The sequence below is a fragment of the Oryza glaberrima genome, chromosome 3 (assembly GCF_000147395.1).
Source record: "Oryza glaberrima chromosome 3, OglaRS2, whole genome shotgun sequence".
NCBI classification, from domain to species: Eukaryota; Viridiplantae; Streptophyta; class Magnoliopsida; order Poales; family Poaceae; genus Oryza; species Oryza glaberrima.
The window spans coordinates 31210253-31279232 of NC_068328.1; the positions used below are offsets into that span (position 1 = coordinate 31210253).

A 68980-nucleotide genomic window follows, 5' to 3' on the forward strand; every position below is an offset into this window, starting at 1 on the left:
TGAATCATGATCACCCATGACACTAGTTGACGGCAAAAGAAATACTAATACTAATAAAAAGCAAGGCGTCAAAAGTCAAAGCTGAGGAATTGAACTGCTTTTGGTGCAATTTGTACTACTACTACTGCTGTACTCCAAGTGTATGAATTAGGCTGTGTTTAGTTCAGCGCAAAGTTTGGATTTTAGTTGAAATTGGAGATGATATGACTGAAAAGTTGTGTGTATGACAGATTGATATGATGGAAAAGGAACTTTGGATCTAAACACAGCCTTAGTAGTATGAAGTATTAATTAGTAGTATGAAGTATCACTATCACGTTCCCAAATGTGGCAATAGGAAGCGTCAAATCATTTGCAAATGTGCCTCCTCGGAAGGGAGGACGGAACACCGAACACGATCTCTCAACTGTAGCTCATCAAAACGTCCACTGTTACGTCTGCTCCACCGAGTACAGTAACAAGAACAGGACATTGTCTCAATCAGAAGAACGTCATGGTCCTGCAGAAGTTTATCGCCATGGTCCAGCAGAAGTTTTTGCCTGGAAGCGTTTGGCAAAGCGAGCAGACGCTCTCTGGCTCCCTGCACGCCCATTCCATAGACGGGCACACACTACACACAGAACACAGAGGCATTCACTTCGCCTACCAACCTTCTTCAGTTCAGAGACACACGGGTAAATGAAGATGATAAATGCGTCCTGGCACGCAGTGACGGTGTACCCCTCCCTCATGTCAGCCTCTCACTTTTGCATATACACCACCATGTTGGGCAGAGAGACGCTTGATGAGTATAGGTAGGTACATGCAGTAGTAGTACAGTACTCCACTATCCCGAAAGGTATGTGTAAAGTTCAGGGTATTTATTGAACCCTGTCTCGGCGAACACATTTGGACAAAATCGACCGGAAATCCTCCAACGGCTGTATCTGCATAAACAACAGAGCTACTACAGTCGACGTTTGCAAGTGCCAAACAATGAACAGTATCGTATTGCAACTTGCAAGAAACGAATTCTTCTATCGGAACATTTCTACGACTATGGTTACAACCATTTCTCTTACTTATAAACACTAGCAGCAGATACGCACCTCGAATGAGTGCGTGCTCCTTTGTCTACGTTAGCATCATCTACTCATCTACACAAGAGTTCATGAATGGGATAACAACTGCAGACTAAGCTGGTTAATCTGATCGATGCTTTGCATTACCAGAATTGCAGTGTAGAGTAAGTTTCAGAAGCTCATCTTCGCTCCCTGGCAAGAGGCTTCGCCTTGCGCCTATGCCCGAAGCTGTTAACAAGGTCTTTGCGGGCGCACACCGGGAACAGGTGGACACCAGGCATCCTTAGACGCCTCAGCACATAAGGGAAGCTCAGCTGATCCCGGGACGTGAACCTAACCACTTCGTTGAACCAAAGGCACATGAAGAGGTTGGTCAAAGGGGCATGATCCCTCACAATAACTGAAGCTTCTGCGAGAGCTGTAAAAAAGGGCAGAAAATTCATTAACTAACTTATCAGTTCAGAGGACCACTTGCAATTGCAAGGACATATCTGTTCATTTCGGACAAGTATGATTTGAGGCGAAACATTATGTTACTTTGGGCGGTGGTTCTGGTTCTACTTAGCCCACCTGTGGGGTAACTGGGCTTTAGACATGCCGTGTCCTGTATCACTGCCTCACTGGACTGGACACTGGTTCAAGTGCAGAAAGGAGCTCGCTTTTATGCTAAACGCATGCAGCCTGGCCAACTTTATAGCTTATGCTTTTTGCACAACTACAGCTGTGCAGTAACACCAACCAAAGCTATCTACAACACCGGCTGTTATTTTACTTATTTAAGTGAGCCCCAGCATTTTAATTTCCTGGCCCACACTGTAAATGCTATAGAAATGACTTCTCACATAAAGGGCCTGTTTGGCACAGCTCCAGCTCCACCCCTCCTGGAGCTGGAGTTCAGCCAAACAGTTTCAGCTCCACCAAAACTGGGAGTGAAGCTGGGTGGAGCTCTTTCACAAAATGAACTAAAGTATATGAATGGCAAACCATCTTATGTTACACGATAGAAAGATCACTAACTGGGACATGAGGAAGAACATAACCTAAGAATCTGAATTCTGAAGGTGATTAGTATTGAATTAAGACTTAGTTGAGTGTGAGTAGTGTTTAAAGATGGTGATCCAATGAAAAAAAAATAGCTACATAGCCATGTAGAAGTTGCTGTATATCGATATGTGAACTAAGTAAACCAAATTGGAAAAAAAAACATTAGATCAGTGCCAATCAAAATTGGAATATTATACAAATGCAAGACATGGTACAACGGTAAGAAGGAAATAAAAATAGGCACACCAAAAGAAGACTAGAAGCGAACCTTTCTTTCCATTGAATCGTTTTTCATCTGGAATGCCATCTTGTCGGTACTGATCCAATTGTATTTTAACTTCTTCCGGAGTTGCCTTGTGCTTCTTAACAATTGCTTTACCTTCATCATACAAACTACTCCTAGCTCCATGTTCAGATAATGCTAAAGAAGAGTTTGAACGCCACAGAAGGGCTTCAAGGACTCCAAGTGGATCTCTCCGAAACTGAGATTTTGAATCCACCCAAATTGAGTATCTTGCCATAGGGAAAAGGCGATGACTTATCAGCTGAAGAGAAAAAAAAATCACCAAAACGGAAATCAGCTTTGCAAAATGAATATCCTACATTGACATCATCAAAACTAAGATATTCCTACGATAAGCTCCCTCAGAATCTTTCTTTTCACGGACTACCAGAATATGAAAAAAAAAAAACTGAATATGAAGAGTTGAGCCAATATTATCCTGCAGCTAAGAAGATAATTTACACATAGTTTTCAAATGATACCTTGGGAATTTTCCCATTCAATCGTTGATCTGAGAAAGGAAGATCTCTCACAAGAATAATCCGCCAAAGGCCAATCATGAGGTTTTCACCAATCTTGTTCCCTTCCTCCTCTTGAGCTGCACGAGTGACTTCGTCCCAGAATGCAACATAGCAAACCTAGAAAAACACTAAGTGCCTATGAAGTATGAACAAACCTGAAAGGACCAGAATAAACTAACATCAAACAAAAGACAATAGCAAACCTTCTTTATAGATACTTCTGTCATTCCTATTGGCTGGTGAAGGTCATCCCCTCCACCAAATGCACAAGTGGCCACAACGACACTACAAGATCTCATATAATCTTTATCAACATCAGAAACTTTGAACCCTCCATTTTCGTTATAGAAGCCACAATGCAAAGTTGTGAGTTCCTTCATCTGTAGAAGTCAGTGTAAAGCATAACATGAGAGTGGTAGGTAATAAACAATATTGCCGTAATTCTATTGCACGTCATGTAGCACCAATTCTGATGAAGTTTCAGAGCAACTAAAACACAGTTTGCATAATTTTCAAGAACAAAATAAGGCCAAAACAAAACCTTGAAACTTTCTTCTCTTTCATTTAGAGTCTGGTATCCTGTGAATGAGTTAAAACGTGATATCTCTGTTCGAGATGAATCATCATCACCAAGATGCAGCAGACTGGACTTGTACACCACTTTCTGGACTGACAGATTTTGTTCAGGAACTTCAGGAAGTTCCAGATTCTGCAACTTCTCAGGACCAAGAATCTTCAAGCATGCTGTCAATGCAACATCACTGATTCGTTAGCAAATCATGTGTTTTTAACAACCACATTTTATCGAAGTGTAAATGAACAAAAGCAGCCAAAGGAAATGGAAATTAAATTTACAATGATCAGAAGAATACATGGGGTAGAAATGCTAATCAGATAAGAGATTGCAGGTGCTGTTTATCCTCTTTTATGGAATTCCCTCCTCCCTAAATTAGTAAATCAGGGTATCAGCAGCATCAGCTAGACACTAGGTTATAGTCAAGCTGAAATTTATCTCAAGCCTTGGAAACCCAGATACTTAAAACAAGTATTGGTCAAAATCTTGATCTAGGAAAGCTATAAATACTAGTAGTAGAAATTTACCAGTACTACTGTGCAGTAGTACCATGAAGAACCCATCTAGTTGATTGATGTTGTTTCAGTGAAACCCTCCATCAACTCCTCATCTCTAAAACTGAACAATGCACACTCAAGTCGACTCAAGAGAATGAGCTTGACATTCCTCCAGTCACAACCTACCGCATTTCATGCTTAAGTCGGGACTCCATACTTCACATTGATGAGCTTAGTCATTCTGTTAGATACTTATTGACCAACTTGCAATTATTTACCACGTTAGAGCCGCTAGGCAATACATTGCAAATAGACACCATTGACAACACATAATGCAAAGCAGAAATAAACATAATCTCTTTAACTATTCGAGTATTTTATAAAAGTACAGTCAGACTAAGCAGGTCAACATTATACTCTGCTGCTACGACCATTGCCTAATTAAAAACTATTTTCACTACAATACAAACTGAGATGTCAATATAATACAGTATATATCCACAGTTCACATCCAAACATCGTTGAATCCGAGTATCAAACGAACAGCCAAACTAAGACGAAGTTTTATCCACGCCAATTTAGGGTTTAAGGATCGGGCATAAACTCACGCTTCCGGGCGCCATCGGCGGCGCGGGCGGCGCCGGTGTGGTCGACGCGGGTAAGGTTGGCCGCCGGAGGCGGCGTGGGGGAGGACGGGGAGAGGCGGTAGGACTCGTAGAGGAGGAGGGAGACGGCGAGGGTGGCGAGGAGGAGCGGGGCGCACAGCCGCGCGGCGCGGCGGAGGAGGCGGCGCCGCGCGGCGGAGGCCGGGTGGCGGTGGCGCTTGCGGCGGACGCGGACCCGCACCCTCCCCGAGGCCTCCTCGTCGTCGGAGACGGAGATGGAGATGCCGTGGATCAGCGACGACGACGACGACGGCGACATGGACGGAGCGGAGCTCGGGGCTCCGGGGAGGACGAGACGGGCCGCCTCCGGTGGTGGGCTCGAGCGGCTGGGGCTAACCGGTTTCGCCCAGCGCGAGTCGGAATGGCTCGGTCGGGCTTTGTACGGATCGGTCGTTTTGAGTAGGGGTGAAAAAAGCAACGGATTTTTTTTTTGAATATCTAAAGTGGCTCAGTTTATACGTTTTAATATGTTCATATTAGTTGTTCAATTTATCATTTTAGTTTAAACTTATTCTTAGACCCCACTTTAAAGCCACATGGCTAAACATAATCAACAACTCTCTTGATAAATACTCCATTCGTTTCAGGTTATAAGATGTTTTGACTTTGGTTAAAGTCAAACTGCTCTAAGTTTGATAAAGTTTATAGACAAATATAATAATATTTACATTACCAAATTAATTTTATTAAATTAATAATTAATTATAGTTTTATAATAAATTTATCTTGGATCGAAAATATTACTAGTTTTTCTATAAACTTGGTCAATTTGAAGGAATTCATCTTATAACCTAAAACGGAGGGAGTAACACTTATACACCTCTCATTCACGCATATAAGATTTTCTTTTAGAAAGTTTTACCATTCACGTTGAAGTTAACACTAAATAGTTAATTTTATAAGTATGAATTTTTTTAATACGTTTACCCCCTTTTTATGAAAACAAAAGGAAAACGTTTCTGATTATTTCCGATCGCTTTTATAGCTTCGGCGACACGGATGCAGTTACCATTTACGACTTACGACTTGAGAGGAGGAAGCAAAATTTATGTTTCTTTTTGGATTTGAAACAATTCGAGACAACTTCACAGATGGACAAGATAGAGCATGCTTGACAGAATTGTGCATATTTGCATTTGATCTTTATGGTAGAGCCGCCATTTTCTATCTAGTTTCCCTACAAAAAGGCATTTCCAACATGGTAATTGGCTAAAAAGATGTATAAAAAATACTCCTACTCTGCATTCAGAATTCAAGACCTTTATAATTGTCTTATGTGACTATATGAGGATGTAAAGTTGAGCAGCTGTTCTCATCAGATATCAGGAATGATTTCAAGATAATTGCCTTTTGTGACCTCAATAAAATTGCTTACAGAGAACGAAGATTACAAGTCTGTGGTGAGGAGCACATAATTTGCACAGAAAATGACAGAGAAGGGCCAATACAAACTGTGGAATGTAAAACTTTTAAATGAGTCTAACAACAAGGTTGTGCATACTCTAACGCTTTGAGAACTGCGGGCGCTTGCGTGCCTTCTTAAGACCAGCCTTCTTCCTTTCAACTATACGGGTGTCTCTTGTCAGCAAACCTTCTCCCCTCAGAGTAACTTTGTTTGCGGTGCTGATCTTCACCAGTGCACGGGCGACGCCGAGGCAAATGGCCTGGGCTTGGCCCGAGAGACCACCCCCGTGAACTTTGACGAAGACGTCGTAGCTGTTCTCGAACCCTAGGGTCACCAGGGGTACCTTGCAGTACTCCATCCACATTGGATTTCCTTGCAAATACTCCTGCGGATTTTTAATGTTTGAGCAGAGAGATTCACAAAAGATATTGTATGCTTGTGCACACCATTACACCAATTCCAGGCCATTAGTGTAAACTTGAAAGCTAGTGTTTTGGTCTATGTGACCACAATTTATAGATAGTTCACAATAATTTAAAACTTATGCCCAAAACCGTAATTTGATCAATATCAATGTTAGGTGTAGTTTAGGAGACTAATTATTTTAATAGAATATTCAATTTTGACTGTAGTTAATATATCTGCATCATCGAATAGTTTAATCCTCGATAAAATGATCAAAGACACTATATGCATTATCATCGTTAAAACCTCTATGTGGAGTGGACAACCAGTATTCGTTATTTTCGACAATGTGAAGCACTGAAGCAAATGGTGCCAATCAAGGCATACCCTGAGAGCATCCTAAGCATGCAAGAGTGCAAGACTAGATTAATCATCTGAGTAACAGAACAAGAAGTTTGCACAACCTCCATCAAGTACGCAAAACTAAACTTTATGTTCACTGTTATATTGAAGTTTCCTGATACATCATCTGTGTGACAAAACAAGCAGTTTCCACAATCTCCCTCAAGCATGTGTAAAGCTAAACATCAATGTCTACTTTTGTTAGTTGAAGTCTCCATTTTACTCTATGGTGAAGTTTTACTCCTTTTGGTGCATTGCATCCAATACCCGATTTCTGAAGCATAAATTGTGCATTCAACCAAACGCAGGATGAAATTAGAGCCTACAGGCTACATCCCCGAGCCCAAGATAATGCCGCTGCGATGGTTTTACGAGATTAGCAAGCGCACATTTCTCGAGTCGAATCGGAAAGTAAGCGCGCAGGGCACGGGCACACACCTTGGCATCGCGGAAGTTGATGAACACCCTTCCGGTGCCCTCCTGGAGCACGACGCGGGCGATGGCCGTCTTGCGGCGGCCCGTGGCGGTGATCCGCTGCGCCGCGAAGCCCCCGGGAAGCCGCTGCTTCACGTACTTTCGCAGCGCCGGTCCGGACAGCTCGTCCTCCACGGCCACCACCTCATCCGCCCCGTCCTCGGCGGGCGCCTCCTCCACCTCGACAGGCTCGGCGGCCTCGGCGGCGGAGGCGGCGAGCGCGAGGCGCGCGGCGCGGCGGGAGGAGGAGGAGGAGGGGAAGCGGAGGTGGAGGAGGGGGAGCGGGTGGGACTTGGAGGTGGAGGGGAGGGAGAGGTGGGAGAAGGCGGTGGTGAGGGAGAGCGCCATGGGAGGGAGAGCGTGTGCGGGGGAGAGAGATGGATAGGCCGCCGCGGCGATGGGAGAGGGATAAGCTTTTCCGCTTCTCGCCTGAATTTCTCGGCGTGCAGTGGTGGCGTCACCACCGGTAGATTGGGAATCAACGACCGAGATTGTCTGGGATTAGGGAACAGAGGCTACAGGCCTACAGCCTACAGAGTGTGGTACAATGGCCCCGTTCTTCCTAATCGGCTGGATTATTTCCATTCGATTGCTTATTTATGTTATTCTACCGAAAATGTGATTTCCAAAAATATCTTTTTAGAAATGTCCACTGGCATTACATCAAACTAAACAATCTTACACCGGACATGCTTTGACTATGCAAGCATACAAGTATTAGAGAATAATAAAGTGAAAAAAATACTAGGGAATTACATTGACCAACAGAAACAATAACCAAACAAACAAGAGAAAGGGAAAGAAGAGGTGCTTGACATTTTTCACCTGTAAGATCTGATCACCGAACCAAATAGATTATAACTTAAGCTAGCCTTACAACTGAACTGCATCCACTTCACATGCAACCGTGAAGTAGCAGGGTCTTCCCCACACACAAGCCGTCTTGGTTTTCTTAACGATCGAAGGTTATGGTTGCCTATGGCCACGACATGAGATTGGGTGAGTATTGAATCTCCATAAGGTCACACCTGCATCGGAAAAAAAAATGTTATCTAATATTGAGCTATGTACTCAGTATGTTCGGTTGTTTTTGCTGCGGATGTGCGGGAATGTGGGATGTAGAAGAATGCTAAGAGTAAGGATAATAATAGAGCTCACTTTCTACTATTAGTCAATCTTAAAGCCAACACATATAATAGATTAGCTATAAGGTTGACTACAATTTTCTTCTCCTCTCTCTATCTCTCACTTATATATTAATTGTATTTGTCTTGGAGTTTGTGTTAAGCTAGCTCTTACATGAGAGCCAACACTCTTAACTTTTTGTTACATCTCTCCTCCATATAAGCTTATAGTAGGCTTATAGCTCACTATTATACTTGCTCTAAGGAGAGTGCCCATTCCTTATAGTAGTTGTAGCATAACCATATAAATAACAACCAAACATGCCTTCTCGAAGATTGGACGGTTTGTAGCCCCCATAGAGTGTCTTTGAAGTGGCACGTTGTAAGAGAATGACATATTGATCACCATAGATAAATAGTATGACATCGGTATTCCTATTGTTAGTCTTTTGCTTTCATCGGTAACTGTTGCAGTAATTGAATGCCGTTGCAAGTTACATCCATTTTGAAAATTTTACAGCCACTACGACAACAATCATATCCGAACACGTCTACTTATAGTTTAACCAATAAAAGTATCTCTTACTATAAGTTATTTTCGAAATACGTTTAAAAGGAAACCAATAAGGAATAGCATTGCCATGAAATCATACAGAGGTCGGCAAAGTAGCTAAGTTTTCACCAACATTATTTTATATGAATGAATTAGCATGATAAAACATTTAAATTATTAGTAGCAAAGTATTGGAAAAAGCAAAGCCATGCTCCATATTATCCATGATGGTCGGAAATGGTTAGAATCGGTAGCATCTCTTCGGAAACGATGCTCGATCGACCGGTAATTGACCATATTTATCATTTAAACTACTCAATATCGACATTAATACGATGTAGAAAGAAATTATAAAAAACAAATTTTAAAAATAGCCAAAAACGGTACCCCTTAAAAAAAGGCGCCCGATCGATCGGGAATTTCCGTGACCGTTTTTATTGAGAAAATGGACATTTAGCCACTTTCAAAAAGCGGTTTCGCTAGAATGCCATCCCGAAAACGCGTTTCGCTAAAATGCCAATATGAAGCATGCACTCACCGCCACTTTGCCATTTTGGCCATTTTGTGCATTTTCAATTGCATTTTCGCTGGAATGTAGCTTGATGGGACCAAATTGCCCTTGCTCGCCGGCTAAAAGAGGATCGATCCAGTTCATGGGAGGAAGACGACGAGCACGGCGAGGTGGTCTGCGTGGCTGAAATGGAGGAGGCGGCGAGCAAACACATGGCGGCGGCGGCGGCAACGATGGCGACGCGGGTATGGCAACGCCGCAGCGAAGGGAGATACACGACCTCCACACCGCCGACGACGACGCCCTGTCCGCCGACGAAGAAGCTGACGATGGTGACGGCCATGACGACGGCCGGGATGCCGAACCCCCACCCCCACCAGCATGCCAATGTCGATGGCCGGGATGCTCGACGAGGCGGAGGCGAGGTCGTCGAGGTGGAGGACTCGGCGGCGGCGGCATCCTCGAGGTCGGGCGGGTGGAGGCTGCCCCTGCCCGCCGCCGCCAGATGGCACCACAGAGGCGGAGGCGAGGTCGCCGAGGTGGCCTCGTGGCGGCGGAGGCTTGCGCTCCAGCTCGCTAGCAGCTGCTGCTGCCTCTCCACCGTGTCCCTCTCCGCCTCCTTCGCCGGCGAGGCTCACCAGCAGCTGCTGTTGCCTCTCCATCGCATCCCTCTTCGCCTCCGTCACTGGCGAGGCCATGGGGCTGCCCCTTCGCTTCCGTCGCCGGCGAGGCCATTGGGCCGCTTCGAAATCCTAGCCGCCATCGTCGACCGCGGCGAAGCGACTTCAGAGATGTCGTCGTTGACCGCGGCGAGGTAGTCGGCGGAGGTGGCGAGGTCGAGAGAGGGGAAGATGTCGGAGGACTCGCCGGCCACCTCACCGTCTAGGCTATCCCATATAGCGCTGCTCCAGACGCCATCCATGGAGGAGGACGAGGAGGAAGACGGTGAGCTGCTCGTGGTAGACATGGAGATGACCGGCGAGGACGAGCTCCTCTCCCTCAACGGCGGCGGCGGAGGACATGAAGGGCAATTTTATCTTATCACCCGGTGGAGGAGCGAAAATGATTTCGAAAATGCACAAAAGGGCCAAAATGGCAAAGTGGCGATGAGCACACGCTTCATATTGGCATTTTAGCGAAACGTGTTTTCGTGATGGCATTATAGCGAAACCGTGTTTTGAACGTGGCTAAATGTCCATTTTCTCGTTTTCATCCCACCACTGCCATACGGCAGACCAAACGCAACCGAATAGAACGGCATGAAAAGGGTGAATATGGGCCCTCTGAGGAAGCCCACTGCATCCCGAAGTGGGCCTTTGTACAGCGTCAGACTGAAGCCCGTGAGTGTGAAACCAAAAAAAAAACAAAAAAAATTGTTCCATTGCCGGGATTTGAACCCGGGTCGTCTGGGTGAAAGCCAGATATCCTAACCGGACTAGACGACAATGGATCTGTGTTGGGTTTCTGTTACGTTTCTTGTTATCAGAGTATCACCATGGACCAAAGGCGTGCGTGCCTACTTGCAACGACTCGATGGGATTAGCTGTTGCCACGAGCTAACAGTCCAACGGGTAGCGTCTACACGATACTATTGGATGGAAAACAAACCACGACAATGTGGCACGCCACTTGACAGAGACCTTCACGCCAAGCACACGAACCCAACAAACCACGAGCGAGCGACAACGCAGCCGGCCGGGAAGCACGCGCGCGTGCGTCAAAACCCCCGTACGTCAGTACGTGTGTTTTTTCGCGACCACGAGAACGAGGAAAGTCGATCGAGCACAGCCCACAGCGCCAGCGCCCGCGTCACGCGCGCGTACCCCGAGTCGCCTTGCGGCCTCGCCTCGCCGGCCGCGCGGCGCGGCGCGGCACACGCGGACGCGGGACGGGTAGTAGACGAGAGGGGGAGCAAAGCGCCAACGCGGGCGCACCGCGAAAATCATGCATTCGTGCGCCCGTGCCGTGCGCGCGGGCGCGGCCCGGCTGCTGCTTTCCATCGCCCGCGCCGCGCGCGCCCCACATCACATGTGGGCGCTCCCCCTCCTCTCCAACGCGCGGCAAACGCCACTCCACGCCACGCCGCTACGCCAGCCCCGCTGCGCCCATGCACAAACGTGATGAGACCCCACGAGCTAAGTAACATGTCGTGCGCAAACACGATCACAATATTGAATATCACAGAACGGTAAGATGATACCCAAATATCAGATCTGATATCTACCAGATATCATGTACCATGCTAACTTTATCATAATCTCTAAATACGAGACCTAGTATATACAAGATATCATGTTTGTTATCGAAAGTACAATGCTGATGTCAGCATGATACATAGATACCGGATCTAATATCTACGGTGTATCATATCTGGTACCCTCGATATTATATTCGATACCTATTATGTTGATGTCAATTATTCCATTACCATGATACACCGTTACATAGTCTCTCATAACACAATCTGCTAGTACCAAGCACTGAAGCAGCACGGAACGTGTCAATGGCACTGGACTACTGGAGCTCTGGGAGGATAAGGAAAATAAATCAATGGTTGGTTCAACGTTGAGCAGATACAGTTCAGACCAACAACCAAGGTAATACTCCAGCTAGTACTCCGTAGTGCTTTTCCTGAACCTAGGTCGATCAAATCGGTCCCGTTCCACCCCAACTAACTGGACTCTAATATCTGCACTTACCAGAGGAAAGCTAGTTTTCCACTTTGATTAGCTGATCTGATCACCGACTTTTCTCTAAAGCAAAAGGGCATGGCAATTTGTAGCTGCAACGAACCGTGTTCACACACAAAGTCGATCGAAAACCAGGGCAGAAATTATTACGATCACTGAACATGACCGGCCATAGTAGCTGATCTGAGAGGTCAAAAGCATCGAGTCAAGGCGCTACCTTCTGCTGTTCAATTTGAACAACGGAAAGGAAAAGAAAAAGGAAAGAAAAGTTAAAAAAAAAAAAGAGAGGGAAAGAGCGGTACAGATTTGAACCACATTTTTTTTCTCGAACGCATTTGAACCACATATCTTTAACTGAACAGAAGCATCGACGCTGACACTCGTAACAAGCCAATGCCAATTTCGATCTGCAAACCGCGAAACAAACTCGCACGAACAATTGCTAATTCTATCTGATTTTGAGTACACACCGGGTTGTAGAACCGTGCAAAATTACGGTCAAAACTAACATTTCCTAGCTACTAGTAGATTCTAATTCCAAAGACATGCAACCCGTGCATTGCATTCTACTCCACTCTGCACACCCCCAATTCCTCCTCAGTTTTAGCAAGTTTTTTGGACCTGTGTTCCGAAACCAGAGTATATACCTCGAATTCCATGCATTCACAGGAGTATGCTTGTGAATGTCACCAAAGCTCAAAAACTCCAAAAGCAAATGTTACTGGTGTCAGGTCAAGCAAACGGTACAAGCCAGCATAGTACATACACTGGCTGCTTGCCAACTCCGATGGCATCTTGGATTTCTTGGTCTCTTGCAGGTTTTTGCCTTGTCATTGTCCTGTCCTGCTGCTCCCTACTAGGATTATGTCCCACACAACTCAAGACAAAGTTCAAATCTTTCTCCCTAAGAGCAAGTTTAATAGAATAGCCAACCACTAGCTCCAATTCATCTATAGTCAATCTAATAACTCATTCATACAATAGTTACATACTACACTATCAATACCTGGTCTCACATGTCATACACATACTGCGTCTTGAAGTCCGTGCTACAGCTGGCTACAAATCTGTAGCCCGCTGCTCTTCTCTCTCATTATTTATCTCCTTAAAATATATTTGCAGCTGGCTTATAGCCTGCTATTGTACCTGCTCTAATGCTCACCCCCTAATGCTCACAATTAAGTTAAGTATCCTGTACTCAAAATGATCTTGACCTTACTTGGCAGATTGCTCCAGGGTGCTAGCACCTACTCCCTCCGTCCTAAAAAAAAAGGCAAACCCTGGGTTTCCGTGTCCAACTTTGACTGTCCGTCTTATATGAAATTTTTTTACAATTCGTATTTTCATTGTTGTTAGATAATAAAACATGATTAATATTTTATGCGTAACTTGTCTTTTTAATTTTTTACATAATTTTTTCAAATAAGACGAACGGTTAAACGTTGTACACGGAAATCAGGGTTTGTCTTTTTTTTTTTTTAAGGACGGAGGGATAGGGCATGCATAATAGTACTACACTAAGATTATGCAAGAAAGAACGTGTCTTGCTGATGATGAGTTCTTCTGAAGCAACATGCCGACATGCTTCGAGGTTAATTTGATTGCAAGATTCTTTTATTCAGATGCATCCATGTATACATGCTTAAAGTAACAGAAAAATAATAATCTTGATGTGCTACCAGTAGTATTACTTTCAGTAAAAACCAAGTGAATATATGTATAATCCATCATGGTAATGGTAAGATCGAAACGTGCATGTGATGATCAAAAAGCTTTTTGGGGCGAAACAAACTGCCAGATAAATTACCCTTCTTCCAGCTCGGATGATCCAAGCGCCGAGGGTGGTGGTAGAAACAAAACGATCGCAGCATCCAAGAGTGGAGTAGATCTCACACTGACTACGGGCCCCACCTGTCACACACACTGAGAGACAGAGAGAGGAGAGGAGGAGCTCCTCTTCACAAGAACCAATGGAGATATACTGGTAAAGATAAGTTTTTTTTTTTACTCCTGGTTAAGTTAGGGCTCTGTTAGAGTTAGCCAGTGAGGTGTCTGATACGAGCAGAGGAGGACGAAGAAGAGCCAAGTCGCCAGCCACTAGCGTCTGTGCTCTGTGCTGCTGCCTGTGAGCTGGTAGTACAAACAGGAACAGAGAGAGAGAGAGAGCACCCAGAGCCAAGAGGGATAAAGGGGGAGAAGAAGCAAAGCTAGAGGAGAGAGCTGGAGAAGAAGAAAGAAAAGCTAAGAGAAGAGAGATTTCAGAGAGGAGAAGCTCGCCATGATGGCCGGTGTGGTAGCTTGGATGGTTAAAGGGAGGACACCACTCGTCTGGTAAAGCTCAAAGGAAGCTGCTTTGTGCCCTTTTCCTTCCATTGCTTTCCCCTTGCTGCCTCTTTTCTTTGCCTTGCCTTCGTCTCTCTCTCTCTCTCTCTCTCTCTCTCTCTCTCTCTCTCTCTCTCTCTCTCTCTCTCTCTCTCTCTCTTCTTTTTCAACTTTGGGGGAGAAAGAAATGATGTGAGGTTCTTGTCATGCCTGGCTAGATGCTGCAGCTGGCTCATGATTAATACTGGCTGCTGCGGAGCTGTGGTGGGGAAGAGGTATTTTGTTCTCTTCTTGGCAATTTGTTCAGTCTGTGCCATTGTGTTACAGCTTGAACTTTTGAGGAGAATTCGTCCTGGTTTGCCCTATGGTAGGTGATTTTTTGGTGAACTGGTGATGTTGCAGTTCATGAATTTACTCAAGGATTGGGTCTTGGTGCGTGCCCGGAACTGAAGAGTGGAGGAGGATTGTGCTCAGTGCCTCTTCAGTCAGAGGTATGTTATTGTTAGCTCCTTTGGTCATTTTCCTTTTTGCACTTCAGTGTTCTTGCCTTTGTTAGGTTTATTAAGAAAAGTTAGGACTGTTTGCTTGTGAGTTGTGAATTATGTTGAATTTGGCCGCTCTATAAGGTGTGATTTTCATTGGTCGCCGTTCCAATTCGCTGAAGATAGAGCGTCCTGTTTTCAGGCTCTGCAAATTTTGGTATTTGTGGTCGTTCATGTTAGGTTCCAAGCTTATGAATTTCCTAATATTTGGATTTAACTTAGAAACTGCAGTATCTGAGATGCAGGTTAGGAAATGGTGGCTTAACTGAAAATTATGTATGTTCTATATGGTTTGCTTCCTGCTCATACAGTAGATACTCTAAATTGTCAGCTCTTCTTGTTTAATTACATACATTCACTATCATGACCATTTTAGCTAGTTGCTTAAAACTTGAGTTCACTAATTTTGCTCTTATGGATTGCTGCTCAGGTATATGAACAAGTGCTAGTTCTACAGTTAATATCAGATAAGTCATTGGCCGTAAGCTTCCTAAGGCAACATGACAGAGTTCAAGGTTGGGAGCCTTGATGCCCGAGCAACAAAGATCAGAAATGTCCCCATTGCTGTAACACCAGAAGGATTCTGGTGCTGCCCGTCGCAGGCCGTGCTCCAAAAGACAATGAAGAACCAAAATCAGCAGGCAAAGCCTAAAGGGGGTGCATCTCCTCTTGCATCAAAGGCCTCTTCGGTTCAGAGGGCGCCTACCATTTCATCAGAGAGAAGAGCGCATTCAACTCCGACAAGGTCTAGAATCAATTCGGATGAACAGAAGTGCGCGCCAGCGGAAAATTCAACACCCAATCCACTGAAGGTAGCGAATGATAGACCACAGAAGCAGCATAAGATATCTGTTGGATTTGGTCAACTTGAGATGAGTGATCTCAAGGTTGTGTTGTATGGCAAGGATGGTGTTGCTGTAAAGATGAGTGTTCACAGGAACATCCTTGCAGAAAATAGTACCTGGTTTGCTGATAAGCTCTCAAGACAATCCCCAATGTCAAGCATGGAGGTGCCTGATTGTGAGGATGTGGAGATCTATGTTGAGACAGTTGGATTGATGTACTGCAATGATGCCAAGCAGAGGCTTATCAAGCAAAGTGTTCCACGCGTTCTTCGGATCTTGAAGGTTTGCTGCAGTTAAATATTGGTTCTGTTTATTTTCTCAGTTTACTGAAAATCCATATAGTCATCAATTTTCCTTTTTCAACTCTCTAAGCTAATATGCAAAATGAAAAGGGGGTACGGTCCCAACTTTTACCATTCTGTCAGAATTTAATTTTACTTATCATCTAGCTTACTACAGTATTAGTCATATATCAAAATAGCCTTCCCTGTATTAAAACTTTTGAAATTTCTACAAGCTTTTTGATATACAATCTACTTAAGTTGTCGTTAATGTCAGTCTTTTATGTCTATCCAACAGAAATATTCCCTAGAAGCTATTGTTATTTACTACCACTTGTAATTAATAATCTTTAATGTAAAAAAGAAGCATTGCATGTATTATATGCATGTCTGTTTCATGTTGTTACATCAAAGGGATATGGTCTTTTATGTCTTCTATACCCATATACTTCAATATGTCACTTAATAACTACAAGTTGACAAACTCTGAATAGAGCCCACAACTGATAAATATATCTTGCCATACCAGTTGGTGGGGGGTTGGAACAAAATCAAGCCAGGCAGGCTGCCATGCATTATTGTGTCAGTGCTTTATGGAGCAATTGTAAGGAAAAATTTTCCACAGATCAGGCCCACAGCATCCATGGGCCTTGGTCATCCCTCACCAATAAGACATCTCAATTAGGAGTTAGGACCAACCAATGTCGAAACTTTAGAAGAAATGCGCCTTTTGTTCTATACATTAGTTTGGTTGTTCCCTGTATAATGTTGAATTTATGATGTACAGGTTGCAGAATTATTAGGTTTTCAAGCATGTGTTTTGTCTTGCTTAGAGTACTTGGAAGCCGTCCCTTGGGTCGGGGAAGAAGAGGAGAATGTGGTATCATCTGTTCAGCATCTGCAAAGTGGGAATTATGGTGTTAGCCCAATACTGAAGAGGGTATGCTCTGACCTAACAAGCCCACCAAATGACACATTTGTGCATATCATAGAATTAGTCTTGAAGAGCGGCGAGGATAGAGGGCGCCGCGAAATGAAATCCCTGGTGCTGAAGCTTCTGAAGGAGAATAGCAGCTGTACCAGTACATCTGTGGATATCTATGCTGAGACTCTCTACAGCTCTTGCCAGAATTGCCTGGAATCCTTGTTGACCTTGTTTCGACAAGCGACTGCCGACGATTTTGCTGAGCAATCCTTAGACCTTAAAGAGCCAGTTTTTCGACAAATTGCTCTAGAAGCAGATAATCTCCTTTGGTTAACTGAGATTTTGGCCGACAGGAATGCTGCTGGTGAGTTTGCAGTCATGTGGTCTAACCAGGGTGAGTTGGCTGAGCTTCACTCCAAGTTACCAACCAAGTCGCGCCATCTTGTCAGCTGCGTCACAGCAAGGCTCTTTGTGGCAATTGGGAAAGGAGAGATGCTCCCTTCAAAGGACACAAGGAAGCTTCTCTTGGATGTCTGGCTGCAGCCTCTCATGGATGACTACAACTGGTTACAGCATGGCTGCAGGTCATTTGACCGCAAAGTTGTCGAGGAAGGGATCGGGCGTACTATCTTGACACTCCCGCTCGAGGATCAGCAGACGATATTGCTTTCATGGCTCGGGAGCTTCTTGAAGGTTGGGGATAGCTGCCCCAATCTTCAGAAGGCCTTTGAGGTGTGGTGGAAGAGGACTTTTGTGCGGCCTTATGTTGAACAAGGGAATCAATCTCAGCCGGGTCGGAGTTGAGGTCTCAAGTGGTTATAGACTGCAAGAAAAAATTGTCATCTTTTTTCATGTAGAATATCACTGAGAAAGTAGTGGTAATGTCTTACTTTTTAGATAATGGGTAATGTCTTACTCGGTTTGCTGTTAGGGAGAACCCCAGGAAATGAAAACAAAATGGGGATGTAAATTAGTACTTATCTTGCAAGGCTTGAGAATATGTGCGCGTTGTGCTTCTGATGCTTCATTTTATCAAATATAAGTGAAGCTCTCTGAATTCTGGTTGCAGAATTTCTTATCTGCTTGTTACTATCATGACATCAGTTTGTTGCACTGCATTGAATATTGCAGCATTGTGCAATAGTAGCTTTTTTTTTACTGTAATATGGATTCATGTACAAACTCAATGTTTACAATGCAACTGTAAAGATTTCCCTGAGATGTGCCCTCTAAAATTTGAAAGAAAAACAACCTTCATATTTGAATTTTACTTAATTTACAGTTACCCAATCGAATTATACTGTGTGAAAATAAAGTTGGTACATTTCCTTGTTATGTCGGCATATTGTTATCTGTCATTTCCAGATGATGAAACCATGGTCTCATTGTATTTCAAATGGTATTGCATAACCAATCAAAACTCAAAAGGGTGAGCGGAGTGAGTGATTGAAAAAAAAAATTGTTATTTGTCTGTCCTATCTATTTGTTGTTTGTCTGTTCTTTTGTTTTCTTTTTAGCTCACTGGCTATCCTCTAGGAGTTAATACCGATATTTTTATAACAAATCTAATAAATTTAACTGTGGTGGTTGGCATATTGATTTTTTTTTGTGTTTTTTTTTTTGGGGGGGGGGGGGGAGTGTGTGCAAATTGTCTATTTTAAGAATATATTGGATCTATCCGGCTATATTTTAGAATATTCAGTGTTTTTGGATAATAAGAAAAGGGTGCACGATCTCGACGATTTATTCCTAAACAAATACAGGTGAAGCCAAGAAATCAACTGTAACTGTTTCTTTTTCTTTTGAAAGAAGGAAATCAACTGTAACTTTACTGATACACTGGATTAAGTGTGTGGCACACCAAACAACTCAAGATGACAACAACAAATTTGCTCCAGGCAAGCAAAAGAGCTCTGAAGAACTCTTCTGCCCTGTAAACAATCTGCAATGTGTCATCTGGATGCAGCAGACTTATCAACAACCTATAGTAGCAGTATAATTTTCTCAGGACTCTGAAACTGAAAAACACCTCGCTGAGTCACTCACTCGCTGTAGCAGCTTCAAGCTGAGGCATTCCATGGACTTAGCTCATCATCCTCTGGAACTCATGGAAGTCGAGGCCGCCGTCGCCGTCGACGTCGTAGGCCCTGATCATGGCCTCGCAGTCGGCGACCGACCGCTCGTCGCCGAGCTGCGCGAGCACCCTCTGCAGGCCCCTCGCCGTGATCCGGCCGGCGGACTCGACGGCGTTGAACACCTCGAAGGCGCTCCTCAGGTCCTCTTCTTGGCTGCCACCTCTCTCCATCAGGGCAACGAATCCGGCGAAGTCGAGCATGTAGCCGGCGGCGACGCCGCCGCCGCCGCCCGGCGACGGCGCCGGCATCTCGTCGCCCATGGACGCGAAGAACGCGCTCAGCTCGGCGCCGGAGATCTTGCCGTCGTTGTCCCTGTCGAAGTGCTGGAAGATCCTGTGCAGCTCGCCCTGCCTTCTCCCCGACGACGACGAACGGGCGGCGGCGCCGCCGCCGCCGCCGCCGCGTGGGCTCGCCACGTCGGACTGCCCGCAGAGCAGTGGCAGGCCGAGCCTGAAGCTCCTCTTGCGCGACAGGCGCTTCGCCGGCTTAGGAACACTCGCGTTCGCCATTCAAGAAACCCAAGAAAATGTAATAGAAAAGCTGTGTGGTCTTGTACACTTGTCAGCAAATGCCAAATTGCCAATGCAGCTATGGAAGAAGTGAAGAACAGGTGAGGTGTGCTCCTCCATTTATAGGTGTTGAGCAATCATCTTTGTGTGTGTGTTTTGACTTGACTGAATGCCATGATCACAAGGTAGTTAGGGCTGCATCTGCATGGCAACTAACCTTGCACAGTGCCTCAGATACTGTCAGCTTGGCATTATCTAACTCCCAACAGACAGTGCCATCACATGCTCATGATCCTCGCGCCGCCGCCCAACGAACAACGATATCTCGGAATCCGTGATTTAGTTATGAGTTCAAGATTCCGTTGGTTTGAATTAGTGCTAATTTGAGAGAGACCCTTGACCTGACGAGTGAGATTTCAGTCTTTCACTCAAAAAATTCAGTCTTTGCTGGCTTGCAGGTCTTCAGAAGTGACAGGGGAAGAGTAAACTGAATGCAGTGAAGCAGTGAGTGACTTGTGAAGAATTCAGATTCAGTAGACATTTCAGTTGGTCAGTGACTTCTCCTTGTATTTCAGAGAAGGGGGGAAGTATCTAAAAATAGGGAAGATCATTCAGTCCTAAATGATTTTCGGTGATCATGTTTTCATCAAATGCCCAGATTTGCATATTTCTTTTCAGTGGATATTGAGATCTGAAGAGAGATCATACCACGTTTCGGGGAGCAAGAAATCTGAAATCTTGGTACCACTCAATAATGAAGGAGAAAAAAACAATTGCAAAGCTTCCATGTGCCTCTCATGGAAGCTTACATTAGGAACTGAGAGTGGCACATGTCTGTGTAGCATCACCACATGGCAGTAGATGTGACCGGTTAATTAGTTATAGATAAATGACCTACCTGAAACTCATGATTGGGTTCAAGCATCGAAAATGACCGGTTAGAAGAATCTTTGCTTGTTAGTTTATGTTCATCCTTGATTTGACCGGTATGGAAAATGGTATGTACCAACGTGATCTAGATGGACCTAACAAAACAAGGTACTCCATTGATGCTCCAATGTCACCACACCGACCACAGCAATAATGATTCTCGTTGACAATACACCTTCCATTCCTATCTCAATGCAATACTGCCATGGAGGTATTTACACACATATCTCAACAACCAACCAACCAATCAAGCATCTATTGTAATATATAAGTTTGTATGATTTTCTACAAATAGGCTCCCAAAAACAGTTACAAAACCAGCTCAAGGAGGGTACATCTAGTAATTTGGCACATTGTTCTGTTGTAAATTTGTAATGTAGTTACATTGTCAGTTCAGTTTCTTCTCGGTATATTGTATCATGACCGTCTGATAAACAAAATATTGCTGTGTGCCGTTTTGGGTTGTATACAGAGTGGGATCAGTTGAATCATAGCCTATCTTCCACCGAAAAGACGGTATAATTTTATGTCCTCGAAGATGATTTGTGAAATCCAGCCTCAACCACAAGTGAACATTTGCAAATTTTTTCGAACAGCCCAATCTCAAAATAAAAATTCCTTAAGTAGCACTTTGTTTACTATCGATTTTTTTCTCATTGACGCTAATCAATTCTGGTACCTTATCAAGTAATCTGTTCATCTCTTCTGAAAATTCAAGCTTGGCTCGATTTGTCTTTCCTCCGATGACTACTGTACTTCCGTCTTGCAATGCCCATATCTAGACAGAAATCAAATCGTAAATCTGTAGCAGTTTTACAATACTTATATTTCAAAAATAATCATAGGAAGTGCCATATGCACACACCTGAGAATGTGAAAGATAACTAATGCAGGTCGTTAACATGAGTGCACCAAATCCAGCATAAACAATAGGAATTCCTGGATCAGTCTGATGGCAAGGGAAATAAATACAAGGCACGTTTAATGATATATCAAACATGTACAAAATTTCTGCAAATTCAAAACAATTTATCAGGAGCACTGACCTTAAGATCGAGACCGGTGCTACCGATGGCATCTTCAATAACTATTTCGTTACCATCTATTTCAATCGGTAGTTTTGAGCTTGGCCGACGAACCCCCACAAACTTACCCTCTTGATCATACAACACAATAGACTGCAGATCTCGAGCAAGCATCGATCTACAAGCCATCAAGAGAAGAAGTTAATAGCTTATAGGGAATGTGTCCAGTTTATCATTTAGCTCCGAACAGGGGAAGTGTTAAAACTTACATTCCTTTGACATTGGAAGAACCGGAGTTTTCAAGTGGCAACAATGTTCCAAATAACTTCTTATCACCATTCAATTTCAAGGGGGCCATGGCCAAATTGAAAGGACCTTCACCATTTTTCTTTACTTGCAATGCTGAAAATCCCCAATCGGTTTGGTAGATTGTGACCCCACCATACCTCAAGGGGTCGTTCACTTTGATAGTCTTCCTCATGACCTCTTTGCCATCAAGGTCGAAAAGTGAAAGATCGCTATAGAATTGTGAAACCTGGAAAGCCAAAAATATTTGCCACATGTAAATCTGACATCACACAAGCATATGAAATGCTGGGCAAAATTGACTACCTCTCCACTATCATAGTACTCCATGTAGAACCGATTGACATGGACTTCAGTATTAAAAACATCAGGCGCAAAAGAGAGAACTCCTTTAGGTTTCATCACATCTCCGATTACAAAGTTCAACCCTTGGGGTACATCCACCGATCCTTTAAAGCTCCCTGTTGCGCTAAGCGTGGCACCTGCCATGATGAAAATCATAGCTATGTGCACACCGATAGGCGCAAACCGACCAGCCAGTCCTTTGAAAGCATACAGAGATGGACCCTTAGTGAATACCTGAAACACACATCAAACACACATGATTTAAATGCATATCGGAGCAAATGAAATGCACAGAACGTGACTAAAATCACCTCATATCCATAACCCATCAATATAACTCCTAAATCCTGGATGGATGCGCGGGGAAGTGACTCCGCAAATTCTTGCTTCCGGATGCTTCCTGCTGAATGCATGAACGACCATCTGCAAGAAACAATTGATCAGCGCTTGCAATTATCTACAAGTATAACTCATGTTCTGAATTCTGATCAGACAAACTATCATTATCAAGAAGAGAAAACCTGCACATCAGAAAATGGCCATTTCTACCTTCTGGCAACCTTGACAATGGGGATTTGAGTGGTGTAAGTGCAGGCCATGAGCGACGCCGCGAGCAGCGCGAGGAGGCCGAGGAACACCGGCGAGGAGAACATGTGATCGAACCCGGGAGTGAGGATCCACCTCCACGTGATGAACCCGAACACCGGGTTGTCCTCGGGGAACTTCTCGAAGTAGTAGCTCGGCGCCTCCCCTTGATCAATCACCGTGCCTGCAATTGCAAATCGCAAATCGCAAATCGCAAATTGCAATCACAATCATGAATAAAAAAAACAGCAATCACATACTGGCAAATGGGCAATCCATTCCGGAGAAGCTAAGCTAGCGAATTCGAAGTAGTATCAAATAAGCAGCGAATCACCTAAGGCCATGAGCGCGGCAATGGCGAACATCTCGGAGATGGCGAGCGGGAGGTTGGAGAGCAGCGACAGCGTCCTCTTCGTCAACCTCCTAACCAACCCCAACGCGGCGTTCTCCTTCTTCCTCCTCGCCACCTTCCCCTCCCCCTCCCCCTCCCCCTCCCCGCCGCCGCCGCCGCCCCGCTGCGAGACCGGTGGCGCGGCGTCGAAGAACACGACCTGCTTCTTGGCCTTGCCGGTTCCAGCAGGTATGGCCTCGCGCTTCACCCCACCGCCACCGCCACCGCCGCCCGTCCTCCGCGCGTCGCAGGAGACATGGACCCGCCTGCGCGGCGGCGCGGCGGCGGGGAGGGGGAGGCGGGGACGGTGGTGGGACCTGGAGGCGGCGGGGTTGAGGAGCAAGTAGCAGGTCGGGGAAGGCATGGCGGGGTGGAGGAGGGAGTGACGACGACGACGAGGAGGCGCATCCGCATCGCGTCCGTTGGCTCCCCCGCGCCCGCGCGAAAAATAGGGCGGTTGATGTGGATAAGGCGCGTGTCGGGTCGTACGTGGAGCGGCGAAGACGAAGGCGTATGGGAGGAAATTATCTTGCAACTGGGCCGGATATTTCGAGGGATTAACTAAGGGCCCATGATGTGAACAACGACGGCCCTGGATAGATGGGCCGATTGCAAGGGTCCAGTCTTCATTTCATGGTCTGACTAGTATTTCTTGCCAGTGGCAGAGCACGGAAAAAATAGTAGGTGTGGCCCATGGACTAGCGCGAGAATTCGAACAGAACAAGAAGTAAGAAGGGGAAAAAAACAATCTCAATGCCCGATATTATATGACGCAACATTATCCCATCATGACACAATCTCAAGCATGGCAACAAGCACCAGTCCAAAGTTCACAATTTATCATCCATTTGCCAAAATTGTAAATAAAATAGGCATTCAAAAATACCTCAAGATTCCAGCGTTCAGCAACACATATAGGAACAAGTGAGGATAGTAGATAAACATGTAGAAACTGCAAAACAAATAGCAAAAAATAAAGATTGATTAGTATATTATATACTTGAGATTGATAAGGTAAAGAGCAATGAGTGGAATAAAATGTAAAAGCATACCAAACATAAAATATTTAATTGCTTCTAGGTCTAGGAGATTTAGGCAATTGCATTTGCCTAGTTTTCTTTTTATGAAATGCTTTTTTGATTTTTTGAAAATCAAGTCCTTTGAATATATCTCTCTCAATGTTCCGAAATTGTCAAAAATTCAAGAATATGTACCTCTTTTGTGAAGCCAATGCCTTTCCTTTTCTCTTTCTATCCATTTTGTGTTGATTTCTTCAGTTGAATCCTTCTCTTTCTTTTGTTGTTTGCTCGGCCTGCCTGCAGCCTGCCTCTGCCTGGCACCGCCTGTCTGCTTGCCGGCTGCCGCTGCGCCGCCGCGCCCACCATGCCGCTTGCGGGCTACCGGCGGCCGTTAGCCCGCTCCCCTCCTCGAGGCCGCCCTGCGCGGCAGCGCCGCCGCCACACCGCACGGCTGCCACTTCCCTCTGCGACCGCGAGCAAGCCCGCCGCGCCGCCGTACGCCGGCGCGCCCGCTCCCCTCAGCACCGTGACGCCGTTGAATTTCACCGATTTGACTAGGTGCTCGGATTGGAGAATTGGGGAAATAGGGATTAGGGTTTCAAGGTCATGGTCCCACTCCCATTTACACAAAAACAAGTCCAATGGGCCTAATTGGGGTTGGGGGGGGGGGGGGGGGTTGGGTAGGTGGGAGGAACAAGCTATGGTGAGCGCCACACCTTGCCCTACCGAGCCCTCCGCCCCTGTTTCTTGCCTTTCTTCTTACGAAAAGAGTATTTCTTCGCATATGTGTCTGCGTATAATGAAAAAAAAAGTTACACGTTTGCTTTTTTATAAAAGGGAAAATGTGTAACTCTTTTTATATTATACGCAGGCACATGCGTGAGCGTACACCACTACATAAGTAACACCACATTCATACCCCTGTGAATACGCTCCTAACATATACTCTGAGGGATATAAAAACTTGCGGTACATCTCTAATCTCACTAATTACATGTTAGAATCACACCTACATGTGCACAATATTTGTAGGCATCAATATTAAAACCCTGGTGGGTGAAGTCATGCATACAGAACTACACCATCCCATTACTTATACTTTTCCCGAGAAAAGGTGTAACTTGGCTCTCATTTCTTTTCGATCAATTTGGTCACCACAAGTTTTGGGGAAAGTTTAGCCACTAGGAAGTGTGTGATTCTGTCCATTTCAAAAGGTGTACCCCCCTTGATGGAATGAGTTGGACATCGTCATGACCGAACAATACAAAACCTTATTATATTTCGAATTTTGAACAGGTATTAGGTGAGTCAGTGTTATAAAAAAAAATTGTAAATGGAACTAGCGCATCCGTGTGAGCGACGGGGGCTTATGCATGGTGTTCTTCCGTCTGAATTGATCGGAAGAAAAACTGTCTCCAGCAGAAACGTCCAGTATTATCGAGAAAGTCAAGAAATCCCCTCCTGTCAATCCGATCGAGCTACGGAAGCAGATAAACACGGCCGTCTCTGTCATCGTACCAGTCACCAGTCCACGCCGGTTCAACAGTTAATGACGCTCCCGTCAGCTGAAAGGTGCCTGCGCCCCTGCAAATCATTCAGCTGCTGCTGCATCCTGTCGATCTCACGCTTCGTTGAACCAACCGACAGCACGGCGGTGACTCACCCCGGCGACTCCGCCGTCATCCAGAACCAAAAAAAAAGCCGTCCTATGCAGTTTTATGTGCTACTACTACCGTCTCAAAATAAGTGTAGTTTTAGCATTACTCATATTTAACGTTTGACCGTTCGTCTTATTTGAAAAAATATTATGATTAGTATTTTTATTGTTATTATATGATAAACATGAATAGTACTTTATGTGTGACTAATTTTTTTTAATATTTTTCATAAATACGACGGATAGACGGATAGTCAAAGCGCTAAATACGGATATTTATGGATGCACTTATTTGAGAACGGTACTAAAATTGCACGTATCGAATTCAAACCGAACCTCTGGTCGCATCGAAGCTTCCATTGCCACGTTGTGTCTTTGGACTGCAGAGACGTGCTCCTACGCGGCTCTTGGGGCTGGAACCCGCGCCGCCGGTTTCGAGCGTCGTCGGGCGGGCGTTGGCTCACCGCGGCTCCGTCGCCACCGGCGGCGCTCGGCACTCGCGCGCGTTTGCCCAACTGAATCAACTGAAGTGATGAGTTTTCTATTCTAAAATACTATATGACGTGGTAGATTTTCCTACAGCGTTTAATTATTTATCTTATTAAATATTATTTATTTTGTTATCACTTGTAGCACAATATTATTTTATGATTTTGAAATGAAGGTACGTACGGCGTCGAGTAGTTTCTTCAAATTTCCTTGTCGAGGCTGATGGATAGGTTTGCTGCCTGCCAGGATTTAAACAAGCAAGCAGGAATCCCGTTTTCTAACAAAAAAGCGAGATTGGTAGTATTTCTATATTTTACTACCAGTTGGCGCACCACGCAGGATGAAAATATTTGTAAAAGGCGACGGCCCGCTCCAGCGGTCCAGCCATGATAGCAACTCCTCTACTGCACAGTAGTGCGATGAAACTGATGATGATTTGTGTGTACTAATTCCACTGAAACTTTCAAGGCTAGCAGTAACAACAACTGTAAAACAGCAACCCACTCCAACCTTCCTCCGTCCGACCAGGGCATGTAAAATTCTGTCACGAACTGTGTACCGGATGCCACGTCACACAGTTGTCTCTGACTCTGTGACTCACGCGCCGCCATCTAGAAGGCCACAGGGCGCACAAAACACCAAGGCGAAACGAAACGCTTTACCAATCAACGTCGCCGCAGGATAACAGGAGCACGAGAGTGAGTGGTGGGCGCGCGCGCGCACACAGGTTTTTCTCAATTCTCCCTTTTCCTACGCAGTTTTCGCCCACCGCCGCCGACGCCCCTCCCGTCCCGTCTCCTCTTCTCTTCTTCCGCACCCACCGTTGTTTTGACCCTGTTTTTCCAAAACAAAATTTTTTTCACTCATCACATTAAATATTAATGACATATACATGAAATATTAAATGTGAAAAAAAACTAATTACACAATTTACGTGTAAATTACGAGACGAATCTTTTAAACTTAATTGCGTCATGATTTGACAATGTGATGTTATAATAATCATTTGCTAATACCATATTAATTAGGTTTAATAAATTCATCTCGCAGTTACCTGACAGAATCTATGATTTATTTTGTTATTAAACTATGTTTAATATTTTAAATGTGTATCCGTATATCCGATATCCGATGTAACTACAAAATCCAAATTTTTTTCCCCAACCATAAACAAGGCCATTGTATAAGAGGCAGCCCTACCCTTCACCGGTTAGAGCTCCACGTCTCCAACCAAATTCCATCGTCTTCAACCCAACCCAACCCAAACACCACCATGAGCAGGGGGAGGAGCAGGCTGAGCTGGCTGTGGAGGGCGCCGGCGAGGGCGCTGGGGAGGGCGCGGGACATGTACGTGCGGGGGATGACGGGGTGCGCGCGCTGCGTGCCGGCGGACGCCGCGTTCGGCTACCCGGTGTTCGTGCCGTCCTCCGCCGCCGCCTCGATGAGGAGCAACAGCTTCGGGTCGGACTCGCGGTTCGGCGGCGGCGCCGACGACGACCTCCGGGAGCTGATCCGCGCGGCGTCGCAGAGGCGCGCCGCGGAGCAGGAGCGGGAGGCGCGGGCCGTGGCCAGGAGCCAGAGCATGGCGTCGGGGATCTCCATGGCGCGGATCGACGAGGACGCGCCGTGCGAGGAGTTCGGCGGCGCCGGCGTGATGCACTTCCCCAGGAGCCAGAGCTGCGTCGGCGGCGTCGGCGGGAGGATCGCTCACTGTCACAGGAAGGTGGCGGCCTTGGCCTGAGCTGCTGCCCGCCGGTCGTGCTCGCGACGGTGTTCATCGCCATTAATGGTCTTCTCTGGAGGTCTAGTAGCCATTCAAACTTTGGGATTTTGCGTTTGTAAATATGATTTTTGTTAAGAATTCGTGAGTCGTAATTGCTATTTTTGCTGCTGCAAAACAGGGGCAAATGCAAGAAACTGAATAGTATTTTCGGAATTGCTATATGTCACGCAAAAGTTAGCTTAATTTAGTTTTTTTTTCCTTTTAGCGTATGGTTTAATAATTCATCTGTCACGTTACGCACTCATCTATCCAAATCCCCCACGTAAGCATACACCAGTTCGTTAAACAAAAAACAGCGCCACCAGCTTGGTATGGCCACGTCTGAATTGAAAGCAGGACTACAGCTTGCCAATTGAGTACGCCTAATCCAATTAAGTGCCAAATTGTAGAAAATTAACGGCCAAACTGTAGCTAAATTTATGTAGCACAGTGGAGCAGTGGACTTCATTCTGGAATGCACCTATCATTAGTCAAAGTACACTAGTTCGGCTTCATCATTAGTCAACGGCAACATCTAAATATGAGCCAAACGTCGGCTGCCCAATGGCTCATTTGAAACATAGGGGGTGGATTTTAGAAATACGTAAATAGGAAAATTTGTAGAAGTGAGATGTCAAATAAATCCGGCAGACATAGAAAAGACAGAAATTTACAAAAGTGTTTGGATAGCTGATAAGGAGAATAACATAGGATTTTTATAGGTTTTAGAGAGAGAAGAGAGACAGAGCATTGGACTTCTCGAAGAAAAAAAAGTTTGGAGCTCCTATTCAAAATTCCCTATGGAATTGGAGTATAGGATTGCAATCCAAATGAATTTTCCTATGTTCAATCCTATATTCCAAATAACCTAGCAAGGAAATTTTCCATATGATTTAAATCATTTGAAATCATCAATCAATAACTCCCCTAACCCCACCGTTTTTCTCCTTTTTTTTAATTATTTTTAGGCTCCTTGTTTAATTTAGACGTTGTCTTTTACTGTTTTGGGCTCCTCATGCAGATTAGCTTGACTGCTAATAAGCAGTTTTCGGTTAGTGTACTGTTCAAAGATTACTAAGCTTTGCCTTGTGTCCGGTACCATCAACCGGGTGTTGGATGTTTATGCCGTGCATGCAGGGCACGTATGCTCTATGCGTTTTTTCAAAAAAACTCTCAATCCTCTAGGAAACAACGAAGCAGTCCTCCTGGAGATTCATCCTTATTCTAATTTTTACGAAAAAAGGCTTACCTTTATATGAAATACAATGTGAAGAAGAGAAAATTCGGATTTTAGGGACAGAGCTGTAATCCCAAAAAGTACGAGGGCATTCTAAAAAAACAGATCCTAATCCAATCCCTCCTCTTTCTCTGCTGCCTACCCATCCCCAACACGCAACATCTCTCTGCCCAATCCTCCTCCCGGCCAATCCGCCATCCCCATCCCCGGCCAATCTCTGCGGCCTCCTCCTCCCGGCCGGGGGCAAGGACGGCGCCGGCGTTTACAAAGACGACGGAGCAAGGGGACGACAACATTGCCGCCCTCCACCATGCCTCCTGTGCTGCCCTCCTCTACCATGATGGCCTCCTCGACCTTGTGGTTGCGTCCACGGGGGGAGGGAGGAGGCGGCACCCGCCCGAGCTGCCGCCGGTGCTCCCCTCCTCCTTCTCCATCCACTTGTGGTGACGGCGGCGGCGGGTGGAGGGACGCCCGCTGAATCCGCCACCGGTTCTCCTTCCCTCCTTGTTCTCCCTCCACTTAGGCCGGCGGCGGCGGTGGTGGCGGGGGGAGGGCAGATCCGACGCCCGACGCCGGCGGATCCGCCGTCGTGCCCCCTCCCTTCCCTTGTGGCGGCAGTGGCGAGGGTACCTACGTTGGCGGCAGAGCCGGCTGCGCGTCTGCCGCCGATGCCCTTCCCTCATGGCGGCGTCGGACCGGCCGCCTGCGCAGGACTGCCGTACGTCTTCCCCCGTCGCCGCGTTGCCTCTCCGTCCTCTCCTCCGCAGCTTCCCAACCGTTCCCCTCTCAACTCTCGACCTCTCCTCTCTACGTGGAACACCATGACCGTCGCCGCCGAGGTCGACGCATCCCCTGACGGAGAGGAGAGGAGAGGAGGAAGCAAGCTTGCAATCGCACAACCATCTATCGATTTCTCCCTTCCTTCTCTTTCTTCTTTCTTTCTTTCGTTTCCCCCTCTCACATGTCAGGTTATTTTTTCTCCTCATCCTCTCCGGATGATTTCACTTTTGCTCGAAATCTCTCAGGTTGTTGTTGTGTTGAAGGTGGCGAAGGGGGAAACTTTGGTGGTGGTGGTGGCCGGAGAGGAGGATGGCGGCAGCGGTGGCGATGCCCGATGCGGAGCGGCAGCGGCAGTGACGGCGGCGGGTACGACAAGGCCGGGATGGACTCCGGCAAGTACGTGCAGTACACGCCGGGTCAGGTGGAGGCGCTGGAGCGGGTGTACGCCGAGTGCCCCAAGCCCAGATTCTCTCGCCGCCAGCAGTTACTCTGCGAGTTATCCATCCTCGCCAACATCGAGCCCAAGCAGAAGATCAAGGTCTGGTTCCCAAAACAGAAGGTGAGCAAAAGCATGCAGGGATATACTATCAAACTGGTTTGCCTTTTGTGTGTCTGGCTGTGAAATGTTCTGGACAAATTTGTTGACAATGGAGCAATAGCAATAGTAGTGTTCAATTGTTTGCCTTGGTTGTGCATACTCTGCTTCAACTATATTTAGGAATTGCAAGTCTATGTATTTATTTGTTTTGCTTCCTTTCTTGCATAATGGAACAACCTTTATATAATCAAGGAAGTATACTGTACTTACCAGAGTATGTGCCAGATTAAGCCATCCATTAATTAGATGCTGAAGTAAACTATATGACTATATTGCGATGTACTCTAATTCCACTACTTACAAAACTGTAGGGTATAAGATTTGCTTATTTTTAGAAGATAGGCTAAACGAGGATCATTTAGGTCACATGGCCAAACTAAGACACATATACATAACGTATTATCATGCATCTGATAGTAATGCAAAACAATGCAGTCCTATTTACTTTCACTGCAGGTATTTAGGCTCATCTTTTATTTTTCTCAAGAGGCACTTAACATGATATACAAAATTTGAAGAGTTACATTTTTTAAAAAACTTCTATGAGTTCTGCCTAAATGATTGTTATCCATGGTGTGCCTAAATAATTGTTCGATCTAGAGGTGATCCAAAGATTCGTCTATATTAGACATAACAATAATGCAGTGTTTTTTTTTGTTTATTTTTTAGCCTACAAATGTTTGACAAGAAGAGGATGAAAGAGTGACATAGGCGAGCTCTGTAGCATATATAGAATGTTTGCTATCCACTGGTACATCTTTAACCCGAGCCTACCTACTGTATAGATGTGTTTAGTACGTGCTTACTATGCTTAAATTTGGGGATAATATAGTACGACGTGTAAGAAAATTCAGAACTATGTTGTATGCTCTAGCTGAATTTGTTTACTTCCTACAAAAAAATGGATGAACTACTGATCCAGTTCATGTTGTGATCCTCCTCCAAGGAGTTTTTTTTGTTTCTTTGCTATCTGAAAGATTCCTTTTTTTTTTTTGCTTTGTTGAAGTGGAAGGAGCTCATTGGTGTACCTTTATTGAAATGGCTCCTTTGCATCCTCATTGTTTCACATGTCTGTTTCATTTCCGTTTTTAAGGGACTGGCCTTATTAAAGGTTGTTTAAAAGCTTAAACAAGACTTCTATTTGATTGATCTTTAGTCCCTATTTTACCTACCAGGTGAATTGTCGCCTCGGGTAAGATATTGCTAACAGGGAATTAACTCTATTTCATTGCCTTGTAATTAACTTGTTATACTAAATCAGAAGATTCTCCGGAGGAGGGGATCAGGGGGAGAAGAAACCAAAGAAATGGCAGCAACCCTCTTTTTTCCGGAGGCGATACATTGATACTACTTCGATAGTAGTAGCAGTAGTAGTCGTCGTCTATATGGATATAGAACGCTACAGAGTTCACTACTGCTTTAGCTATTGATACTACTTCAATAGTAGTAGCAGTAGTAATATTTTGGAACTAAACACGGTCATATATATATAAGCAACTGCAACGAGGCTATAGGGTCGTAAACAATTCACTGACACGTACCGGGCCTCTCCATGTTTCATGAGACACACGTCATACATGTAGCATGAATTATCACGGTAACAGTACACTATTCACTATTTATATAATCTTGGTGGGCCACAGAAGCCGGTGGAGAGTGTCAAAGTTTACAAGAAGACTCATCTCCCAGCTAAGGAAGCATATTTTCTGCATCAAATCCTCTTTTTATGCAAGCAAATTAGGCATTAATAAGTATGTTGTTGATTATATGATAAACAACTTATACTATGAACAAATAAAATGCATCCGTATAAGCCGACTCTGTTTACTTGCAACCTGTACACTTACCATTTTAACTGTGCGTTTTTTTAATCCATGTAAACAATTTGCATGCTCGCCAAGTGTTGCATTCTCTGTTTTACAGACATGCTACCTGCCCTTGCAACTGTTTAGTGAAGAATTTTAGATATCTACTCGGCTAATTCCACACGAAACGCACCTTCCTCTTCATTATATCATCTCCACTCATTGACATACGTATCTAAACCCGGAAAGGCAAAGTTAACTTAAGCATAAAGCCCAGAACTAATAGCCCACCGATAAAATAACTTTTCAACACGTACATAGGCTGGTGAATTGTACTCTTCACAGGCTGAGCTGAACCTTAGGTTGGCTCTAAGTTTGTCTCTATTAGTATTAGCATCATGGATAAATGCACAAACCATTAGACAAATATTAATTACTCGTTGCAATTTTATTTAATATACGTTCTGCATAATAGACCTATTGGTTCTCGTTATCAAACCCATTTACAACTAAACTCTGCTTTTTTGACCAATCTCTGTTGTCCTTACATCACATGTTACCATTTGCTTTTTCAAACTGCCCCATTTTCACCTGCCCTTACTTCATAAAAAAAAATCTTTCCCAATTTCTGTTAAACAAAAAAGCCCCATATCATACTGTGTTGTTCAATCAAATTAATATACATATAATATATCATAGCGTAAGGTCTAACTGACCTTGATTACGTACACTTCTACCTACGCAAGTGTTAGCGTGCGCGGTGTGGCGCCGCGCTCGCATTTCTAGTTTATAAAACAACTCTCCATTCCAAAGGCGCCCTAATTGGACCGCCACATATGTTTTAATCGCGTCTAGCCCACTAAATGTAGTCCTCAAGTATGCTAGGAATAGGTTCACTTTAGGTCCTCCTTAAAATCATTCGAACTGATGTGTCTCTCAACTTGTAAACTGGTGTATCTGAGATCCAGGAGTAGTATAGGGGCAATATAGTATCCGGTTTTGACTAACGTGACAAATTAACTAATCCCCGCACCGAATCCGCAGCCTCGGTATTTGCAACATTGCCCTACACCTCCACGTCGCCCTACAAGTTGAGAGAGATAGAGAGATGGGGCAAGACAGGGGAGAGAGGGAGAGAGGGAGAGAGGAGTAATAAGACTAGGTCTCTGACATGTGGGTCCCACATAGACCCCACACTGACTCAGCTAACCTAATCATAGTCAACTAGCATGGTGACCCGCACAAATTGCGCGGCTAGCATCATTATATTTTCTCTCATATAATAGCATATATGTTTTCTCATTATATTATTCAAATATATTAAAATGACAATATAATTTTAAATTTTGCAATAACTTTACAAAACTACTAATGTGCAATATTCATATTATATTTTATATACGTGTTAGTTATTAATTATTTTTAATATCAAATTTTAGTTATTTGTAAATTATATATATTCCTATATGGACTCTAGACTCGTCTTTTAATATATTTTTTTAATTCCGAATTTTCTGTAAATTGTATTTCTATATAGACTCTATGCTCTTCTTCCAATATTATTTATTTTTATTTTTGAATTTTTATTATTTCTAATTGTATTTCAACGTGGGCTCTACTCATCTTTCAATATTCTTTAATTTTTAATTTCGAATTTCAGTTACTTCTAAATTGTATTCCTATATTGACTTTAAACTCTTATTCCCATGTTTTTCTTAATTTTGAATTTTAGTTATTTGTAAATTATATTTTTATACGGACTCTAAACTCTACTTTTAATTTTATTATGTTTATTCCAAATTTTAGTTAGTTTTAAATTCCAATATGGACTCTATACTCTACTTCCAATATTCCTTATTTTTTAATTTCGAATTTTTTTCTTAATTGTATTTCTATATGGAATTTATAATCTACTTCTAATATTCCTTATTTTTAATTTTAAATTTCTATTATTTCCTAATTGTATTTATATATGGACTCTATACTCTACTTCTAATATCCCTTATTTTTAATTTCAAATTTCAGTTATTTCCTAATTGTATTTCTATATGGACTATATACTCTACTTCTAGTATTCCTTTTTTTTAATTCCGAATTTCAACTATTTCTAAATTGTATTTCTATATGGACTCTAGTCTCCTCTTCTAATATTCCTTATTTTTTAATTACGAATTTCAACTATTTCTAAATTGTATTTCTATATAGACTATGCCTTTTCTTTTTCTCCGATTAATGTGAGAATTTCTAGGACATGAGAGCGAACGTGGAGGCTCTTTTTTCTATTTCTTTAATAATATAATAGATTCTTCATGTCAGCGAAAACCGAACACAATACTGTTTTAGGACCTAAGGACCCTAAGGTGCTTTGGTTTTGCAAGTCGAGGAACACGTATCTAGTATTGCGATTCAGGGATGTGATTAAAACTCGATGTCAAGATAAGGGATTGAAAGTGAACTAAGTATGGTACAATCGACGGTTCAGACCCAATAAACATGTGTGCTACAGCCTACAACACCGTTTAGACCCAACAAACATGGGCTGCATTCAACTTCCGGCCCATCTTAGGATAGGCCGCACGTAGCCGACTATACCTTTCCGGGCCTACTAAACACAGACCGCACGTATGCTACAATCAGCCCATCTTAATTTGGTACGCACGTGGGCTATGATCCAGTTCCGGCCTGTTTTAATATAGGCCTCACGTGGGCTACAAATCCCGTTCGGATTACGCGAGATTTCTTCGTGCGGACCACAAACTCAACCAACTCCGTGTAGGCCCCACAATTCCCCATCGCCATTATCCGCCGGTCGCTCGCCGGAGTCCCCACGAAAAACACGCGAAGGGAAAAAAAAGGGCCAAAAAAAAAGAAAAAAAAACAGAGAGAGGGAGACCGGCACGGTACGCGCACCGCACCACACGAACCAATCCGAAACCCTAGCTCCGGCGAGCCGCCGCCGCCATGGACAGCCGCCTCGTGGCCTTCTCCCACCGCCGCCGGCGCTGGATCCTCCTCGCGGCGGGCGGGGCGGCGGCGGCGTTCGGGGCGTACAAGATCTACCACCACCCGGCCGTGGCGGCCCGCCGCCGCCGCCTCGCGCGGCTGGCCGGCGCGGTCGCGGCCTTCCTCGACGCCGCCGCGGCCTCCGCCGACGCGGCGGCCCTGGTGGCCTCCGACCTCTCCGACTTCGTCCGCTCCGGCTCGGACGAGCTCCCCCGCAGCGTCACGCAGCTGGCCAAGCTCGCCGCGTCCCCCGAGGTCTCCGCGACCGTCGCCGCGATCTCGGAGGCCATCACCGCCGGGATACTCCGCGGAGTCGGATCCGACTCCGGGCCCGGCTCCGGCGGTGGCGTGGCCCTCTCCGATCGCCTCGTCGACAGGCTCTTCTCGGAGTCCGGGGAGCGCCTTGCGGCTGCCATCGCCGGGAGCTTCGCCCGCCATCTCGTAGCTGCTATCTACTCCGCCCCATCGACTCCCGGGGAGACCTCCTCGCCGATGAAGTGGGTCAACTTGATTGCCACTGGAAAGGGCCAGAAGGCGATTAGTAATTGGGTTGAGGTGTTCGTGAGCACAGCCGTGGGGGTGTTTGTTGACAAGACAATCCACATCAATACCTATGATCAGCTATTCCAAGGCCTTACCAATGCAAGCCATGATGCTAAGGTTAAAGAATTGCTTGTTTCGGTATGCAACGGGGCAGTGGAGACTATGGTGAAGACCACTCACCATGTTATGTCCAATGCCAATTATAAATCGGTTGGCAGTGGCAGCAATGGTGCTGGGGAAGGGTGGGTCGAGACAGTGTCGAGCACATTGGCAGTTCCAAGCAACAGGAAGTTTATGCTTGATGTTACTGGTAGAGTTACATTTGAGACAGTGAGGTCGTTCCTTGAGTTCGCACTGTGGAAAATGCACGCTGGGGCGAAGAAGGGTGGCAACACAGTGATGGATAGCGGACTGCGCGCAATGCAGTACATGACTGATAAGTCTATGGTTATCGCCACAATATGCATTACACTTTGTTTGCATGTTTTGAATGGCACTCGGCTCCTGGTAACAGCTTGATGATGTGTTCAAGATCAACACGGGTGTATTTGGATTGCATTGTTGGTACATGACTTGTAGGAAAATTTATACTGAAACTGTAAATTCATCTAGAAAAGAAGAGCTGAAATGACGTAAATGATTTCGTGTTGTGTTTGAGATTGTTATTCAAAACTGCTGTGCCGGGATTGTTGATTTGTTGTGCCCTTGGGGAAGTGTATACACGGGAACTTTTATAGTGTCATGTGTTTAGATTGTTATTCAAAATTGCTGTGCCGGGATTGCTGATTTGTTGTGCCCTTGGGGAAATGTATACACGGGATTTATTGATAAAGGAGATGTGATTTGCATTTTGAATGAACTAGTGTCATTGTTACATCGCTGATATCATCAGGCAATTTTTATCAGTTTAAGATTGATTATGCCCATTACTAAGCTTTCTGGTGATCCGGTTGCTCCACCAATTTGCGTAGTTATGTATTTCGTTCTTGTTACCAAAATTCTACTTCCACCAAATTGTTTGTTATGTTGCAGCATCTTTTTTAGCCTTGTATTGTCCAGCTGAACTCAACTTTCTCATGTGAAGTATCAAGTATCTAAAGTTTCGGTTTATTGTTCTGAACCAGTTTAGACTAGTCCTGAGTAAAGAATTAGCAATTTGCTATCCATCTTGAGTATCATAAAAATTTTAGCATGTCATACCTAGTGTATATTATCTATTGATGAGATCCCACAATCAGTGCTCTGTAGCGACTTTTATTCTTTGTTCTTGGTCCAAAAGATAAGACTAGTATACCAGAGCTTAGTTCATCCTATCCCCATGTGATGCATCCTGGTATTAGGTTCAGCTGGCAGTAATAATTCTCAAGTGGTTTTTGACACCGTGGTAGATTCAGTTCCTTTTAATTCCTTTTGGACATATGGACTGAAAGGTCAGAAAGAGGAGGAAAGTAACTTTTCATTATCCATTGTGGATTTGTGGTTGGCGGAGGCCGCTTTATACAATTTTCAGTGTTTGTGTGTTTGTCTTACCAAAGTCATACAAATGCCTTTTCTTGTTTTCTCTGCAAAATCTGACATATCCAGTTTTACACTTTAGTAATTGGAATGGCCGCAATATGAGGTTCAAGTCTTCAAGAAGACTTGCCCAACGATGTCATCTGCACCATGTTTATCATGTACAAATTGTGCATTTCATAGGGCTAAACTAAGCTATTGCCGGACCACATTACAAAACCAGTTTGTCACAGAGAAGTCCAAATGTCCAATTGGCTAGAGATGCAAACTTCTGGTAACAGTTGTTCTCTGAAGACGTGAATAACTTGTATTGTCTGTCTCTGCTACCTTCAGCAATTTCTTTTTTAAGATACTTCAGCAATTTTGCAACGAAACGGCACATGTTTATTGCTTTCTGCTTGCTCGTATGCTCTCTTTACTAGCAATGTTTCTTCATTAACCGTTTGCGCACTTCCAGCGTTCTATACTTCTATTGCAGTGCTCTGTTGTGCAATGGATTTCCTGGCAGTTCATATCTGATATCTTGGCAGTCAGAAACTCCTCTCATCGTCCACTAGCTTATCAGCTACAAGCCTACAACCATAATTTTAATTTTAAAAATTAATTTTAGAGTTGTTTTCTTTTCTCGTCATAACATATTTTCCAGCATTAGCTTTCGAACCGCTACTAACAACAATATAAAAGTTTTACTAAACTATTTGGGTTCCTCGTTCATTTTCCTAATAGCTTATCAGTCGTAGCTTCAAACTGAAAAAACACCCTCCTAAAACCGTGCTGGTGGTTTAACATCATACAAGATCCCAACAGTGTGAAATGCCAACCTCTGTCTGCTTTTTACCACTCGGTGTGTACAGTGCCATACGCGGGCACACGAAAAACATTCAGAAAAGGCGACAGGTTCTTTCTTTGCGGTTGCAGGAAAAGAGGCCACAACTACTTGCACAAGGGAAGCGAAGAAGGACAGGCGAATACCAGAAGCAAAGGTTTGCACATAAAGCCAGGCCCCAATTTGTAGCAGATGGGCCAAGTTTTCACCGTGTTTTTCACCTCTTTTCAGCTGGGGGACACGGGCAAGGCAAACAAAGCAAATGGACCATTTTCCCCATGGCCCAGGCTTCAGTCCAGTACACTCCAGGGCTCTAGGCCATCCGTTTTGAGATATTTTCAGGCCTGAATTTTCCCTCTCAAAAACCAGAAACACCCAGATGGACACACCCCGGCACAGTACTCTCACCGACGAAAGGACTCGTCCTTTCCCTTATACTTATCAGCCAAAATTTAAATTTTTAACTTTAAATTTAAAGCTGATTTTAAGGTTTTTTCATTAAAATTTATTTTTCAACCTTTACTTGTAAGTCGCTAACAACACGTATATAAATGTTTTATTCAGAAATTATTTTTCGTTTGCAAATATACCGTTTCGCTTATTCCACGAATAAGCCAAACGATGGCTCCGGAAGCTTATATGTTAAAGCTGGGAAAAAAAGGCATTGCCTTATCACCAAATCACACACTACTCCAAGTGAACTCGATTAGCAAAAAAAGAAAAGGTGAACAGGACTTATCTTCCCCGGCCCGTACGTAGCACTCCGATACTCCGGTTTACTTTACACTCCACTAATCCGTCCTTTTTGGATATCTGTACATTTTCTTTTTTTCTGAACGACTAGCATCAGGCAGTGCGAAAATCACACTTGTTCAGTGCCTCTCATCGTCTTCCCCGGCGAGCGGCGGCCGGTGGCGACGCGATGAGGTTGACACGGGCGCCGCCACACGTCGCCGCCGCGATCCATTGCCGTGATACGCTTCGCTTAGCCGCATCAGCTATAAGCTTAGCTAAGCTAAGCTACCTCACACTCATCAGCTCGCCTTTCTACGAGCACCACCACGCTGTGGCCTTATCACTCGATCGACTGATCGGCTACTGATCGATCGGTGACAGGCTGAGAGAAAGCCAAGCTAAAACAGCAGCTAAAGCAGCTGCAGCTAGCAAAGGTGAAGAGAGAGAGAGAGAGAAGAAAAAAAAAAACAAAACCTTAAAAACTAAAGGTGAGATCGCTGTGTATGCAATCGTCTCCCAAATCTTTGCTTTGCCGTGATGGTTCTAATCAAGCAAAAAGCCTCGCCGTGGCCTACCTATCCGAACATTACATGTAGAAACCGCAGCTTTAGAGCCTGGTCCAAAGCAATTTTTTTTTTCCTGCCTGTCCGAGAAGAACACCCCATGTGTACGCTTACCATATGCATATGTTCATATATCCATCTGAATCCTGGCTTTATGCGAAAGTTTGCTTTTGGTTCTTGGGCAGCTGCAGGTTTGGTTAAGTGTTTGGTCACTAGAGCTTCTTCAGAAAAAGGAGGCTCTAGCAAACTGTAGCTGTGGAATTTCGATCGATCGATCACACATGTCGTTTTTGTGTTGGCACTGCTGCGTTTCTTATCCGCGAATTAAAGAGTGGTCGTCGCTGGTGAAATGGTGATTCCTAGAACAGTGCAGAGGGGGGTCAACTCGGATGCCACCAAAAATTGCAGGATAAAAAATGGTGTGCTTTAGATAAGATGATGAACCAAGTGTTGAGAGTGATTAGGACGCATGGTTGGAGTGCTTTATTGCGGTGTCTTTTGAAGATAATATATTGATTATGACCACAGAAACAGGGTGGAAGCAGAGTGAAGAAGTAGCATCAGTTGGGCAAATATCCAGTGCAATCCGGCCGGGTGCATTGGCATAGAAAATAAAAAATTATTGAAAAATCGAGGTCTACACTGTTAAAAAAAATCTGGTCTAATTTATTTTATTAGAGGATGAGGGAAAAAAATTCTGAAAAAGAAATTGGAAAAAGGAGAAAGAAACTGCACATCGGAATTTGTATTGCCTAACGAGTTCAGATTAATTTCTTTGACAGATAAATCCATGTTCTGTCAATGTTATTATACTCTTTCATCACCATTTACATCATATTTTTCCAGACAGAGGGTCCGTGCACTTCTAAGAGTCCCATTGGTTGGTCTAATAACCCAAAGGAAAAATCAAAATTTGAATTTTTCTAACTTAATTGTAAATTTAATTTTTCAAGATATTTTTGACATAATTTTTTTTAGCGTTGGCTTTTAAATCACTACGAACAAAAACGTTTTACCTATAAATTAATTTTTATTCTCTAATGAACCATTTTGGTTTATTAGGGAATATGGACGACTGATAAGGTTCAAACTTCATCTGCCTTTATATGAGGTCCGATCGATTGGCAAAGATGTGTAAAATGGACATACAAATAACCTTTTGGTGGTATACAATGCAACTTGTTCTTTTTTTCAACAAAAGGTGTTTGCTATATCTCGTGTTGCATAGGGATGTTAGTGAGTTTAACGCGGACTATATTCTCTCCTTTCTTGGAGAGAAGGATACCACAATTTTTATGCATTTATTGGATTCCCTTGAGACAAGTAGGAGTAGTTGTTTCTTCTTCTTCTTCTTCTTCTTCGAATAGTGGCTGTTTCTCTTTTCACCTCAATCGTTCCTTTTCTAATCAAATCATGCTGATAGGCGCCATTACCTGTGGAGGACTAACTAAAAGTAAATGACAGCCAATCCTGTCAAATATTAAAGACTCACAAGCACAATCCCAAAGTGCAGAAACCATAGCACAAATAAATTGTGGTGCCTTTTTGTCTAATTAAATTACTCACTTTAGCTCATCACTTCATCAGTCCTTTCTGGATGTTTCCTTTGCTACACTACTGAAGTAACATTCTTTACTCCCTCCAGTTTCATTTTAATTTACGATTTAGACAATGACACGCTCTACAAGATATACCTTTGACCTTATTTTTCTATTATAATATATATAATAAATAAATACATGTTTACTTTTATTATAGTGTTTTGAAAGACAAAAATATATATATATATATATATATATATATATATATATTTCTAGTTTCTTTAAACTAAATATTTTTAAAGTTATTGATGGTTAAAGTTATAAAAGTTTAATCTCAACTTTGTCCAAAACGCCAATTAATATAAAACTACAGGGAGGGAGTAGCACTTACAGGGAGGGAGTAGCACTTAAACCTACCCCTTAATTGCATTGGTCAAATAAGTAATACGTCTAGGTGTCAAGCTGCTAATCGACCATAAAAGCAGATTAGTGCAACAAATTAGGCCAGGTGTCCCTACGTCTTATCAATTTGTGGTTTCGTCGACATGACCGGTAAACCGGCCGGTGTACATGTTGGGAGGGTAAGACAAAAAAACGAGTTCATCATCAGGCAGAAACAGTAGTAGCAAAAGTAAAGGTTTTTCCATAATCACTAATAATGCAATCCAAAGCTTAGAAAAAACGCAGAGTTTAGTTTGATCTGATGCATGCAAGCACTACAACTATATAGCTCCGGTAGTGTTGTTGAACTGGATATTTAGAGTGACATTGTCCTTTAGTTAGCTGTCGTCATGGAGCCCATGATGTACTTAATTTGTCGATCGATGATGGTATATGTCGATCCTTGTTAAGGTAGTGGTATGCATTGTAGACGGTGATGGGATGCAGCTCATCAGTTGCCCATAACATGGTCACTCACTTAGTCCTGGATAGATACTCTTTTCTTTGTACTAGTGAATTGCTATTTAGTCGCCGGCCAGCAGCAAAATAATTAACAACATCCTTGAGTTGATCGATCTGTTTGCTTGTAGGCGCAATGCATACGACGAAGCATACGGGTCTTACATGTAAGTGCAATATAGATTAATCATTGTTAGAACCAATATAACAGATTTTAGGTTAATTCATAAGTTTGACTAAATTTTACAGGGAAGAGTGTATTAACGTCAACGACATTGATAAAAAATGAAAACTAAAAAAACTTATGAATCTAAGATGCTCATTTGATATTGTAAATATTCTTTTATATATAGAAATTTAGCTTAAATTTACGACAAGGCAAATATATACCCTTGTATTTGGGACGGTGGGAGTTCCGGTTCCTCTGCAGTAAGAGCCACTATTGATGTGAGTAGAACAGTGAACAACTTCAGTGAATATATAGTAGCACTTTACTGTGACTATACAGTATGACATCACTTGTTTTAATTTTTAAGACAAATTTGATTAATTGTAGCTCTTTTATTGTACAGTTTATCCAAACCATCCATGACATATCAAACGATTGTTTCCCTAGTACGATATATTGTAGATATGTAAGAATAACTAACATCAGCACGATACTCTTGCATGTATTAGTTCTAGTACCTCTGATAATAGAGATATATGATACCCTGTTAGTATCAGATCTGATATCTATGTACCATGCTGACGTCAGTATGATACCGTAGGTATCAAATCTGATACCTTCGATATCAAACATGATACTCTATAGATATTAAATCTGGTATCTAGGTACTATAGGTACTATACAGACGTCGTTATAGTATTTCGGTATCGGATTTGGTACCTTTAGTACTAGCCTACTAGGCATGATACAAGATTATATCTGGTATCTAGGTATCATGATAATGTTATTATGATATTAGCCATTCCGTTAAAACTTGTATACCGTTTTGTAGCATTTCTGTATATTTTAGCTCTTTGCCGTATTACATGCTACGGTAGTGAATCCCAAGTCCGGAGTATATCCCATGTGCGACACACGTGCTGGCAGAACATGCTCGATCCTGGTAGTAGATTCATGTACTCCAGTTGTTAGCTCGACTGATCGATCGCACTCATCGCCGAAACTCGATCTGTCACGATACTTGCTTTAATCTCGATCGATTAGCAACCGAAGGGGACACTCTTGAAAGTGCAACTAATCACATGAACACACAGTTAATTACTTAATTTCTCTGTAGCAACTATCAAACGATAACCAACCATATGTTTGCATGCAGCTTGCCCACGTACCTGATGATCACTCTCGTACAGTTAAAGTTAGGCACAAATCACCGTCATCACTTGGCACGTATACGTGTAACACAACTACATTACCCACCTAAACACGTGTCACCCACGCTTTGAGCTCGCCGCTGTCACGTTTTTTTCCATGCGAGATGCAGTTGCCTCTCCTCTCCTCTAGCTAGGACATGTTTAGTTGGGAAAATAATTTTACCCCTTCATATCACATTGGATATACCGATATATATTTAAAGTATTAAATATAGTCTAATAACAAAACAAATAACATGTTCCCTTATAAAACTGAATTTATTAAGCCTAATTAATCTATCATTAGCAAATGTTTATTGTAGCACAACATTGTCAAATCATGGCGCAATTAGACTTAGGGCATGTTCACTTTGATAAAAAAAAAACCTAATTTTGACAAACTTGCTAAAATTTTGGTAGGATTTCTTATATAGTTACCAAATTTTGGTAGCAAACTAAATGTAACCATTTTTTCTGACAGCTTTACCAAAATTTGGTAAGGTTTAAAATGGCATCAAAGTGAACAGGCCCTTAAAAGATTCGTCTCATAATTTCCTAGCGAACTGTCTAATTATTTTTTCTACATTTAATACTTTAGGTGTTCAGACATTTGACAGCGAAAAAATTCCATCGCGTGCATGTGTGTGCATCGTGATTCGTGCCCGCCGCGGATACGACAATAACATATGCCGTGCATGCCTGGCGGCATCCGCCACCACCAACGGCGACACGTAGGACGGCTGGAGGGTCCCGCGCGTCAGATCCGGGCTGGGCTTGTGGCGCACGCGCCTGACACGTGCGCAGCGTCCGAGAGCCATCGATCCGGTGCATCGCGCGGCGGCCATTTACTTCGCGATTAAGCTAAAGACGAACGACGACGAGGTGGGGCCCACGCCCACGTCGCACCCACCGGGGCACCCACAAAAGCAGCGCGACCGCGACGTCGTCATCTAACGCGGACGCCCATCTCCACCGTCCGATCTCGCCACTAGGAGTGTTTCCAACCGTCGGATCGTTTGCGCGCGTAGATACGGATATACTTGTAAGCGAGGGGTAGAATCTCTCTCTCTCGGTGCCACAGCTTTAAAGTTAGTTTTTAAAAGTTACGGGGGGAAATTTTAACCCGCACGAAGGAAGAAGAAACCCCACGTAACCGTTGGGCCCGCGAAGTGGGTGGGGCCCACTGCTCGAGTGTCGGGGTATGGTCTCGGGTGGTCTGCCTATAAATACCGGCCATTTCCTCATCGTTCCTCCCTTTTCCCCGATTCTCTACTTCCCCCTCTAGTTTTCTGAAATTGCGGATAGGTCCTTCTTTTTTGTGTGTTGGGACTTGGGAGAGTGAGAAAAATGCTGTCAGTGCAGGAGGCGCTTGACTTTGACCTGGACGCGATGACGTCCGGGTTCGGGTTCACGCCGTGGGCGGCTGACACGTGCCCTACCTTGGAGCAGCTGATGGCGTCGTCCGCGTCGCCCTCGCCGTCGTCGTCGCTTGATGACAACGCGGCGGCGGCGGAGGAGGAGAACGGTGAGGTGGAGGAGGAGGAGGAGCGGAGGCGGCAGCGGCGGAAGGTGTCGAACCGGCTGTCGGCGCGGCGGTCGCGGGCGCGGAAGCAGCAGCGGCTGGAGGAGCTGCGTGGGGAGAGCGCCCGCCTCCGCGCCGAGAACCGGGAGCTGGCGGCCAGGCTGCACGCCGTGGCGCGCCACGGCCTCGCCGCGCGGTGCCAGAACGCGCGCCTCCGCGCCGAGGCCGCCGCGCTCGCCCGCCGCCTCCTCGCGCTCCAGCGGCTCGCCCGCGGCCGCCACATGATGATCACGGCGTCGCCGCCGCCGCCGCCGCCCACCGCTCCCGGCGCCGCCGCAGTTCTCGCGTCGCTGATGGCGTAGAAGGCGCACACAGGTGAAGTTTTGGAACGGACGATGGGTAACTTTGTCGTGAGATGGAATGGACGACGCTGTGCATGGCGCACTACTTAGCTAGTGAAAGGGGTCTCTCGTGTCGACGTAGTATACAGTGCACGTACGTGTACATTGCATGGACGTATGACTGATATAAGTACATGGAACTTGATGTAAATTATTACGATCACTACTACCATTCTATCAAAGTTAAAATTAAATATATTACCAGTTTTTGTTGCATCGACGACGTCGACGCCTGTACGTGTCCGAATCCACGTGCTCTCATTTTTGTAACGGGATGATCGAGGACTCGATCGTGTGTACTGTCTGTGGGCAAACGGAAAGGAGCTGTCCATGTCTTGTTTGTACAGCGAGATTAGGAGAGCCACAAATGAGATCAGTGTGGGACACTAGTTGTCTACTTGCTTAGTTGCTCCTCTCGGGGACTCCAAATTAATCATACTGTGGGTCGCTGTGTATGCAATCGAAGTAACCCGGCAAATACGACAAGCACAGCTGCACATGTCCACACACACAACACAATGCATAGCAGTAACACCAACTTGCTAAAACAGTGTTACGCGAAATGAACAAATAAATTGTGCTTGTATAAAAATTTTGGCTAGCTGTAGCAAACCAAAGTAGGGGTACCTAGTACCGGTAAAAAAACTTGTAAAACACTCGTGCGTACGGATTGAATCAAAGCCAAATAGCACATGATACTCAACATTACTGATTACTACTACTACTACTTAGTATACTAGTATAAAAATTTAAAATCGTGTTCACTTCCCCCTAACGTTGTGTTTTGTCGTTTCTTTTTGAGAATGACTCATATTTATATTTTTGTACTTTGAATTTGCAAAATACTTCAACAATAATGTCGTGTTCTTTCAGTAAACAGCTCGTGCAGATTTATCCTAGAGTGGCCCTATGTGGTATCCTAATCTATGTTAAACCTAGCAAGATCAGTTACGATATATCCTAATTTCTTCTGTCTTGGTTCATTGGCACCAAAGAAGTTCATGCATCTGAACAGACATTTTACATTTTGTTTACGTACTACTTCCTCCGTTTCACAATGTAAGACTTTCTAGCATTGTCTATATTCATTTAGATGTTAATAAGTCTAAACACATACATATGTCTAGATTAATATTTATATGTATATGGCTGTGGACAATGCTAGAAAGTTTTACATTGTGAAACGGATGGAATAGATTGATATTACGCACCCACAAATTCATGTAGGAGTACTTCTTACTAGATTGATACTACACAGGAAAACTTGTTCATGTGGTGCTTCGATCCGGTGGGTCCGTCAGTCAGCCGGTCATAAGGAGTACCGTTGTGCTAGTATGCGCATGCTTAGCTTTTTAAGCGCCATGTTTCTTCCAAGTTTCGTTATGTAAATAATTTTATCAACGAATAAAAAAATAAGTGTTTAATTAAAATTTTGAAAATTTGAGGTAGAATTTGTTTATTCAAATTTTAGTATAAACATTTTAAAATTTATGTTGAAATATTCAAATTTTGGTTGAAGTTTTCTAAATGTTCAATATAACGTTTTAATAACTGAGTTGAAAGTTTCAAATTTTCTGTAGAAAGTTTCAAAGCTTCTATTGTGAACCACCTAATAAGAGAAAAATGCTGAAAAAAAAATATCCAGGCCCAAAAATCCCATAAGACCCAAAATGACTCCAGGCCCGCTTCGGTCGGCATGCGCACGTGGGCATCGGCGCTCCGAGTCCTACGAGGCCGGAGGTAGAAGAGACCCACAAGGGTACGAGCAAAATCTGAAGGAATCCAATCTACGAATGGCCCAGCAAGAGCCCACCATACTATCCAGCCCGTCTCATCTCCGCCGCTTAAAACCCCCGGCCGCCGGCGAAGCCCACCGCAAATATCGCAATTAGCCCTAACCCCCTTTCTTCCTTTTCTTCCTTCCTACGCACACGCACGCAGCCGAGAGCAACGGCAGCGGCAGCGGGGGGCGGTCTCGCCGGAGGCGGTCACGGGGGGATCGATGCTGGAAGAGAGGAAGCTGTTCGTGGCGGGCCTCCCGCAGCAGACGCGGGAGGGCGACCTGCGGGGCCACTTCGCCCGGTACGGCGAGGTGGTGCACACCCGGGTGGTGCTCGACATGGCCAGCGGCAACAGCCGCGGCTTCGGCTTCGTGGAGTTCGCCGACGAGGCGGCGACTCTGAGGGCGCTCGCCGACGACGAGATGCCCAACCACGTCTTCCGTGGCCGCAAGGTGAGGCGACCCCTCCCCCCGCTCGATCGCCGGCTTGCCGCTGTCGAGATCGATGCTTGTTGATTACTGCTGATTAGTTCAACCTGTGCTTGTTTCGGGTTGAACCTGGGCTTGCTGTGATCATCGGGCGGTGTCTATTGGATTAGTAGATTAAATGTGGCTAATTTCCGGTTGTATACCTGGGTTTACCGTGATCATCGGGTGGTGGATTAGTATTAGGTTAGTAGATTACATTTGTTCGAATTGATGGGGTTAAGTGATAAGGAAGCTTGCGGAGATCTTAATGAAGGTTAATTAGTTGGAATATATGTGCACCCTTTAGAATTTAGAATTCATGTTACTCCTAACTGGTGAGGAGGTCCACAAGCACGTTTAGTCAATGTGAATCATTGTCAGCTTAGATAGGGATGAAACCCATATATATATATATATATATATATATATATATATATATATATATATATATATATATATGAAAATAAGCTTGATAGGTTACATCTGTGGAATCAAGGTTCTATACTTCTATTCTTATGTAGATATAGTAAAATACACTACTGAAATTAATGCATTCGGCAAAACTTGCAACCACAATGTAATTTACAAAGGAGTTAAGCTTGTCGTGATAATTTTGTTCTACCTAATTGGAAGTTTTGCCACCTCTTTGTAATTTACAAACGAGTTAAGCTTGTCGTGATAATTTTGTTCTACCTAACTGGAAATTCCCTTAGATATCTTCTGGGTGGTGTTTACTTTACATCTCACACCTTTACTCCTAAGCACATTGGAGTTATGATCTAGTTTTGTCATTATTTGAGTTTTATTTGTTTATATAATTATTTTTTAGTATGTTTTTAATCAAACAACTTATTGATGCATTTGATAGGTTGATGTTAAGAGAGCCGAGCGTCGACATGCTCATAAGCAAACCAGTCCATCTATTAAGAACCAAAACGACAGCGTGCAGAAAAATCAATTTATTTTTCAAAAGAAGGTCTTTGTTGGTGGTTTGCACGAAACTGTTACAGTGAAGGACCTCATAAGTTATTTTGAGAAATTTGGCACCATAACGGATGCTGTGGTCATGCGTAATAGAATTACAAATAGAGCAAGGGGATTTGGTTTCATATCTTTTGATTCACATGAAGCTATGTGCAAGATACTACTAAATAGGTTCCATAATTTAAATGGAAGGGACGTCGAAGTTAAAATTGCCGTCCCAAAGAGTCCAACCTACTCAGAGGCAAAATATTATCACATGAGAATGGATATGAGTCTAAGTCCTATCACTTATTATGATGGAATGGTCCATGTCCATCCATACACACCATACACATTTGGCTGTGTTACACCTCTTGCTCACTTAACTCATTCAGGTTATGGTTATGGAGGACCTATTGATTATTCATGTTATGCTTATGGAGGACCAATTGGACATCAGCATGATCTTGTGGGTTCTTACTATTATGCTAAAGATTATAGCAAAACTACTCCTATCGACCTCAATACCACAGATACCACAAAGAAATGACTTGCTGGTGAGTGCTACTTATGTGGATTTAATTATTTTTACAATATATTTTAGTAGATCAATAGTCTCTTATATCTTTAAATTTTTACTTGATTTGCTACCATTTGTTTATAGTGTTTCAGATTTACTTCAAATATATATGCCCCATGTTTTTAGTTGTTGATTGTTGATTGAGTAACTAATGACTAATGGATGTGTCTTACCATGACATAGTTGACTTTTATTTTATGTTGTATAGTTTGGATTGTCTTTGTGGTTTGCTTTACTGGGCACCACAACTCTTTCGATATTTGCCTTTCATACAAATTGATATTATAAATTCAGATTAAAAAAATGATTTAACCATTTATTCAGTTATCCTCTTCCCGCTCATTTTAAGTTATTACTCCATTACTAAATAAATGTTTATAGGAGACAATGTTCACAAACTCTCAAAAGTTTTACATTGAGGAAAGTTTTACTGTACAATCGATTTTTGTTTCCCCTATTACATATCCCTTAAGGTCTATTTATAGGTTTATAGGCAGGTTTACAACCTAGGGTTTAGTGTGCTAATAATTTTTATATATAATTGTTTCTCTGATAGGGACATATATATAACTAGCATCTTTTGGCTCATTAGGCTGGTTCATCGTCATTATTCGGCCACCACCATGCCGCCTACAGGGCCTTCCTCTTTTTTTTTTTGGCTTTCGCCTTACATTGTTAGGCTTTTACAACCTGGTGCTTTGCTCCCTTGTTTTGCCTAGCTCTGCGTCGCCTAGACTTCATACCGTTGCTTCGTCAAGCTCACTTGTTATTATTTCACCTAGCCTCGTGTCATCTGGCCTTCGCCTTGCGCTGCTTCACCAGGCTCATTAGTTGCTTCGGCATGCCAGTCAAAGGCCCTCATAGCATGCCTCCAACAATCTTTAAATATCAAAAATATTTGATTGAACAAAAGGATTTTAATTTGTCATTCTGTTATATAATATCATTTATGAAGGACACTATTTGATACATATAGGAAGTTGTCTGTAAATGGGTTGACACTTAGCAACCTGTAAATGGGTTGACACTTACCGGTGCAGTTGGGTCCAAAGTTTAAGTAGATGCACACAACAAACCTAATAAAACAATATAACTAACATACCATTATTGGATTCATGGTTTGAATGTGTAACATAAACTACTGATATTATTGTCGCGTACAACCACACAAACTTGTCCGGATTCATGGTTTGAATGTGTAACATAAACTACTGATATTTTTATCGCGTACAACCACACAAACTTGTCCGTATTCATTCAATTGTGTTGTTTCTTATAATGGTACTCCTTTTGTCTGTATTTATTCAGTTGTGTTGTTTCTTAGTATAATGGTACTCCTTTTGTCCTGGTGTACTTTACTCTTACTTTCATTGCAAGGATTATTTATATATTTCCTTTATATGATGATTTTGTCGATAGTTTCATTGCTAAGATTATATATATATATATATATATATATATATATATATATATATATATATATATATATATATATATATATATATATATATATATATATATCCTTTATATGATAATTGTCGGTGATATGGGCCCGGGGGTATCAGTTTAGAGGGAGGAGGCTGCCCCCCGATGCCACGTGGCCCTCCCCGGAGAAGAGTCAGGCCCGAGGTGGCGTGGCGGCCACTCCTTCCCAAAGACTAGTCGGAGGAGGCTGCCCCCCGATGCCACGTGGCCCTCCCCCGAGGGGGGAGTCAGGCTCGAGGTAGGGTGGCGGCCACTCCTTCCCAGAGACTGGATGGAGGAGCCTGTTCCCCGATGCCACGTGGCCCTCCCCCGAGGGGGGGAGTCAGGCCCGAAGTAGGGTGGCGGCCACTCCTTCCCAAAGACTAGTCGGAGGAGGCTGCCCCCCGATGCCACGTGGCCCTACCCCGAGGGGGGAGTTAGGCCCGAGGTAGGGTGGCGGCCACTCCTTCCCAGAGACTGGATGGAGGAGGCTGCCCCCCGATGCCACGTGGCCCTCCCTCGAGGGGAGTCAGGCCCGAGGTGGGGCGGCGGCCACTCCCTGGCCGAGACTAGAGGGAGAAGGCTGCTCCAGGCGCCACGTGGCCCTCCCCCGAGAGGGGATCGGGCCCGAGGTCGGGCGGCGGCCGCCCCCTCCCGTGACTAGGGGTCGGGCTCCCCCGACCCCCTCTCTAGGTCACCATGTACGGTGGGTTAAGTGTCCGCCTCCAGGTGCCCACCTACCCGCATTTATGGCGGCCCGAGTAGTTGCGCCACGCCGCATTTAATGCGGTGTGCAATGCATTCAACCGATTTGTGACCGGTCGAATGACCGATGGGACTAGGGTAGTGCGCCTGTGCGCTGCTCGTGTGTCAGGCAACGTGCAGCCTGACATGTCCCATCAAATAATGATGGTGAGAGGTTCTCATCCTCTTATCCCAGCCGGAGTCGGTCCTCCCGCTCTGGTCAAAGCAAGGCTCCCGTTTCCCGGTGTAATAGGAGCCCAGAAGTCCTCACCTATTAAATGGTGACTGACGGGGGCACCCCCCGTGTCAGGCGGCAAGATTTGACAGGCCTCATCATCAAGATGACGTGCGCTTGCTTCCCAGGTCAAGAGACAAGACATGCATTTAATGCAAAGATTGTAATCCTTCTCCACTAAGTTATGTTTTTGGGCCCATGTGGTAACCCCTTAAGATATAAAAGGAGGTCCAGGCCTAGTAGGAGAGGGGGGGCTGGAGCCCCTGATGATCAACACCTTCTACCCCAACAAGGAGATCTTGTAATTTCTCACAAGATCAGCTAAGCACAGGAGTAGGGTATTACACTTCTCAGCAGCCCGAACCTGTATAAACTCCTTTTTTCTCATCATCTTGGAGGGGGATAACTCCCTCAAGATGACACAGCTTCGCTCACCAAGCCCTCGAATCTCACCCGCTGCCCCCGGCCAAACTCACAAGGGAGGCCTCACGGTTCCCCGGTGGAGGAGTTCATTCTCCGACAATAATAATACTCTTTTTATCTACTTTACTTTGCGTATCTCTAATAATAATACCCTTTTTATCTACTTTACTTTGCAGTGATCAGGCTAGGCTAAGACATAGATGACTACTTTACTTTGTAGTGATCAGGCTAGGCTAGATGACAATATGTCATATAGCTGGGATTGTCTCACATGACTAGCCCTCGGCGTTTTTTATGCAATTGCGCACAACAAACCGGCGGTGGACCTCTTATACCTATGCTTCGAGTTTCTGTTATTGGTCCCATAGCAAAATTTACATATGTTTTGTTTTGACATGTTGATCTTGTTACTAAAACCTCAACATATATATTCAAATCTTTACCAACTTATATTCTGTTTTGACATGTTGATCTTGTTACTGAAATCTCAACATATATATTCAAATCTTTACCGACGTGAATAGAAGTCCTTAAATCCTTTGAGAAACCTTAAATATCTTTGTGCCTATATTTGGTTACTGGACAGAATACACATAGTTCTACATCTTCGTGCCTATATTTGGTTACTGGACAGAACACATAGTTAATACCATAGCAAAATTTACATATCGTATATTTTGTTTTGACATGTTGATCTTGTTACTGAAACCTCAGCATATATATTCATTTACCGACTTATATTCTGTTTTGACATGTTGATCTTGTTACTGAAACCTTTATCATATATATTCAAATCTTTGCCGACTTGAATAGAAGTCCTTAAATCCTTTGGGAAACCTTAAATCCTTCTACATCTTTCTTTATTTTATGCCTATATTTGGTTACTGGACAGAACATATAGTTAATATTGTTATGGTTTCTTGGATGCTGATTTCAAATTTTAAAATTTGGTTCACAAGAATAATTTTAGCTTGATTTCTTTCTTGTAGTGTGAGTTTTCAATAATACTTTAGTTTATAGTGTTACTCTCGGTCTCACAAAATAAACCTAGTGAACATATATTAGTATGAAAAAATCTGAACAAAAGTCTGTCTAGATTTGTCACACATAAAAAAGACAAACCATATCCAGGTTCGTAGCGTCACGAACCTGGACACGCATATGTCCATATGTCCAGTTTCGGGTTTTTTTAGTCATATGTCCAAGTTCGTAGCTAGGATTGGGGTTTTCTTTTGAGTCATATGTCCAGGTTCGTAGCTAGGATTGGGGTTTTTTTGAGTGTCCTGGTTCGTAGTTAGGATTGGGGGTTTTTCTTTTTTATTACGGAGGGGTAGTATATATAAGCATCCTCCCAAGAATGTGGGAAATGCTAGAATAACTTACATTGTGAAACGGTGAGAGTATGGTTGAAAATGTCATCAACCTGAACAGCCCCATAAACTTTTTTTAATCTAGTTACCACTCATGATACTAATTATATTCAAAGTTTTTGTCTAATCCGTTTTTAAGTATGGAGTAGCTATGTTTTAGAATGAGTGAGTATATAAGTCTAAGAGCAACTTAGTTAAAATGTAATGATTGTTTGGTTTTCTTTGAAAGATGATTTGTTTTGGTATGGAAAGAATATTACTTATTGCATCGGAGCATTTGTTTATTTAATCAGTCTTCAATGTGTTTGGTGTGCGCAAGGTTGTATGCGGTAAGATTTTCTACTACAATATTTCTTTTAGAAAAAAGACAGAAAGAAAAGATTGTTAGAATATGTGTCGAATATACTAGTTCTATTTGGTTACAGTTGGACTTAAAGATGCAATAGGTGTTAGGGGGTGGGGTTAGAGTTGAACTCTATAACCCGGCATCTCTCTTAAATAAAGAGGTTGCACCACAATGTAATCATGGCGACTACAATGTAACGTAGATACGCAGGGAGATGATGGCGGCGAGGCCATAGACTCGTAGCGGCTAGGAGCTATTTTTGTTGGGGAGGAGTGCCCATAATCAAAGCCTATGGAATGTAGGCTTCGACTAAACCTCGTTAACAAATATAGTGTGTTCATATGTCGTCATCTAGCATGTATTGGGTGATCAATGATTGAATCGATTTAGTCATCGTTCCATTATATAGACTAAGGCCCTGTTTAGGTGGTGTTTGGGTGGTTTAGTCCCTCTCACCAAAAGACTTATATTTTGATGAGAGGGGCTAGGGGTGTGTTTAGTTCGCGCCAAAATTAAAAGTTTAGTTGAAATTGGAATGATATGATAGAAAAGTTGGAGGTTTTTGTGTGTAGGAAAGTTTTGATGTGATGGAAAAGTTGAAAGTTTGAAAAACAAAATTGCAACTAAACACGGACTAAACTTTAGTCCCTCTCCCACCCGAACACCACCTTAGATCCCAACTTTTTTCTTTAAACTTTCAACTTTTCCATCACATTGAACTTTCCTACACACACAAAAGGTGTGTTTAGTTCACACCAAAATTAGAAGTTTGGTTAAAATTAAAACAATGTGATGGAAAAGTTGGAAGTTTGTGTGTGTAGAAAAGTTTTGATGTGTTAAAAAAGTTGAAATTTTGAAGAAAAAAATTGGAACTAAACTCTACTCCCACTAGAAGGAGTAGAAGCCGTAGCAGCAACAACTAGGCTAGTGCTTTGTAGGCATGGCAAGGCCCACAGAAGCTATGGTGAGTGAGCTGACCCCTCGTGTCATTCCTTGTCCCTCTTCCGCCTATTACTACTAGCTCTTCGTCCTCATCAATGCGTGCTTGCATGGCCATGTCCATGGAACACGAGACGCCAGAAAGAAAGATGGAGTCGAATGCTCTCATCTCATCTCTCTCGCAAAGTCGTCTACTCGATCCTTTTCACATGCTCTTATTATACCCTAAAATTGATGTCGATATCGATGTGGTGAGATGATGGATGGATGGAGAAGACGGGCGAGTACGTGATGGATGGGCGATGCGCCATGGAATCGCCGATTTCGGGGCGCCGAACATTTTCCGTCCGGCCACCGATCCATCCATCGATTGATTTGAATCCGCGGTTTGGTTTTGCTGCTGCTCCGCCTGTCTTTGCTTTGCTTTCGCTTGGACAGGAGCTGGAAGCCTGGAACTGCTGTTGCTGTTGCTTGGTTTTGCTGGTTGCTTGCCGTCTCCATGCATTACTCCGTTTTGATGCCGGGGTAGATGAGGAGGAGTAGATATATTGATGGGGTCAACTGTGACTTTTTACAATGGTGGTCAGCAACTGCAATTGAGGTCTTGAATGCTGCCATATTGGGAGGAGTACGTAGAGATTTGGCCTGAGATAGTTCCCAGAACAAAAATATTTGCACACATACATTGAGTATTAGATATATGAAAAAAAAAACTAATTATACAGAATACGTGTAAATTGCAAGACAAATCTTTTAAGACTAATTGCGCCGTGATTTGACAATGTGTTGCTACAGTAAATATTTACTAATGATGAATTAATTAGGCTTAATAAATTCGTCTCGCAATTTCCTAGCAAAACCTGTAATTTGTTTTGTTATTAGAGTACGTTTAATACTTCAAATGTGTGTATGTATATCCGATGTGACAACCAAACCTAAAAATTTTCCCCAACTAAAAATTTTCCCCAACTAAACAAGGCCTTAGTTCGCGAGACGAAAAGTTTTAACGTGTCACATCGGATATGAATTAACCTAATTTTCTCCTACTGGGGCATCCCCGAACTCCTCCTGTTCATATATCCGTCGCCATCTCTCTGTTGCGGCGAGTACATATGGCGACGGCGGACGACGACGACAGATCTGTGCGGCTGCAAGGCAGGCTTGTCGCTGCCCTGCCGTCGTGCCCTCCCTCCCTCGCCGTTGTTGGTGGCCGACGACGGCGAATGAGGCGAGCGGGACGTGATGCCGACAAGGGCTTGACGTGGACAACACGATTTGGCCATCGAAGCGGCAGCGTCGGTCCTGGATGGGGCGGAGGTGATGGGTAGCGCCGTGTGAGGATGGTGCTCCGAGAAGACTGTGTGGTTGGTGCCAACGCCGACGCGGAACGGGGTGGTGAGTGCGAAGCCGGCAGCAGAACGGGGTGGTGAGTGCGAAGCCGTCAGCGTCCAACAGGAGCGAGGCGGAGCCGAGGAGTGTGAGGTTGCTCGTCCACGAGATGTGCTGGTAGGAGGCGCCGGTCCCTTATTTCCTCTGCCGTCAGCACAACCCCCTACGGCGCCGGCTTGGAGATCGGGCAGAGGCTTCCCAAGACGATGACTCCTCTTGCTCCTTCCTTCTATGGCTTCGGTTGGGACGATACGAGACGGTAACGAACGAGGACGTAGGCAGTGGAGGTGGTGACCCGGCGGGCGGGAGGCCTCTCCGTCCACTGGCCGAAGAGGCGACGACACAGCGGGCAGGTTCCGGTGGATCAGAGAGTATTCAGGGAAAGAGAGATAGGGGAAGAAGGCATGGGCCCCACTGATGGTAAGCCGGCTTTGGCTGGCCATGTTTGGTTAGTGAAGGAGGTTTGGCTAGCGAGATGGCTTGGCCATCTAGATTGCAAGTCTGTTGGAATCTATTTTTTATTTAAAATTGTTAAAATTTGATTTGGAGAGTAGGATAGCAACACTGTTGAAGATGCTTACTCCTATGTTTAATGAAGCAGAAACTAGTGGCGCTGTAAATGTCACTTCTCTCTTAAACTAGTCGCGCTGTAAATGGCATTTTTCTCTTCTTGGTTCTGGCTCTCTGCTGTAGGAGTAAACAAGCTGATTTGAATGAGAACTGTGCCTCTGACTCCCCAGCATTGCTCACCATGCAAACCAACCCAGTCTGCCGAATTCCTAAAGAGGAGAAATCAAAGATGCATCCCTGCCCTCCCGACCAAACTCTACTCATGTGTGGGCGATGCCTCACTGGTGACGAAGCAGTACATATAAACAGTATTTTGTCCTCCATGGACAATTTATTGGCAAAATTTCATGGCCAAGCAGGCAAGCACTGTGTGTCGTCTTGGTCTCTTAGAGACCATAATTCAGTCTGAGTTCCGGACAAAAAATATTCAGGTCGAAATTGATTGCTGTTACTATTGCTAGATTGCAACGCGGCTTAGTTTTGCCTTTCCTTTTTCTCCATCTTTGAATAATCAATTATTCATATTTGAACGTACGCGCCATTTTTTTCTTATCTTAGATCAAAGTTGAATTACTCTGATCAGAGTTCAGCTCGTACAATGTACTTTCACTTCAAGTTTATAAAGCATCTTCAGATTAGTTTTTATTAAATTCACCATTAAATATATTAAATTTTCTAGCATATTTGTTTAGTGTTAAAAATATTACTGCATTTTGTCAACTTGATCAAACTCTAAAAAAAAAACTTAGAGTAAACCTAAAATAACTTATGGGGCTCGCGATGAGGACATCACTCCTTGATACTAGGTGAAACCCCGCGCATTGCTGCGGGAATTTAGTATGAAGATATACATCGAAACATTATGTGAATTATGTTGGATAATAATTTAACATGTTTGTATTTGAAAAGCTCTTAAATTATAAAAACTATAAAGATATAGCATGTTTGCATGATGTTTAAATGTTATGATTGTTAGTGGATGATGATGTGGCATATTTGCATGAATATATACATTGAAACATTATGTGAATTATATTGGATGATAATTTAACATATTTGTATTTGAAAAGCTCTTAAATTATAAAAACTATAAAGATATAGCATGTTTGCATGATGTTTAAATGTGATGATTGCTAGTGGATGATGATGTGACATCTTGTTAATTAGTGAATGATGATGTGGTATCTTGTTAGTAGATGATGATGTGGCATCTTTGCATGTTAAGCTTAAGGAGTTAGTGGGGTATAACTTTATAGTAAGATAGGATACGCGTGAGGGGAAGTGAGAAGCACTTAGAGAGAGGCTTGAGACGGAGGTATAATTCATATCAAGTTCGAGGACACCTCGGAATCCAAGAGTAGCACACACTAAAATTGACACTTAGAACTCATTCGGACTCGGTTTTTTACGTTCTATATATGTATGAAAAGGTAACGTGATCGCCTTTCCAATGGGTCTGGTCTCATATCAAAACTCCTATTGAGTATCAGGAATCATCAAAACAAAAGAGCGTCCATAATCTTTTCAGATGATGTGTTAGAATCTTTAGGCCCGTGTACCATATTGGAGTTTGTTCGGGGGTCCTAGTTTGATCCTAGAACTTATTCATTTAGTTGTCATCGGATTAGGGTTGAGTTTTATTTAGATTATTCTGTCGTTGCAGTTTCGCCGCTTAGTTCAGTTTGTGCAACCCCAACTTGTGAGCTTCATTGTATATTTGCAATATATTCAGATTGCTTCTTATACTCTCTTGCTTGTGTTCTTGATTCGCTTGCTGGAGATAGACTTCTCCACGAGGTTAACCGCGTTTTGGCACGGTTGATAACCAACGGAGCAATTGTGTAGTGAATGATAATGGTTCGATCGTTCTGGTCGGAGCCTTTGGATCATCAACATCGAGTCTACACAATTGATTTATCCTTACCTATCGGAAGATTGGAACCTGGTTCCTCATCAGCTCGTTCAAACTGTTATCAAAATCATCCCTACCAAATTTTTAATATGGCCAAATTAATTTTGGCAAGGCAACAAACTGAACAAGATTTTAACATCACAACATCGCCAATCCCTACCAACATTTGATAGTTTCAGAAAAACTTCTACTCACAAAATTATACCAAATTTTGGTAAGATATCAAATCAAGCATTACCTTTTTACATATTGATCTTGTAAAAAAACTGGCATTGCCAAATTTTAACTTTACCAACAAATTGTAAGTTTTTTTTTCTTTTTTTGCAATATACTTGAAAGTAATCAACAAGCCCATAGTATAAAACGAGGGGAGCGCTCTGTATTTATAGCTCATTTGGAACGCAGGATTCTTAACATAGGAACGGGAAAAAAGAAACGTAAGATTGAAAGTGTCATGTCACCTTAAATCCTATGAATTAAAGAAACAGGAGAAATTAACTGCAAGAATAACCGTTTGGATTGAGAAAAAAAAATGTAGAAATCATAAGAGAAATACACATATATAGATGATTTTCCTAAGAGGTTAAATCTCATGTTAAAATCCCTAAAATTTCCTATTTTTGAGCCAATTCAAATAAAGGACCACACGATTTTTTTGTCCGTAGGAGTAGATCCCTAAAACAAAAAACTTTTTCCAAAGAAGTCCGGCATGTAGGAACTAGCTATATCATTCCAACGTACTAATCTTCTAGTATATATCCGTATTCTCCTAGTAGGCACCTTGTCTCATAGTAGCACTCTCTTTTCTTTCTTTCTAATCTTGTTGCCAACTTGAGGCACTCGACTGATCTAGTACTACCAGACTACCTCTCCACAAGAGGCCAGGCCAGGACAAACTATGCACACATAGAAACGACGCCGGTGTGCATTGCATGCAGCTGTTTCGCTTGCTGCAGAGGCATGAAGAAAAAGCAAGACAGAATGAGAAAAAAGGCAAAGCAAAAAAAGGCACATAGAGAGAGAACACAGGTTGCACAGCACAATGGGGAGCAAAGTGGCCTATTCTCAGCCTTGCACACTGCACCCCTCTCTCTGATGAGAGAGATGATGATCGATCGATCAGCCATGGCTGGCCATCTCTACTGCTCCCCTTGGCTTTAATCGGCCATGGCCATGGCAGCTGGGTGGGGAATGTGGAGGCATATGCACCACGAGTACCTGTGTCCCCACACACGCACGAGACCCAACCGTTTCCAGCGGCGCCGCGGCAGCAGCAGCCAGCAGGAGGTGTATCTCTCTCATCGCTGCAGGAATTAGGGCTCCTAGGCATGTACATTTCAGTGTAAAATCTCCATCAATGGCTCTCTCTCCTTCTCAGAAGTTCAGATACCAGCATTGCAAGTTTTTCAACCACCTACTGTTCATTGGTCTCAGGCAGTCAAAAGCTATAGTATCTGTCTACTTCGTACAAGGATAGCATAAAATTAAATCACAGTAGTAGAATGTTTAATTAGCGATGCAGATAATATCCTTTGGGTATGAGTGACGGTGATGATGACGAACTGCAGCAAAGTAGGAGTATCTCCCTTGGCGTACGAGACGCTAGCTGAATGATTGATACATCACGTACCAATCTCCATCGGTTTCATACTCTCATCATGTACTGGTGTGTGCATGTTCTGACAGACTACGTACAAAAAAAAAAACGTGAAATACCACACAGCATCTCAAGCTGATCCTGTATTCTGTCGTAGTACGTACCATCTCTGCAGGCGGCTCGTGTAAGAGCATCTCCAGCAGGGATACTAAATATAGCCCCTAAACAGATTTTGAGTGTTGAGGCTAAAAAACTCAATGCAGCAGAGCCCCTATCAAGGATCCTAGAGCCCCTATCAAGGATCCTAAATTAGGTAGGCACCCAAATAACCTTTCCAAGCCCCCAGTCTCAGGGGTTCTACTGCACAGCCCCCATCCACGGTTGGAAAAGCGCGGGAGCCGCCCGACGTGGTCTTGGTCCGCCGGCACCTCCCCTGCCCAGCGCTCATCCCCGGCCGGTGCGGCTCCTCCCTGCCTACCGTGTCATCCCTCAGGTGCATTCCTCTGCCCGACGCTCCTTCCCGGCCGACGCGTCTGCCGTACCTGGAGTCTCCTCTAGCCTGCACCCTCTGCCTGAACTCGATGAAAAACATGGCCCAGTGGCCGAGTCATGCGATGGCGTCGAGGCACTGGATGATTCAAGTGTTGTTGCAGGCTGCGAAATTGAGAAAGTAGTAGCAGGGTAGCACAGTAGCTGCGATTGTGGGACTTAGAAGAATGGGGAAAGTGATACATGCGATGTGCTATGCAGCTGCTTTTTTGTTGCTTTGCTTGGTTGTTGCTTCGTGAGAGAAGTAGCTGGTCTATTGGTGGATGAGAAGACGGGAAAAATCAACACATGTGAGAAAATGCATGGAAGCGCCACAGCAGCAGAAGCTCGTTTCACCCGAGCTATGAATACATGCTACTAGGATTTGTATTTCCATTTTATTTTTTTTAAAAGAATTGAATTTGAATCGTGAATTTAAATATGGTTGGATTATTATGGTTTTATACTAGGAGTAGCGTAGAGTATAGAACTATAGATTTGTACTTTAAAGTATATGTTAAAATAGAAGATGAAATGAAATAAGGAGCGAGAAAAGGGACTGCTGCTAGAGTTAAAGGTATTTTTTAGGTACTTAGAAAATGGGGGAAGCCCCCATTAAATTTTTAGGGGCTATAAAATAGGAGCTATTGCTGGAGATGCTCTAACACTGCTCCAGTTTGCTCGTACAGTAAGTACTAAGTTAAACTACAGTGACGACCAAAAGTAAAGAAAAATTGGAATCTGCAATGGCCTACGGAGTACTATACTAACCCCCACAAAATTCTCATATGAAACAAACAAAAACTCCATCAGCTTCACGCCAACGAACCAGACCAGAGACCCCCTAAAGTGAACAAAAAATCACAACTTTTCAACCTGAATCTGCCGCAAGTCGCCATTGGTTGGCATGCAGATTCAAACTTCAGCGATGGCGTCGGCAAACGGCATCATCGCCTACGCATGTAAATCTACCGAGAAAAATGGAACAAAATGTCGATCGCCTAACTAGCTACTACGTGGACGCATGGACCACGAACTGTCACCAACCATGGCGCCATTTGCAGGGACGATCAGCTAGAAAGAAACAAAGATAAAGCCTGAGATGTGAGCCAAAGTTACCAGTTTGCATGCCAATTAAGGACAATGAGTTTGTAGATAAGGACCATGCAGGCTGCTGCAGGCAGAAGCTAGCAGGGCGCCTGCCGATGATGATGCAGATTCAGAATTTCAGATGTGTGTGGCATGTATCCTACTCCCTCCATCCCATAGTATAAGGGATTTTGAGTTTTTGTTTGTATTATTTGACTACTCTTCTTATTTAAAAAAAATTTGTGCAAATATAAAAAATGAAAAGTTGTGCTTAAAATACTTTGAATAATAAAGTAAGTCAGACAAAAAATAAATAATAATTTTATTTTTTTTAATAAGATGAGTGGTCAAACAGTGTAAGTACAAACTCTAAATCCCTTATATTATGGGACGGAGGGAGTAGCAAATTCCAAATGCGATTAATTATCGATTCGATTCGATCGGATCGTGCTATAGTAGGTGTCTCTGCATCCTGCGTTCTGAAGGTGTGTTCAGAGAAGGGGAGCAGCACATGCGCGAGGACATGGACGCACCTTCAGATGGCGACCCCTCAGTGCAGGCAAGCAGCTAGCTATAGTGCAGATGCAGGGAGAGGTGAGGATGAGTATGCATGTGTCATGTGTGTGTTACATTTGTAGCTGTGTAAATGAGAGCACTGTGTTAGTGGCATTAGGGGTTGTTTTGTTATGGCAGGCAGGAGGGGCAGGAGGGAGCTAAAGTTGCTTTTAATGAAACAATTCAATGTGTGTACTGTACCACATGTGGGGGCATGGCTCATTTGCAGGTTCATAGGAGTATAACTAAACTGATGGGAGCAGAAGAAGTTTTAGGAGTAAATTCCCTCTGTACCCTGAAAACTCACTCAATCCCTTTTATGTCCCTAAAATTTATCCGATCCCTTCTATACCCATGAAATTTCAACTTGATCCCTTTCATGTTCCTACCATTATATTTTCCTTCATTTCACTATTACCCCTGAAAACTCACTCAATCCCTTTTATATCCCTAAAATTTACCCGATCCCTTCTATGCACCTGAAATTTCAACTTGATCCCTTTCATGCTCCTACCATTATATTTTCCTTCATTTCACTATTACGTTTGGTTGCAAATGTCTTTTTTTGCCCTTGATGCTTTATATTTGAATATAAATTGAAAAAATGATTGAAAATTTTGTTTGAGTGCATAGTATGTGCATTTTATGAAACTAATGAGACTAAATATTTAGTGCAGAAAATTTTGACATAAATTTTGAAAATAAAAAAAATGAAATAAATTAAAACTTTTATTTAAAATTTTAATAGGACAATAGATTTTTTTATCGGGAGCATTCATAAAAAAAATTATCGTGAGCATTGGTAGTCCTATCTTTGTAGGAATGCTTCTCTATTTTATGACTTTTTTAAAAAAATAAATATATATTTTATTATTTCATTGCCTAAAAATAAATTTTGTGATAAATAATGCATTGCACGACAAACTCATAACTATAATAGTCTCATGTGACAAACTTTTACATTTTTAATAATGTAATTAATAAATTTCTATGTTCATCCAAAGGGTAAAATAGTCATTTTTATAGAAATTAGACGGTCAACTGACGGTATGGGTATGGAAGGAATCAAAGTCAAATTTTAGGGTATACAAGGAAGTAAGCAAAATTCAGGGGCATAGAAGGGATTAGCTAAAAATTTAGGGGTATACAAGAGATTTTCTCAAGTTTTATTGGGTTTGTAGGGAAAGAGAATGATATCATTCCAGCATTTTAACTTAAAGGAAAATACCTCCGAAAAAGACCGAACTGCCCCCACCTCTCCCACTCTACCGCCCTTCCTCCTCCCAAAATTAACCAACCTATAAAACTGGATAAAAATACTAAACCCTATAAAATCATTATTTGTATTCTTTTTAGATCCGGTTGTAACACCCTAGTATAGCACTAACATATAGAAAAACCTATTCCTTGCCCCTCCTTCCAATCACACGTCGCAGCAAACGCTCCTACGGCCCTAACTCCTCATGCACCACATCGCTCCTCACACTGGTGAGGGGTGCCAACAACCGCTCCTTGGCTGCCAACATTTAAAAATAAGGGGAGCGTCATCGCACTCCTTCCCGCGCTCTTCGTGCTACTCTCAACTCCCACGAGATTCCCCATACCGCCATTGTTAGTGATCTAGGAGCCAGGACCCCCAAAGCATACAACGTGCACCATGAAGTTGCCATGTATCCCCTCATCTGGCTCATAACTCATGCCAACGATCGATTCGAGGGCAACACGTGGCCTCTCCTAGGTCGAGAAGGCTAGGATAGAATCCTTGGGGAACCCAAAGGTCAAATCCAAGACGGAAGTTGAATAACATGTCTAAGTGGCCTCGGGTCCTTAACTTGTCCCCATTTAAATGGGATGGTTATCCATCACAGAGGTGAGGGCATGGAAGACAGGGCAACGATTGTTGTAGCCGTTGCTCATCACCTCACCCATGTCGGGCCTGATATGGGCGTGGGAAACCAGAGGATCGTGGTTGACTACTCCTCCCTTCCTCGAGACACACACCTTTGACTACCTCTTGCGAGGCAATGGTCGGCAGGCCCCATGCCCAGCGAGGCATGGTGAACCCTATTCACCATTGTAGATTAAGCAAGCGTGCATGGCAATGCTATGACCACGCCCCACTCAAAGATGCCCCGAGGCCCCAGTGGATTGGGTGGGTCAACGTAGCGAGATCTAGCTCGCCATACGTCATCCGCAGTGTGCCCTGTTAAGGCCCACCCCGAAGCTAGCGATGGGGGCGAGAAAAGGAGTTGCTGATAAAATGTACCATACCCAAATGTTGATACGAATAAAACCTTACATCGAATTTTGACCGTATGGTATCCCCTAGAGATGTTATAAGGGAAGAGTTGGGACCAAGAGAGATGGGGTTGGATCCTAGTGACTAAGGAGGGACTTCAACACATTTAGTAAAGTTCTTAGGTAACCCGGAAGAGAAAGAAAGAGAAACTACTAATCCGAGTAGTCAATAAACTTGTAAGATCTTTCAAGGACAAATAGAGAAATCACCACAACAACAGGAGTAGGGTATTACACCTTCGGGTGACCCGAACTTGTACATATCTTTGTGTTTATCTATTCTAGAGTGATAGAGGGGCCCAAGCCCCTTACTTTGATGTGACTAGCTCCCTGGCTGAACTCAGAAAAGGCAGTCCCACCGGATCCCCGCTTTCGGGTTCCACAATCCGACGGTCGTCCTCCTTATCTCTAATGGCTCCCTCCACCTGATACTGTACCATTGACCGCTACTTTGGAAACAACCACTTGAGATGCCCCCGTTGCTCACATTGCCCTCCTCTATTCCTTCGTCTTCAACGTCTCATCGCCTCCACCTCCCCTCCCCCCTCCTTCATCGTCGAGTCTCCACCGCCCACCGCTAGGCTGATGTCACCCCGGTCTCCGTCTAATTGCAAGGGATCCCCCCTCCCCCACCCTCGCCACCCCTCCTAACCCACTCTTACCCCTACCCCACACCTGGACACTAAATTGTCTGAGCTTGATGGAGTTGGAGAACGAGGTCATAGCACATGAATTGTGGAGTAGATCCCAAGGACAAGAATTCATAGTATTTTGCATAGGTTTTCTGCCTAATGCCATTTAGCAAATCTGTTTAATTTAATCAATGCGATTGATATCTTTCTATAGTTAGTTCCTATTACATGTGTGGCTGTAAATCGATTTTTCACATGCAGTTCGCTTTGTATACTCTTATGTAAAAATCGATTGTCATATGCGGTTGTAAAATTGCCTGTAAAGTTGAATGTATTTTCACATACCCTTTAGTTATAGAGATGAACTATCGCCTACGAAAATCTGTTTTGACCTCGTGCGAAAACAATTTTCATAGTAATGTCTGCATGCATTTGTGGCTAGTAAACTTGTTGAAGTTTAATCATGGAGCCAAACCTGTTGCTGTTCAAACTACTACTGGCTGGTCTCTCGTTCAAACCTGTGCTGGTTGACATGGAAAAAAAAAAAAAGGAGACAACAAAGCAAACGCAATGCAAGGAGGAAGAGAGAGAAAGATGGGAAAGAAAAATTCCAACAGCTGTTTTGCAGTCATGTATAGTTCCTATCTTAGGCCCCCCCTTCTCAGTACTTCCCTTTGGGCAGCTTGTACCCTCCCCCTGCTTTCTGGTTCCAGTCTACAGCTCCCTCCCCATCATCTCATTCTCTCTCTAGCGCATACAAATCTACCTTAGATTTTGTTTGGATCTAGTGCGCCCATGCACATGCATCCACTCGTGAAGAGACAATGAAAAACCACAGCCCCAGCCGGCCCAGGGCCAGTGCCACAGCCACAGCCACCTTCAATTGCAAGCATTGCAGCTGCAGCTGCAACAACAGCAGCAGCAGCAGCAGCAGCTATACCACTGTGCTTTTCAGAAGCAGCAGTAGTAGTCTACTGCTACGGCCACAGCCATGCACATCACTAGCTACATCACTCACTCAACTCAAACACAGGTTGATACTGTACCAGCTGCTAGAGTTGCATTGCCAACGGATCGACCGGATGATGGATGCGTGGACAGATTGGAGCACTGGCATATGGATGGATGGATCGGTCTACCGGTCGCTGGGTGGTTGGAGGCATCGATCTCGATCGCCCGCGGTCGCCGTGCGTGTGTCAGGCCATATATGGGAACGCATGCAACCGTTGGGCAGTAGAGGCCAAGGGGAGACGACGACGACGAGGACGAAGACTGAGGGAGCTGCTGATCGATCGCCGGTAGCTCCAGCTGAGCTGCATAGTAGTCGCCTGTGAGCTCGGTCTGGCCAGCTGCTGCTGCGTACTAGCTTGTCTGAAGTAGCTATGGCTGATCAGCAGCAGCAGCTAGCTGGGTGTGGCTACACTCTGGTCATCTGGTGCCATGTTATCTATTCTCGTGATCCACTGATCCCCCTGTGTATGTGTATATTCTAGTGCTTGTTAACTTGTAGCTTCTCCTGCTTGTTGGCTTCTTGTGATCGATCTTGTGCTAGCGCTCTGACCTTTCTCCAGTTTGAGCTTGTACTGCTTGCTGCATCTTCATCAGCACGACTTTTTTTTTCTTCATCAATTATATGCATGCATGGAACCATCAAATTTATATACCCCACCATGGTTAGGTTTTGTTATAACTAAACTCTATTACGAACCTGTTTAAATCTCACCCTAAAATTTTACATACTATCACATCAAACATTTGAACACATACATAAAGTATTAAATGTACACTTAAAAAAATAACTAATTGCACAGATTGCGACTAATTTACGAGACGGATCTTTTAAGCCTAATTGCTACATGATTTGATAATATGGTGCTGTAGTAAACATTTGCTAATGACGGATTAATTAGGCTTAATAAATTCGTCTCGCGGTTTACCGAAGGATTCTGTAATTAGTTTTTTATTAGTGCCCAAACACCCCATGCGACACTCTATAATATCTGATGTGATACGCCAAAACTTTACACCCCTAGGGCCATGTTTAGATTCCAACTTTTTTCTTCAAACTTCTAACTTTTCCGTCACATTGAACTTTCCTACACACACAAACTTCCAACTTTTCCGTCACATCGTTCCAATTTCTTCAAACTTTCAATTTTTGCGTGGAACTAAATACAACCGATGTACTCCCTCTGTTTCAGGTTATAATTTGTTTTGACTTTGGTTAAAGTCAAACTGCTTCAAGTTTTATTAAGTTTATAGACAAATATAGTAATAATTACAATACCAAATTAGTTTCATCAAATCAATAATTGAATATATTTTCATAATAAATTTGTCTTGAGTTAAAAATGTTACTACTTTTTTCTACAAACTTGATCAAACTTAAAGCAATTTAACTTTAACTTTGACCAAAGTTAAAATAACTTATAACCTAAAACAGATTGAATAATATTCAGAGGTGAATGCTACTCCTGACATAATAGGAGTATTTCCTTCGTCTCAAAATGTAGCTATGTTGTATAGGATGTGTTATTACCTAGTACGACAAATCTGGACAAGAGGTAGTATATATCTCTCATGACATAATAGGAGTACTTCATTCGTCCCAAAAAACTCAACCTAGTATTAGATGGGACATTTTCTAGTACAACGAATCTAGACAGGAGTATGTCTAGATTCGTTTTACTAGAAAATATCACATTCAATATTAGGACGTTTTTTTTTTTTTTTTTGGGAAGGAGTGAGTATAGGTGAAGCTTCACCCCTGTTCGTTTTAAAACGTGCCCACGTTAAGATATCGCGAAGCAAAGACGACATTACGACTTGTCACTTTTCATGCGCCGCTAGCTAGCTGGAGTATAGCCTAATCCCAAGTTCCAAGCCGTGCGAGAGAGATTGACAAACAATTTGACATGACTCGGATTATTGGCTTGCGTGCGCTAGCTGGTTGCATGAAATTGACCAGGGCGGTATATATGACACGTATGTGTCACGTAAGTTAGCTGGCTTGATGATCGGCCACAGGTAGAGCAATTCCAGCTGTATATGCAGAAGTAGATGCATACATGCATGGTTGGTTGGTGCCACGAAAAGATGTCGTTGTTGGTTAGTAATTCGGCAGATGGTTCGCACGCGTGTACTGAATTCGTCTGAGAAAAGAATGAATGCTGCAAAAATTGCTCCGCAAAAGCGAGACAAGATAAGGTCTTCAGTGAGAAAAGGCACGTAGTATAGTGCAGTAGTATACTATCAGTTCTAGCTAATCGATCCCCGGTAAAACTAAACGTGCCTAATAAAATTAGTAGAGCTAGCTGAACTATAACCTAGTACCGTACTATAAGGACTCCATCCATACTAAAATACTTGACACCGTTAACTTTATTAAAAATATTTGACCGTTCGTTTATTCAAAAAAAATTTAAATAATTATTAATTATTTTTCTATAATTTGATTTATTGTTAAATATACTTTTATGTATACATATAGTTT

General features: G+C 43.5%; 10 protein-coding genes and 1 non-coding gene across 19 annotated transcripts; 6 read left to right on the forward strand and 5 right to left on the reverse strand.

The window, feature by feature from the left end:
- Window positions 1-273: 273 nt before the first annotated feature.
- Window positions 274-5003, reverse strand: LOC127767525 (probable hexosyltransferase MUCI70). 4 transcript variants are annotated; one of them, XR_008016475.1, is made up of 8 exons: window positions 4589-5003; window positions 3451-3653; window positions 3113-3289; window positions 2871-3026; window positions 2374-2650; window positions 1209-1479; window positions 1089-1136; window positions 274-926 (listed from the first exon to the last, which is right to left on the reverse strand). XR_008016475.1 is itself a non-coding variant. In XM_052292887.1 (7 exons), the coding sequence occupies exons 1-6, from the start codon at window positions 4902-4904 to the stop codon at window positions 1241-1243; spliced, it is 1368 nt and encodes a 455-aa protein (XP_052148847.1). In that variant the 5' UTR covers window positions 4905-5003; the 3' UTR covers window positions 275-920; window positions 1209-1240. The 4 variants fall into 4 exon arrangements, 3 of the variants coding, with proteins under 3 accessions (XP_052148847.1, XP_052148846.1, XP_052148845.1); XM_052292887.1 differs by lacking the exon at window positions 1089-1136 and having other exon boundaries at window positions 275-920; XM_052292886.1 differs by lacking the exon at window positions 1089-1136 and having other exon boundaries at window positions 275-926.
- Window positions 5004-5968: 965 nt separating this feature from the next.
- LOC127767529 (30S ribosomal protein S9, chloroplastic) lies at window positions 5969-7734 on the reverse strand. Its single transcript, XM_052292892.1, has 2 exons — window positions 7296-7734; window positions 5969-6435 (listed from the first exon to the last, which is right to left on the reverse strand). The coding sequence occupies exons 1-2, from the start codon at window positions 7677-7679 to the stop codon at window positions 6148-6150; spliced, it is 672 nt and encodes a 223-aa protein (XP_052148852.1). The 5' UTR covers window positions 7680-7734; the 3' UTR covers window positions 5969-6147.
- A 3161-nt stretch (window positions 7735-10895) lies between these two features.
- TRNAE-UUC (transfer RNA glutamic acid (anticodon UUC)) lies at window positions 10896-10969 on the reverse strand. The gene has a single exon. It is a non-coding gene; the product is annotated as a tRNA-Glu (tRNA).
- Window positions 10970-14268: 3299 nt separating this feature from the next.
- On the forward strand, window positions 14269-18195 carry LOC127767522 (BTB/POZ domain-containing protein At3g50780-like). Of its 5 annotated transcripts, none has more exons than XM_052292879.1 (5): window positions 14269-14540; window positions 14750-14806; window positions 14903-15022; window positions 15504-16200; window positions 16987-18195. In XM_052292879.1, exons 4-5 carry the CDS (start codon window positions 15574-15576, stop codon window positions 17926-17928), a joined length of 1569 nt encoding a protein of 522 aa, XP_052148839.1. In that variant the 5' UTR covers window positions 14269-14540; window positions 14750-14806; window positions 14903-15022; window positions 15504-15573; the 3' UTR covers window positions 17929-18195. The 5 variants fall into 5 exon arrangements, with proteins under 5 accessions (XP_052148839.1, XP_052148838.1, XP_052148841.1 ...); XM_052292878.1 differs by having other exon boundaries at window positions 14934-15022; XM_052292881.1 differs by having other exon boundaries at window positions 14759-14806.
- Window positions 18196-18847: 652 nt separating this feature from the next.
- LOC127768999 (probable calcium-binding protein CML41) lies at window positions 18848-20837 on the reverse strand. Its single transcript, XM_052294678.1, has one exon. The coding sequence runs from the start codon at window positions 19766-19768 to the stop codon at window positions 19208-19210; it is 561 nt and encodes a 186-aa protein (XP_052150638.1). The 5' UTR covers window positions 19769-20837; the 3' UTR covers window positions 18848-19207.
- A 197-nt stretch (window positions 20838-21034) lies between these two features.
- LOC127768998 (cytochrome c biogenesis protein CCS1, chloroplastic) lies at window positions 21035-23807 on the reverse strand. Its single transcript, XM_052294677.1, has 8 exons — window positions 23294-23807; window positions 22924-23143; window positions 22686-22797; window positions 22336-22608; window positions 21993-22258; window positions 21745-21901; window positions 21564-21647; window positions 21035-21476 (listed from the first exon to the last, which is right to left on the reverse strand). The coding sequence occupies exons 1-8, from the start codon at window positions 23712-23714 to the stop codon at window positions 21318-21320; spliced, it is 1692 nt and encodes a 563-aa protein (XP_052150637.1). The 5' UTR covers window positions 23715-23807; the 3' UTR covers window positions 21035-21317.
- Window positions 23808-27745: 3938 nt separating this feature from the next.
- On the forward strand, window positions 27746-28502 carry LOC127767747 (uncharacterized). The gene has a single exon (XM_052293183.1). The coding sequence runs from the start codon at window positions 27789-27791 to the stop codon at window positions 28254-28256; it is 468 nt and encodes a 155-aa protein (XP_052149143.1). The 5' UTR covers window positions 27746-27788; the 3' UTR covers window positions 28257-28502.
- Window positions 28503-28618: 116 nt separating this feature from the next.
- On the forward strand, window positions 28619-31104 carry LOC127767748 (homeobox-leucine zipper protein HOX9-like). 2 transcript variants are annotated; one of them, XM_052293185.1, is made up of 2 exons: window positions 28619-30232; window positions 30558-31104. In XM_052293185.1, the coding sequence occupies exons 1-2, from the start codon at window positions 30196-30198 to the stop codon at window positions 30914-30916; spliced, it is 396 nt and encodes a 131-aa protein (XP_052149145.1). In that variant the 5' UTR covers window positions 28619-30195; the 3' UTR covers window positions 30917-31104. The 2 variants fall into 2 exon arrangements, with proteins under 2 accessions (XP_052149145.1, XP_052149146.1); XM_052293186.1 differs by having other exon boundaries at window positions 30220-30482.
- Window positions 31105-35514: 4410 nt separating this feature from the next.
- LOC127765438 (protein PHLOEM PROTEIN 2-LIKE A10) lies at window positions 35515-37126 on the forward strand. Its single transcript, XM_052290344.1, has one exon. It carries the CDS (start codon window positions 35659-35661, stop codon window positions 36760-36762), a length of 1104 nt encoding a protein of 367 aa, XP_052146304.1. The 5' UTR covers window positions 35515-35658; the 3' UTR covers window positions 36763-37126.
- A 7824-nt stretch (window positions 37127-44950) lies between these two features.
- On the forward strand, window positions 44951-45907 carry LOC127768339 (ocs element-binding factor 1-like). Its single transcript, XM_052293895.1, has one exon. The coding sequence runs from the start codon at window positions 45030-45032 to the stop codon at window positions 45564-45566; it is 537 nt and encodes a 178-aa protein (XP_052149855.1). The 5' UTR covers window positions 44951-45029; the 3' UTR covers window positions 45567-45907.
- Window positions 45908-47554: 1647 nt separating this feature from the next.
- On the forward strand, window positions 47555-56238 carry LOC127765033 (glycine-rich RNA-binding protein 2, mitochondrial-like). The gene is made up of 3 exons (XM_052289830.1): window positions 47555-47838; window positions 49212-49373; window positions 56206-56238. Exons 1-3 carry the CDS (start codon window positions 47608-47610, stop codon window positions 56236-56238), a joined length of 426 nt encoding a protein of 141 aa, XP_052145790.1. The 5' UTR covers window positions 47555-47607.
- The last annotated feature ends 12742 nt before the right edge of the window (window positions 56239-68980 follow it).

Coding starts and splice junctions, on each gene's coding strand:
- LOC127767748 (XM_052293185.1), top strand. CDS start 30,196: ATGGCGGCGTCGGACCGGCCGCCTGCGCAGGACTGCC. Junction 30,233..30,557: donor GCCGCCTGCGCAGGACTGCC/GTACGTCTTCCC, acceptor GTTGTGTTGAAG/GTGGCGAAGGGGGAAACTTT.
- LOC127767747 (XM_052293183.1), top strand. CDS start 27,789: ATGAGCAGGGGGAGGAGCAGGCTGAGCTGGCTGTGGAGGGCGCCGGCG.
- LOC127767522 (XM_052292879.1), top strand. CDS start 15,574: ATGACAGAGTTCAAGGTTGGGAGCCTTGATGCCCGAGCAACAAAGATC. Junction 16,201..16,986: donor GCGTTCTTCGGATCTTGAAG/GTTTGCTGCAGT, acceptor TATGATGTACAG/GTTGCAGAATTATTAGGTTT.
- LOC127768998 (XM_052294677.1), bottom strand. CDS start 23,714: ATGCCTTCCCCGACCTGCTACTTGCTCCTCAACCCCGCCGCCTCCAGG. Junction 21,902..21,992: donor TCTTCCAATGTCAAAGGAAT/GTAAGTTTTAAC, acceptor GATGGCTTGTAG/ATCGATGCTTGCTCGAGATC. Junction 21,477..21,563: donor GTTATCTTTCACATTCTCAG/GTGTGTGCATAT, acceptor ATTTCTGTCTAG/ATATGGGCATTGCAAGACGG.
- LOC127765033 (XM_052289830.1), top strand. CDS start 47,608: ATGCTGGAAGAGAGGAAGCTGTTCGTGGCGGGCCTCCCGCAGCAGACG. Junction 47,839..49,211: donor ACGTCTTCCGTGGCCGCAAG/GTGAGGCGACCC, acceptor TAACTCATTCAG/GTTATGGTTATGGAGGACCT. Junction 49,374..56,205: donor CACAAAGAAATGACTTGCTG/GTGAGTGCTACT, acceptor TGGCCATCGAAG/CGGCAGCGTCGGTCCTGGAT.
- LOC127768999 (XM_052294678.1), bottom strand. CDS start 19,768: ATGGCGAACGCGAGTGTTCCTAAGCCGGCGAAGCGCCTGTCGCGCAAG.
- LOC127765438 (XM_052290344.1), top strand. CDS start 35,659: ATGGACAGCCGCCTCGTGGCCTTCTCCCACCGCCGCCGGCGCTGGATC.
- LOC127767525 (XM_052292887.1), bottom strand. CDS start 4,904: ATGTCGCCGTCGTCGTCGTCGTCGCTGATCCACGGCATCTCCATCTCC. Junction 3,290..3,450: donor AAAGAGAAGAAAGTTTCAAG/GTTTTGTTTTGG, acceptor TGACTTCTACAG/ATGAAGGAACTCACAACTTT. Junction 2,651..2,870: donor TGAATGGGAAAATTCCCAAG/GTATCATTTGAA, acceptor TTTTCTCTTCAG/CTGATAAGTCATCGCCTTTT.
- LOC127768339 (XM_052293895.1), top strand. CDS start 45,030: ATGCTGTCAGTGCAGGAGGCGCTTGACTTTGACCTGGACGCGATGACG.
- LOC127767529 (XM_052292892.1), bottom strand. CDS start 7,679: ATGGCGCTCTCCCTCACCACCGCCTTCTCCCACCTCTCCCTCCCCTCC. Junction 6,436..7,295: donor TCAACTTCCGCGATGCCAAG/GTGTGTGCCCGT, acceptor AAAAATCCGCAG/GAGTATTTGCAAGGAAATCC.